Genomic DNA, 72,089 nt, shown 5'->3' with positions numbered 1-72,089 from the left:
TAAATAAATGGAATAAATAAGACAACACATTTAATAATACCTCATTTTCCCAAAACGCGGGAAAATTTAAAGCTTTATTAATTGAGCGGATAAAATTTAGAACGTCCATTACATAATTAAAACCACAATGTTATTAAGTCACCCATCCGGGTTTACAAATGTTTCCAAAACCAAGTAATACAAGTAAAAGTTTCCCCAAATCAATCCCCTCTCCGCGACTAAGCTGCACCAGAGCCACCTGCATCACCAACATCTGCTCCCGTGTACCGCGTACACGATCATCGCCACACACACACAGATAGGGTGAGCTTAGCAGATAAAACACATATATATACAAAGCTATAAACATATATATATATATATATATATAAATCAGTATACATACACATAACATCACTTAAATTAACTTTCCACATTGCCCTATATTTTTATTCCCTCAATTCGATCTCCAATACGTTTATTCGTGTTCTACTTCGACTGCTGATTACTTCAAGGTGACTTGCTGCCATACCTATCGGCCACAACCGATAGAGCACGTGCGGGAAAACATGCTACGGATCATACACCGCAACGCCAGGTAGAGTTCCCATATACGAACAAAGCCCGTATCGTCCTAAGACTACCAAACTCGTCAGCCAATAACTGAGGAGGGCAATCTATCTGGACCCATCCGTACTGGCCACAACCAGCACACTCATACCGGCAACACTCGCCAACCCGAGCCACAACTCAAGGGTTTCTCGTGTTCATCCGCCATCCCGAGCCACAACTCAAGAGATGCTATTCTGAGCCACAACTCAAGGAATACCACGTGCTTAACCCCTATCCCGAGCCACAACTCAAGGGATACGTTCCGAGCCACAACTCAAGGAACTCCAGCAACCTCACCTCTAAAGCACTACCAGAAGCCTTGTAGAACACCCTGCGAAGTCCAACAACTAGGGCTTACAGCAGCTAAATCGCCTAGCGGGGGACACGTACCGCTAGGCGCCACAGCTTCCAGACCGCCTAGCGGGGGACACGTACCGCCAGGCGCCAAACGCCTCAAACTCACAAAGTCTGCAACCACCGCCTGGCGGGATAGTCTACACCGCCAGGCGGACGCTGTTCCAGGAACCACTGTCCGTGTCGCCGCCGCCTGGCGGAGCCTATCCAACCGCCAGGCGCCATCCAGTCCAGAACCCCACTAAGTCCTTGCCGTCGCCTGGCGCTACCCACTCCCACCGCCAGGCGCTGTATCAGTACAGCAGCACTCCACTTGAGTTCCCTGTCACGAGTTTTCATGGTTCACTGCTTCCAGCTTCCAATGCTATTCTCACTAACTGACTCATAACAAGTCCCTTAGACTTGACCATTCACAATGCCCTTGCATCAATGGAAGTACCTTACTTGAAACCGTTTTCCTAGTCTGGGTTCACATACTCTTTTTATAATTTTAGTATAATTCACCCTTTTCTCCAAACAGTACTCCTGCTCCTACTATACTTGTCCTCTTTTCCTTCCCCTTTTTATAACCTACTTAGATACACAAGTTCATCTCACTATATTTTATACTTATTTCTACTATACCCAGATTACAGTCCACTATCTAACAATACCTCTCAAGATCCAATATTGCCCTCACCCAATTATATCACTCATACCAAACCTCAATTTCAATTATCCTTCGTTACTCTAATATACTCGTCCTTGCATATCTTATCCTCCATCTATATCATTCCATTCCATCAACTCCTATCTCTAAGACTCCAAACTTCAACCAAATGCACTCATTTTTACACCCAAGCTCCTACTGGCACTCAACACTCGCTCCATCACAACGAGCACTCCCTCTGCGCTGTCACCTACGTCGCCTGGCGGCCAGCTTCGCGCCGCCAGGCGGTGCGTCAGTTTTGGAATTTTCCAGACTCCACCTGCAACCAATTTCTCAGCCATTTTTCCATCTTTAAGAGTACACACAAAACTAACCCCTGCACAATCATAACACTTAATTTATTGATCACTAATTCCTATGTCCAATTCATAGTAATCCATTCCAACTCGTGATTTCTGATAACATTCGCTCAACCCTAACTCGTATTCACTGTTCCATTCGATTAACCTTCGATTAGGTGGTTATACCTACTGTTGATCATCATTACCCCTCTATAAGGATCACCACTACCTTTTGCTCCGATCAGATTTAACCCAGAATTCCAGAAAACCCAAAAACGAGTTAGATTACCCCGCGCCGCCTGGCGGTTTAACCAGTCCCGCCAGGCGCTTCATCAACAAACCCAGTAATTGGTTAAGACGCCTTGCGTCGCCTGGAGGCCGGGAATGTGCCGCCAGGCGGTTCCTCTTCCAGGAACCCAGAACACACCAATTCGCATGAGTCGCCTGGCGGTGGTTCATCACCCGCCAGGCGGTTTCTGGAAAATCCCAGAAACCCAGAATTTCGAAGACTTTAACAGTACTCAAACAATCAATATACCATACAGTTATACACTTATAATTATATGCATAAAATTACGGAGTCCAGCTCCCCTAACCTGGTTCCTTAGCTTAAATTTGCACAATTGATGAAGCTCTCCCTTGATCACCAATGGCCAACCTTGGTTTCCCTCAATTTTGCCTTCAACTCCCTCACGTCAGCCCCTCTCACTCACTCTTGCCTCTGTTTTTTTTTCTAAGTCTAAGTTCAGCCTTCCAAAACCTTGCCTAAACTCCAACCTTTTTCCTTTTAAACTAGTACTTTAGGTTACTTAAAATATTAAAACGAATTTAATTTCATTTACCTTTTAATAACCCTCCATCTCTCATCATGAATGGGAATGCAGCCCCCCCCCCTTGGCCGTACTGCTTCCCATGGCCTCTGTTAACCTTTCCCATTTCCCTCTAAAGTCACCATTAGCAAAATAAAAACAAGCATAATTTCCATTTAGCATTTCCAAGGTTTGAACCCATGACCCCTTTGTTACCACTCAAGTGCATAACCATTTCAACCAATCATGTTTCATGCTAACCATCACAATTCAAGCATCATATCATAACAAAACATGCTTTCATAGATTGAAATAATAATAATAACACAAAATGTATCATGCATAAGACTCGAACCCAAGTCCGCTCACACAATCAAAGTACTCTCAACCACTTGAGCTAGTACTTTTCCACGTCATACCAACCATAATTTAATGTCATAATTATTACCCCTCCCGTATTTATTAATTAATTATTTATTTAATTAATTAAATTCTACGGGTCTTACAATTGTTGATTGATGAATGATCATTATGAGATAGTCTTATACTTAGATGTGAATATAATGAAAGGTAACTCTGCGTAATTGTATTGGAGGTGCAGTTCATCGGGGCTCTCAATAAAAGTAATGGCAAATTGCATATCTCGCTAAGCTTTTGATACGAGTAATGGGAAATTGTGAATTTCGTCAAGACTCTTGATATGAGTAATGGAAAATTGGGTATTTTATCGAGGCTCGTGATATGAGTAATGGAAAGTTGTATACTTCGTCGGGGCTCGCTATGAAAGTAATGGGAAGTGGCATCATTGGTAAGTTGCATACGAGAATTACAAATCAGTTCTTGATACCGAGTTTACTAGTAGTCGTATCATTTGTGACTATAGCATGTTTTGTATGGATTGTGTGGAACACCTAGTGTAATTATATGACAATGTGAGGCAGTGGTTATTTAAGGATTTGTGATGTTATTATTTATACCTTGATGATGTTATTTGGATTGGGTGAGAACTTGTTTGGTTAATTGATGTTATTTGTGATTGATGTTAGCTCACCCTTTCTTTTGTTTATGTTTGTGTGATGAACGTATAATTTGTGTTTTACGTGAGTAGTGGATGATACAGGTGCCATTTGAAGCCTCAATGATGAGAGATGTGCTGGGAAAAGCTTTGGGATTTTATTTGGATAACTTTTGTACAAGTTTTTGGAAATTGTTTTAAGTTAAGTTTTGGAATTTTTGTTTTACAATTTTAGTTTTATAATATTAAAGATTGAGGTTAATTTATAAATATTTTTGCAAGAATTTTTATTTGAATGAATTTGGTAGGTATTATGAATGGGAAGTTTTAAATTTTCCCATGTTAATAGGATGGTATCAGATGTGTATGAAATGATTTTAATTGAATTTAAACTATACCAAGTAACATCTGGACGCGATGTTACAGATGTCACATGTCAACTTCTAATTGGCTAGCTTTGTGAGTGTGACCCATAGGAAAAAGGGAGTGTGTAAAATAGAACTAGGGTTGTATTTAGCTATGTGTATATTTTTCCCTTTCTACTTTTGGCCTTATTTTGTAGCTTGGAATTTATTTTCACACTTTGAATGAATCAAAACTTAACTTCAGTTGCATAAAAATCATTAGAACATCCAAAAATATTTCATGCAACTAAAAAACACTTTTTAAGACATTTTTATCGCACAAGCTCAATAAGTCAAATTATCACAATTCCTAACTAAATTAATCTTTTAAGCATAATTCATAATTAAAGCTTAAATGAAAGCATAAATATGCACTCGTCGTCATATAAGAAAAGCAATTTCTAAGCATATAACAACCCGACATTACAATACACGAGTTCAAGAGAGAACGTTCCCCAAGATATACCTAGTTTGGAGAAAGTTCAACAACACTCGAGACTTTAAACTAGATGAAAGCTTGCACCTAATTGAGACAGACCATATCACATTACAAACTTCCTTCAAAACAAAGGCTACAAACTAGGAGAACTTAATGAAAAGTTATCACTAAGGTCACATCAAGAAAAACCTCAAGGGAAATAAGTACAAGACAAATGTCCACTAATAGAACGCCTACTAATGAAAAGCCGAAGACCCCACCTGCCTAAGACGACAACCTAACGAAAGCTCAACAATGCCCACCAAGTTAAAGTAGAATACCAAGGGCGATGACATTGATAAAACCACGCCCCCTCTTTCCATAATCACATATCCTTTTTTTCCAATAGACAAAGCAAACATCTATTCTTAAAAGGGCTTAATTAGTGATTTATTCCTTTAATTTGTTGGTTTGGTTCATTTTGGTCCCCTTAATATATTCTTGGGATCAATTTAGTCCTCCAATTTAGTCCTCTAACTTTTCAAAAATTGTTTAAAAGGGTTTTATTTTCTTAAAAAAAATCAATTTAGTCTCTTTACTTAAAATTTTGATTCAATTTAGTCCTCCTAGTTTTTAAAAGGTTAAATCATTCCATTGGTCCCCTTCTTTTTATTTATCTCAATTTGGTCCAAATTTTGAGAAATTTGTTTCAATTAGTTACTTTCCGTTAGTAATAGACTATGTGTCACATGTCTACTCGTAGTTTTTATAATTTTTTTTTATTTTTTTATTTTTTATAATTAAAAAGAATTGTCACGTGTCAAGCTGACGTTGTGCCATGTGGCAGAGGTAGTGTGATGTGGTAGTGGCCGCATGTCACTATTGAATGTGAAAATTCTCAATTTAGTTCCTATATTTGTCGTTTTGTCTCAATTTGGTCAAATTATTTTAAAACTGAAACAATTTCATCCCTATCCAAATTGAGACCAAATTTAATTTTTATATAAACTTTACAATTGTATTTTTATTATAATTGATATTTTTAACCAAATTAAGTTTATTTAAAGTTATATTTTGCATTGAACTTTATATAAATTTTGTTTTAAATATTTATATATCTATAATTTATAGATAAATATTAAAGTTGCTTTAAAAATAACAACTTTATAAATTCAAATACAATTAGTGATTTAATCCTGTAATTTGTTGTTTGGTTTATTTTGGTGTCCTTAATATTTTTGGGTTCAATTTAGTTCTCTAATTTTTTAAAAAGGTTCAATTTAGTCTTCCAATTGTTTAAAAAGTTCAAAATGAAGGACCAAAATCCTTTTTAAAAAGTTAAAGGATATAATAAAACCAAAAAATAATAAGGGGACGGAAATGAACCAAACAAACAAATTAAAGTATTAAATAATTAATTAAACCCTTTTCTAATTTAATAACCTGCTTTTTTTTATCAGCATTTAATAAACTATTATGATAGCGGTTGTCACGATGGACAATGTGTTTTTATGCTAGAAACATTTTACGTTGTTTTCTTGCATAAGCCTTATTGCTTTGCACATCAAATAATGTAGTAAGTCTGTCTAGCTTAGTTGGTAGAGTAGAGTGCAAGGTTCTTAACCTTTTCTCTTGAATATTTTTACTATTGATTTTATAGTTTTTTCCTATTCTCTTGAATATTTTTACTTTGTTCTCTTGCTACTTATCATAAATTTTAGATAGAATTTCTTGAAATAGGAGATAATGGACATTTGTTAATTTTTTACCCTAAAATCTAAAGTGGATCTAATTTAAATTTTATAGTCCCTAATTTTTGTATAATTGTGGCCAAATTTTGAATGTGAAACTATTGTCTGGTTTTTGTACAATCGTCATCACTTTCATGTACAATATGATTATGATTCCAACCAAAATTGCTATTGTAACTCCTATAATTAATGATGATTTGAGTCGTTGTTGTTAGTGTATAACTTGTAATGACATCGGAAAATTGTTGTTACATATCATAATATTTGTACCTTTAAAATATTTTAGGAATCACATTTGCATATTTACAAAACTTCATAGCTAAAATTGAATGTGGAATTGAATGATAACATTAAATGAATGTAATAAGCCCGTCTAGCTCAGTTGGTAGAGCGCAAGGTTCTTAACCTTGTGGTCGTGGGTTCGAGCCCCACGGTGGGCGTTGATTCTATGGTATTTTCATAGTCTCTAGAATATTTTTACTACTTGTTAGTGTATAACTTGTAATGACATCGGAAAACGAAACTTCATAGATAAATATGAATGTAGAATTGAATGATAACATAAAACAAATGTAGTAAGCCCGTCTAGCTTAGTTAGTAGAGCGCAAGGCTCTTAACCTTGTGGTCGTGGGTTCGAGCCCCACGGTGGGCGTTGATTCTATGTTTTTTTCCTAGTCTTTTGAATATTTTTACTTTGTTCTCTTGCTACTTATCTTAAAGTTTGGACAAAATTTCCATGGATTCGAGCTTGTCTAGTTTTTAATATTTGTACCTTTAAAATATGATAGGAATCATATTTGCATATTTACAAAACTTCATAGATAAAATTGAATGTGGAATTGAATGATAACATAAAATGAATATAGTAAGCCTAGGTTTTAGCCCCACGATGGGCGTTGATTTTATGTTTTTTTCCTAGTCTTTTGAATATTTTTACTTTGTTCTCTTGCTACTTATCTTAAAGTTTGGACAAAATTTCTTTAAATAGGAGAAATAGACATTTGTATAATTGAGCCAAAATTTGAATGTGAAACTATTGTCTAGTTTTTGTTCGATGACATCAGAAAATTGTTGTTACATATCATAATATTTGTACCTTTAAAATATTATAGGAATCATATTTGCATATTTACAAAACTTCATAGCTAAAATGTGGAATTGAATGATAACATAAAATGAATATAGTAAGCCCGTCTAGCTCAGTTGGTAGAGCACAAGGCTTTTAACCTAATGGACGTGGGTTCGAGCTTGTCTAGTTTTTGTTTAGTGACATCAGAAAATTGTTGTTACATATCATAATATTTGTACCTTTAAAATATTTTAGGAATCATATTTGCATATTTACAAAACTTCATAGCTAAAATATAATGATAACATAAAATGAATATAGTAAACTTGTCTAGTTCAGTTGGTAAAGTATAAGGTTCTTAACCTTGTGGTTGTGGGTTTGAGCCCCATGATATGTTCTCTTGGATATTTTTACTTTGTTATCTTGCTACCTATCTTAAAGTTTAGGCAAAATTTCTTTAAATAGGATAAGATAATAGACATTTGTATAATCTTTTTACACTAAAATCTAAAGAGGTTCTAATTTAAATTCTATAATCCCTTATTCTTGTATAATTGAGGCCAAATTTTGAATGTGAAACTATTATCTAGTTTTTGTACAATCGTCGTCACTTTCATGTACAACATGATTATGATTCCAAGCAAAATTTCTATCTTAACTCCTATAATTAACGATGATTTGAGTCGTTGTTGTTAGTGTATAACTTGTAATGACAAATCGAGAAATTATTGTTACGTATGATAATATTTGTATCTTTAAAATATTTTAAGAATCACATTTGCGTATTTACAAATCTTTATAGCTAAAATTGAATGTGGAAATGAATGATAACATTAATTCTCTTGTATCACATGTGATACGAGAATGAGCTTGTTGTGCTAATGTTTGCAAAGCCTTGCTGCTAGATATATAAACCCTTGTAAATCATTGTTCGGTTAAACTTATCAAAATAACTTAATTATTCTAGTCTCATTTTATAAGAGAAAATGCCTCAGCTATATCTAAAGAATCATATTTGCTTACCACAATCAGCCTTATGATTCTTAAAATATTGAACATCATATATAGAGTTAGGATCACAAAAATAAAATTTCAATGAAAGTCAAAAAACAAGATTTATTAAAACCTTTTTTCTGTTAATAATTTTTTATTCCCATTTCAAGTACATCTTGTAGTATTAAAAAACATATATATTTTAATAGAAGTCTTTATTTTTCAAAATTTTCAAGGTACACATTTTTAACATCAGTTAAAATTAGGGTAAAGAAAAGACAAATTTTATCTTTGTCCTTTGTGAAAATTCTTTATTGAATTTTAAGTAATATTTAAAATAATACTAATTTACTTTTTTAATATAATTTATCATATAAATATAACTTCATGGATTGATTTGAAAGCGTATAAAAGAAATGGAGAGGAACTTGGCTCAACCATAATTTCTTGGTTAAATAAAAAACTTTCAAAGAAAGTGTAAAATTAACCACAACTTACTTATAGAACCAATATCATAAAATTTATAACCCAAAAATAAAGAAGTTATAATGGAAAACTACTTATTTTGATCAATATGACACTATTGTCTTGGAAGCTTATAAGAAAATTTTATTCATAAGTTCTTTGAAATTGAAACAAAGAAGTAAATTTTCACTAATAACTAATACTCACTAACATTTATTTTTCATTGACCATTTTTTTCTTAGTAACTAAATGATAAGGGTATAATATGGATATCAAATCTAATGGTAAGGAGGTGTTGGGTATTAGGCTCCCTTCAGTGGCGGATGATTTTGGAGGCAGGGAGGGGCCTTGGCCCCCCCAAATTTTGAAAATTTTTTAATTATATATATATATATATATATATATATATATATATATATATATTATTTTTTTGGAAATTTATTAAAATTTTTAATTGTAAATATTATATTTTAAGAATTGATCAAAATTAAATTGTGTATTTTTTATTTATTTTATAAAGCACAACATTTAATATTAATAGATAATAAAGAATAAAAATATTTAGGTTTAATTTCTCTTTTAGTCTTTATTTTTGTCAAAAAAAAATGAGACTAGGATTATATTAATTACATCAACAAAGCAAATCATCCATATTAAAAGTTTCAATTTTAATGAAAGAATCATTAATCCGTTTTAAGAGATTTAAAAAAATTGATAAAAGACCAAATTGCATTAGTTTTTTAAAAAATCTAGATAAAATTGAGACTAAAATAAATTGGAGGACCAACTTAACATTTTTAAACAAAATCATGAATCAAAAGAGTAATTAAACTAAATATTTATTAAGATAATTTTTATTTTCATTCTTATTGTGTTTTTTAATTTTTTCACAAATTGTAATCATCTTTCACTCTCATATGTTTTCTTTTCTTTTCTTTTTCTTGAAGAAAAAAAAGTTAGACACAAACATTTTTTTTGCTTTCATTTCTCATTTATGCTCTTCCTTCCTTGTCTCTTGTCTCACTTGATAATAAAAACATTATTTTTTATCTCATCAGCTTTTTGTTCACTTTTGTATGAATATAGAAAAAAAATGTATCACATATTTTTTGCATAACCGATTTTTAATTGTGACTTAATTATAATATATTTTTCTTTTAATAATTACGTGTCTCAATTGTTTATTAGATTATGATAAATTATTTTTTAATATTATTTACAAAAAAAAAAGAATATTGATAAAGAATAAAAGAATAAATTCATCATTTAAAAGTGATAAAAAGAAACTATTAATGAAAACAATATAGATTCTACTTCTTCACATATTTTGAAGCATAAGCATTATACTAATGATCAAATTGTTTAGTAGACAAGTGATTCTTTGAAGCATTATACTAATTGTCAAATTTAATGATTTCAAAATTATATTATTTTGGCCCCTTTAATATTTTTTGTCAAGATCCGCCACTGGCTCCTGTGGAGAAAAGGCCAAAAACTTGAAAAGCCCATGTCTCACTTAACCCAGTGGAGATGGGGCTATAAAATACATAGAGAGGCAGAACAAAAGAGTCAGAACACATTGAAAGCCCTAACACATAGAGGGAGAGGTAGAGGGAAAATTTTGTTCACGTTTTTCACAGAGCTGTATCCGTAAATTCGGCACTACGGATTCGTTCACCGTTGGATCGGGCTGAAATTTTTACAGCAGGTTTGAAACTCATTGCTCTTCATTCTGACCGGTCGGATCGTTGATACGAGATCTAAGTTGGGAGATATTAATTTCGCATTGCAGCAGTGATATTATAGGTTTTCCTCTCTTGTTCTTCTCTATTTTGAAAGCTTTGTTGCTTTGTTATTTGGTTGGGTGTTGGTACTAATTTGTGCTATTGATTGAGACTCTTTTGTACTCTTATTGATCATAGTGGAGCTATTTCTTTGGTTTGGACGACTCGTGGTTTTTACCCTTGATTTGAGGGTTTTCCACATTAAAAATTTTGGTGCCTTTATTTGTGCCTTTGGTGATTTATTATTGCTGCTCTTTAATTATTGCTTCTCATAGATTCTTGCAAGTTAGGAGAAATTATATTCGCTGCATTCTCTGGTATATTTTTTGTGTTATTGTTTTCCCCATCAGAGTGGTATAAGAGCTTTTGGTTGGGCTATATTTACTTGCTTGAATGACGGAGGCAAATGCAAAGATGGTTGCTTTGAATGGTACAAATTATCATTTATGGAAGGGCAAGATGAAAGATTTATTATTTGTCAAGAAATTGCATCTTTCGGTCTTTACTACACAGAAGCCAGATTCTATGTCTGAAGAAGAATGGGACTTTGAGCACCAACAGGTATGTGGTTTTATTCGGCAATATGTTGAAGATAATGTTTATAATCATATTGCTAATGAGACACATGCCAGAGCTTTGTGGGAGAAGATTGAGTCTTTGTATGCTTCTAAGTCGGGCAATAATAAATTATATTTGTTAAATTGCTTGATGAATTTGAGGTACAAGGAGAATTCTTATATTTCTGATCACTTAAATGAGTTTCAATGGCTCCTAGATCAATTGTCAGGAATGGGCATAAAGTTTGATGACGAAGTTATGAGATTATGGTTGCTTAATACTCTACCAGAGTCTTAGGAGGTATTTCGGGTTTCAATTATGAACTTTGCCTCAAATGGTGTTGTTTCTTTTCAGATGGTAAAAAGCGGTGCTCTTAATGAATAGATGAGAAGGATGGCACATGGTTCTTCATCTCAGTCTGAGATGTTTGTTACAGAAGCTAGGGGGAGAAGTCAGAAAAAGGAACATAAAAGTGGTAGAGAGAAGAGTATGAGCAAGTCCAAGTCAAGATACAAGAATTTAGAGTGCCATTTTTGTCATAAAATTGGGCACATTCAAAATATTGTTTTAAGTGGAAAAAGGAGAACAAAGACAAGAAGGGCAAGCAGAGAGAGAATGACCATGATGATGATGATCATGTCACTACTGCTACAGATGGTGATCTTGTTCTTCTTCGTGACTTTGAGTCCGTTAATCTTGTATCTGATGAGAGCATGTGGATTATTGATAGTGGTGCTACACTGCATGTTACACCTAGGAAGGAGTTCTTCACATCTTACACTTCTGGTGATTTTGGAGTGTTGAAGATGGGTAATGATGGTGAGTCTAAAGTGATTGGTGTTGGTGATGTTTGTCTACAAACCAACATGGGAGTGCAGTTGTTGCTTAAAGGAGTCAAACATGCTCCGGATGTCCGTTTTAATTTAATCTTTGTGCAGTTGTTTGATGATTGTGGTTATGACAATCACTTTGGTTCTAGTAAATGGAAGCTCACTAAAGGTAACTTGGTTATGGCCAGAGGGGAGAAACAATCTAAATTGTACTGGACTAAAGCTTTGGTTGCTAAAGACAATGTGAATGCTATATATATGGAGGCATCTTTGTGGCACCAGAGGCTTGGTCATATAAGTGAGAAAGGGCTTAACTACTTAGCTATAAAGGATGTGCTTATGGGATTGAGGAATGCAGAATTGGAGAAATGTTCTCATTGCATGGCTGGTAAACAAACCTGAGTATCTTTTAAGAAGCATCCTCCCTCAAGGAAGTCAGAATTGCTTGAATTGGTGCATTCTGATGTTTGTGGCCCATTAAAGGTAAAGTCATTTAGTGGTGCACTTTACTTTGTTACTTTTATTGATGATTGTTCCAGGAAGCTACGGGTCTATGCTCTTCAGCGGAAAGATCAAGTACTTGAAAAGTTCAAGGAATTTCATGCTATGGTTGAGAGGCAATCAGGCAAGAAGATGAAATGCATCCGTAGTGATAATGGTGGTGAGTACCGTGGACCTTTTGATGTTTATTGCAGGCAGCATGGTATTAGACACGACAAGACTCCTCCTAAAACTCCTCAGTTGAATGGTCTAGCAGAGAGGATGAATAGGACCTTGGTTGAAAGGGTTACATGTATGCTTTCCGAAGCAAAGTTGCCTAAGCACTTTTGGGGAGAGGCATTGCTTGTTAATCTCAGTCCCGTAGTTTCTTTGAATACTGAGGTGCCAGATAAAATTTGGTTTGGTAAGAATGTTAGCTATGATCATTTGCGTGTCTTTGGTTGCAGGGCATTTGTTCATGTTCCTAAGGATGTAAGATCCAAATTAGATAAAAAGACAAGGCAATGCATCTTTATTGGCTATGGTGAGGATGAATTTGGCTACAAGTTTTATGATCTTGTTGAGAAGAAGCTTGTTAGAAGCCGTGATGTACAATTCATGGAAGACCAGACCATTGAAGACATTTATAAGGTGGAGAAGACCACACCCGAGAAAGATAGTAATCTCACCGATGGTAATCCAATGAGGTTGCCCGCTCACAATTTGGAGAATGTTGAAACGGAAGCTCAAGACAATGAGCAACATGGTGATGTTGATGATCAACAGGTTGGAAGTGGAATAGAGGTTCCAATTGATGATGCTCAAGAGGAACATGGTGATGATGATCTTGGTGATATACCTGAATCACCTCAAGTCCAACTCAGGAGGTCTAATAGACAGAAACAACCTTCTACAAGGTATTCTTGTGCTGAGTACATAACCTTGACTGACGGTGGAGAACCTAAGTGTTTTGAAGAGGATTTGGATGGTGAAGAGAAGAAACAGTGGCTGGATGCAATGCAAGATGAGATGAAATCTTTGCATGACAATCACACTTACGACTTGGTGAAATTGCTTAAGGGCAAAAGGGCATTGGAAACTAGGTGGATTTTCAGGGTGAAACAAGATTCAAATTCTACGCTTCCAAGGTACAAGGCCAGATTAGTGGTGAAAGGTTTCAGACAGAAAAAGGGTGTTGATTTCAATGAGATTTTCTCACCTGTGGTGAAAATGTCATCCATCAGAACTGTGATAAGTTTAGCTGCTACTCTTGATTTGGAGGTTGAGCAGATGGATGTGAAGACAGCTTTCCTTCATGGTAATTTGGAGGAAGAGATATACATGAAGCAACCTGATGGTTTTCTTGTTAAAGGTAAGGAAGATTATGTGTGTAGGCTAAGGAAGAGTCTATACGGTTTGAAGCGGGCTCCAAGGCAGTGGTATAAAAAGTTTGAGTCCTTTATGTGTGAGCAAGGTTACAAGAAGACTACTTCTGATCATTGTGTCTTTGTTAAAAGTTTTTCTAATGATGACTTTATTATCCTGTTATTATATGTTGATGACATGCTTATTGTTGGGAAAGATATTTCCAGAATTGACAGGTTAAAGAAGACACTTGGCGAGTCTTTTGCCATGAAAGACTTGAGAGCTGCTAAAAAGATTCTTGGCATACATATCTCACGTGATAGGAGAGAAAAGAAGATTTATCTATCACAAGAGCAATACATTAGGAAGGTGTTGTAGAGATTCCAGATGGAAAATGCTAAAGCTGTGAGTACTCCTCTTGCTACTCATTTTAAATTGAGTGTCAAACAGAGTCCTTCAAATGAAGTTGAGAAGACCAATATGAGTAGAGTTCCTTATGCATCTGCGGTGGGCAGTTTGATGTATGTGATGGTGTGTACAAGACCAGATATTGCACATGTTGTTGGTACAGTTAGTCAATTTTTGTCAAACCCAAGTAGAGAGCATTGGAATGTTGTGAAATGGATTGTGAGGTATCTTCATGGTACAGTTGATATGAAGTTTTGTTTTGGAGGTGATAAACCTACTTTGATGGGTTACTTAGACTCATATATGGCTGGGAACATTGATTCCAGAAAGTCCACTTCGGGCTATTTGATAAAGTTTGCAGGGGGAGCTGTGGCTTGGCAATCAAGACTACATAGGTGTGTAGCGTTGTCTACTACAGAGGCAGAGTTCATTGCTATTACTGAAGCATGCAAGGAGTTGCTATGGTTGAAGACATTCTTGCAGGAGCTTGGTTTTAGGCAAGATAACTATTCATTGTTCGTTGATAGCCAAAGTGTTATCCATCTTGGTAAGAATCCAACTTTTCATTCTAGATCCAAACATATTGATGTAAGGTATCATTAGATACATGATGCTTTGGATGCTAAGTTGTTGGAGTTGGAAAAGGTTCATAAAGATGATAATGGTGCTGATATGATGACTAAAGCATTGCTAAGAGGGAAGTTTGAAGTTTGTTGTGAGATTGGCGGTTTGGCGGTTATCTCCACATAGTTGTGAGGGGGAGATTTGTTGGGTATTGGGCTCCCTTCCTATGTGGATAAAAGGCCCAAAACTTGAAAAGCCCATGTCTCACTTAACCTGGTGGAGAGGGGGCTATAAAATAGATAGCAAAACAATAGAGTCAGAACACACTAAAAGCCCTAACACATAGAGGGAGAGGTAGAGGAAAAATTTTGTTCACGTTTTTCACATAGTTGTCACCGTAAATTCGGCACTGTGGATTCGTTCACTATTGGATCGGGCTGAAATTGTTACAGCAGGTTCGAAACTCATTGCTCTTCATTCTGACCGGTCGGATCGTTGATACGAGGTCTAAGTTGGGAGATATTAATTTCGCATTGCAATAGTGATATTATAGGTTTTCCTCTCTTGTTCTTCTCTATTTTGAAAGCTTTGTTGCTTTGTTATTTGGTTAGGTGTTGACACTAATTTGTGCTATTGATTGAGACTCTTTTGTACTCTTGTTGATCATAGTGGAGCTATTTCTTTGGTCTGGACGACTTGTGGTTTTTACCCTTGATTTGAGGGTTTTCCACGTTAAAAATCTTGGTGCCTTTATTTGTGCCTTTGGTGATTTATTATTGGTGCTCATAAATTCATGCAAGTTAGGGAAAATTATATCCGCTGCATTCTCTGGTATATTGTTTGTGTTATTGTTTTCCCCATCAGGAGGTAATATTACACATAAAAGAAATGTCTACTTGTGACTAACTTAGCTTTTTCATTCCTTACCAAAATTAGTTAAGTTAGATCTAGGACAAAAATGGATCATTTGCTTTTACTACAATTGGTAAATCAATTGATATTCTTATGAGACTGAATATACTTTGTAAAGATCTTCTCCAATTTCACGTATGTCCCAAGCTATAGCTTCACATCAAGATGTTCCAAGTACTCACATTTTTTGAACTGAAGTAGAGGTGTACCTACAGAAGATCTGTGACGCCCAAGTTAGCCAAGTACGTCATATAGAAATAAATGCAGTAATAATGACGAACATATTAATTACCTCGTAAACAATGTTATATTATAGTAACTACTAGGTTTATGGGCCCTTACCTGATTTGGCCTAATATGTAAAAATAATTACTAGGATTAATTTCCTTAATGATGTTAGTTAAAATGATTTAACTTTTAATCTTATCCATACAAGAGATAACAAGGCTGATATGATCTCGACTATCACTTGGTTGACATGGTGTCGACTAGTCGAGGGTGTCGAAAGCACCTACACTAATAGGGACTTGTATCTCACGTTCTTCTTGGTACTTACCAGCTTGGACAACACGTCAACTCTCATGTTATTCGCCTCATGGGGATATGCTTCAATTTAACATCTATTAAACTCTCCAACATAACCTTGACTAGATGATAATATTGGAGCAACAACTCATCTTTAACTTGATATTCTTTAGTAAGATGACCAATAGTGAGTCGGGAATCTATTTGGCATACCCTTTTTGTTATTACCATTTTGTGGAATTTTTATTATTTTTTTATTTTTTTAAACTTTTATTTTAATTCTTAATTTTTAATTTTTTTAATTAAACTGTCATGTGTCACGTCATGATTGTACCACATGTCAATTCATGAAATTTTTAATCTTTTTTTAATTTTTTAAATTTTAAAAAAGAAAACAAATTGTCACTTGGCAGGTTATGATTGTGCCATGTGTCATACTAACCGTGTTTGTTTTCAATTTAGTTGTCTTATTTCTTAAAATGATCCAGTTTGAAACCAAATTAGTAATTAAGTTTAATTACAACTTATATATACATGTTAAAATAACTTTTTAGAATTTATACATAAAATTACTTCACCTAAATATTCAAATTACTTTTTTAGAAAAAAAGTTCAAGTATAAAAAACTACAAGTGAAAAAAGTAAGAAATAAAATAACATGAGTGAAAAAAGTTAGGAAGTGATTAGATGTATAAATGACAAAAAAAAATATTTTTACATAAATATATAAGTTATAATTAAGTTTAATTACTAATTTTGTATCAAATTGGAGAGAACAAAGTTGAATTATTTTAAAAAATATGAGGATTAATTTGAATTAAAATCATAAATAGAGAAACTAAATTGAGAATTGTTAGTCTAACATGTGAAACAACCGTTACACGTCACGTGATAAATTTCTTTTTATTAATTTTTTTTATAAAGATTTAAAAACTTAAGAAATAAATAAAAAAGAAAAAATTCCACAAAACATGTGATATGTACGAACCGTGTCAACTTCAACTCTTCTCGACATAGACTTATAAGCCATTATCCAAGACTCTGAAGCTGTCAGTGTAAACCTCTCGTTAATCACTTAATTATTCATTTTATTTTAGACACCTAATAATCACTATAAAGTCACTATATCTGTAACCAAATAAACCTTTATCCATTACACTGATAATCATCTTCATCACAAACCCATACCCACTCCAGAGGAAAATGTTGGCTTAAAAAATAAGAGTAAACAAAACTTAAAGAATTAAATTGAATTAGAAAAATTAAAGCAACAAAGTGAAATTTAAATTTAAGGATTATTTTTTTTTTCAATTATATTTTCTAAATTTTAAATTCAGTAAAAGGGTGATATAGTAATCAATGATCAGTTTAGAGTTTTTTTTTTTTTTTTCAAAAACAAGGTGTTACAGTATAATAAATAAGTGAAACATTTATTTCTCAATTCTCCTTAACTGGTTATTACATTTATTGGAGGATGTATGTTTTTCCCGATTATTAAGTTCAAATTACAAATAAGAAAAGAAGTGTGCTAAGTATGTAGAAGTTTATTACACGCATTATTCTACTAATATCATTATTGCTTAGTAAAGTTCAATTTTTTGAGTTAGTTAAGGAGTCAAAGATGTCTATTCCTAGTAAAGCTTTTTGAGCAAGTTAAGGAGTCAAAGATGTCATGCTAACTAGTTAACACTAAATTGGATTTTTTGTGAAAAATAGCATGAAGCACAAATCATATTTCATTAATTAAATTACTCTTTTGCCCTTTGAATATTCAACCAATATGAGCCGATAATGTTGAAAATTCACTCAAGTTTTATTCTCCGCAATGGTTTTATAAACACATTTATTTTATTGGAAAATTATGTGACCTTCATTTTCTTCCCACTGTCAATTATCCTTCTCTAATTTTCCATTTTGACAACATTTTATAGGTCATTGAAAAAGGCCACTAAACTTGGGACTGCCTTAGAACTTGGGACCCATAACCCTAATAGTCAATCATCTAGAGAAACAACTAGGCTTTTTGTAACCATTCACCAATTGGGCTTAAATGTCCTAACTTAACCCCTACGATGACGGTGAAGGAACCAAGATAACCCATAAAAAAGGGTAGCTTAACATATCTTCTTCTGTATCTTTGTATAAAACAAAGTCTTCACTGTTAAGGTGTCAACACTTTCTCAAAATTTTCCCCTTCTGAATTTGAACTATATGTCACTTCGTTGCTATCACCATGTACTGCAAAACTAAAATTTTGTATTGGAAAATAAATCATGTGATCATTCTTTCTTTTCTTAAAAACCAAGTTTCTTCCATTTCAAACTTCTTCAAATATATTGATAGCAATCTTTGTCATTCTAACATGACACCACAAATTTATTGGGTGGTAAATTGGAGCAAAAAATCCATTTCACTATTCTCTTAGAAAACCATCTTTTAAAGTTAATTTTCGTTACAAATGCATGGAAGAATCTTTTTCAATATTGATATTATAGTTTTAGAAGAGAGTAAAATTTCTTTGTTTGTAGTAAAATTCCAATTTTCTTTCTTTGTACGTTTTATGCTGTATGTAAAGGCTTATTTGATTATAATTTTACCATAGGTTTGTTTTGTAGTAGTTTTAGAATAGGTTTGAAATTTTTTGGTTTAATTACTCGGATGGTACCCATTTTGGTACATGTGTGTCAATCTGGTATCCGCTTTTAAAAAAGTGTCAATTGCATCCCAATTTTTAAAAAAGTGCTTCAATTAGGTCCCTTTCAGACGGAGTTGATTAACGTCGTTAGTCAACGTGTCACGTGTCAGTTTGTAGTTTTTATGACTTTTTTTTATTTTTTTTTATTTTTTGAAAAAAAAATGTCACGTGTCATGTTCCTGTGTGTGACATGTGGCATTGTTAATGACACGTGGCATTACAATGCCACGTGTCAATGTCATTATCAGATGTCATTGTGTTGATTTCGATTAATCCCCATATATGTCTTTTTGTTGTTTCAATTTAGTACCTACTTATGTGTATCTGATTCAATTTTGACCTAATTTCTTTTAATAATTAAAATCTATTTTTTATAAAATTAAAAGTAATTAAGTATAAATTTTTTACAAAAATTAAGTATTTGATATTTATATTAAAATTTAGTGGTAAAAGTCATTTTATTAAGTCGTTTTTAATATAAAAAAAATTAGTATAACATTCAGACATATAAAAATTTTGGTTTAAAATTAGTAAGAGACAATATTGTTCTATTTTGGAAAAAAAATAATAATTAAAAAAACATGAGTACTTAATAAAAAAGTAATTAATAAAGTAATATGTTAAAAAGTCATTTTTAATAAAAAAATATTAGTAAAACATTTTATACAAATAATAAATTTAGTCTAAAAAATATTAGTAAAACAATATAAATATTAGTACTTAATTTTGCCAAAATATTTATACTTAATTAGTTTTAATCTTAAAATAATGGATTACAAAAATAATTTTCTTATTAAAAAAATTAGGACAAAATTGAATCAGATACACATAAGTTGGTATCAAATTGAAACAAAAAGACATTTATAGGAGGACTAAATCGAAATCAACACAATGGCATCTGATAGTGACACTGACACATGGCATTGCAATGCCACGTAGCATTGACAATGCCATGTGTCACACACAGGGACCTGACATGTGGCATTTTTAATTTTTTTTTTAAATTTAAAAAAATTTCAAAAATTTTAAAAAAATATATAAAAAAAAACCACAGACTGACACGTGGCACGTTGACTAACGACGTTAGTCAACTCCGTCTAAAATGGACCTAATTGAAGCACTTTTTCAAAAGTTGAGATGCAATTGACACTTTTTTAAAAACGGGTATCAGATTGACACACCTGTATCAAAGTGGATATCATCCGAGTAATTAAACCAAAATATTTAATTTCAAAATAGAGTTTTTGTTCAAAAATAGGAATAAAACATGATAAGGAGTGCACCATTTTGAGAATAATCTATAAATTTTATCAAAGGTTGTGTTGCAAATCAAGCGTAGAAACGGGAGTTTATATTCTCAGCCAAATTAAGCAAAAAGAGAACATGAAACAAGGAAAATATGTGCATTTCAGGGAAGGTGAAGTGTGATTACTTTTTTAATTTTCAAACTTTTGTGATGAAAATGGATAAGAAAATTTTGAATTAGATATGAAATTAATTAATACATTTTTAATCTTGTTTTAAAATTAAAAAATGGTATTTAAAAGTAAGAATGTTCTAAATATTTTTTGGCTTTGGTACGTTCCTCTTTATTTTAGAGTTTAGCCTCAATGCATCACAACTTATAAATGAATTGATCTTCCTTTTGAATTTGAGAATTTTGTCTCTTAAGAATAATGTAATTTTATATTTTGTTATCTTAAAGTTATTAAGAATTTAAGCGGTGACTATCCCTTATTTTAAGTTAATTCACGAAAAGTGTTCTTCATTTCTTTAAATACTCCGTTTTTTTTATTTTTTTAAATTACTATATTGACACCTTCATCCTTAATTATTGACTCATATATCTTAAACATGAGTATTCTCATGTGGCATAACAAAGGGGAGTTTTTTATTCCTTTGGTTATCATCTTAAAAGGAATTGAATTAATTGATTCGCTTCCATTGCCAATTTGATTCAATCGATTGTAATGAGTGTATTTGTGAAATATCAATTTTTCATACTCTTTATTATTACATGTTTAAGTCAAAGTTCTTCTGTCAGTTTGGTTGTTCACGGTTTTTACTGTTTCATTGAACTTCGTTTGTGACTCTGCTGTATAAATACATCACATGTCAATTTATAATGAATCGATATTAATGAAATCTATTCATGCAAAAAAAAAACATTTCAACTGATTAATTAAATCTACTAATTCCAAACTTCTGAACTTATCTAGTCATCCATACCTATATAACTCAAATAAATAATTAGAATAAAATATAGCACACGTGTGTGTATATTATGCATATATAATGTCCAAAATAATTTTATAAAAATAAAAATACAGATTGTAATTTATTTTTAAAATATTATTCTTATGAATATGTCTAAAAGGTGATGATTAGTACAGAGCCAATTAGGAGCATAAGAGAATTGTCCCCTTGGTCCCTCCTTTTATCTTTCGTCATTCTTATCCTTATTCTCTACATCTTAAATCTACCTTTTCTTTATTTCTTTATTATTTTGGTTTCCTTTTCTTTTTGTTTTCTTAATGGTCCCTTTATGTTCCTCGTCCTTCTTACCTGAGTTTTAATTAAGAAGATTAAGGTAAATGATGATTTCATCGATAAATAAATTTAAAAAAGCGTGTGAGAAAAACAAAAATATGACAATTGAAATTTACTCCATATATTATATTATTAAAATGAAATCATTAAATGCAAATGAAGTGAAACGTTGTGGTAAAGGTCGTAATGCCAAATAACTATAAATGGGTTATAGAATTTCATAGTGGATCGGCAAATTCTTGGGCCGAGCTGGATTTGAACCAACGTAGACATATTGTCAACGAATTTACAGTCCGTCCCCATTAACCGCTCGGACATCAACCCAACACAATAGGAAGAATACATTTCAGTTTTTATTAAAATTTTTTGATTAATTTCCTTTCGTAACACCCTACCCACCTCTGACTAATCTTCTTATAAATGAGAAAAAAAGAGGTTTCTCTATAAACATTTTTAAGATAAAAAATATTAAAATATTAAAATTTAAAGCAAGTAATTTTTTGTATGTTAAAATTATAATTTATGTGTAAGATAAAAATAAGGATTAAAACAAAATATAAAAATATAGTTTTTACATATAACTTGATATATACTAATTTTAGCTTTATTTTATTCTTTCATATTTTTACTTCCTTAAAATATTTACCTAGGATCCAAACCATGTCTGAGTACAATGTTGAGAATGGATTAATTAATATCTTCAAATTTATTTTTTGTGAAATTCAACCTCTTTGATATAGGTCGTATGAATGGTGAATACAAGATTTCAATACCACTTTCAATTTTTACCTAATAATGCAGGAGTAGGATCCTTGCAGATAAAACACCAGAGACAAAATTAATTAGAGACACATATGAAAAAAATATGCACAAAGATGTCTTTCTTACTGACAAAGTCTGAGAGAAAGTCAATAATTGAATCTCCACAGTGTTTATTTTTCACTGCTGAATTTCTCATTATGTGTGTATGAAAACGACAGTTAAGGGTTGTTTGGAGAGACTTAAATTTCTACTGTTAGTAAATATGAAATAAGAGACACATCTTAAAATGAAAACTTATTTTCTGTTGTACGCATATATAAAAACAAATATACTTTTAATTTTAACATAATTAAATGATAAAAAAACTTTCATAACCTTTCTTGTAAATAAATATGTCTTAGTATAAAAAAAGGAATTCGTTCCCATACTTTACCAAGGTAACAATAACTATAATATATATATATATATATATATATATATATATATATATATATATATATATATAGTTATCTCCTAACAAAACGTTCTTATATACATTTAACCGAATACATCAAAGATGAGAAAAACAAGTTAAAATTTGAAGTATTAAAACGGTTTTGTATTATTCAATAATAACTTATTAAGTTAATTATTTTATAATAAATATACCTATTTTGGATTTTTTTTATATGATAACTTAAGAAATAGATTTTAAACTTAACTAAGTCTTATAAAATTGGCTTGTAAGATTTTAAGTCTATCAAAGTTATGGATTAGAATATATCCTAGCGAGATTTGACATTTGTTATGTTCACTGTTTCACCTATTATATTAGAGTCTATCCTAACGAAACTTGATGTTCGTTGGGTCTATTTTTTCATTCACGATGGAACTGTTATCGGATTACCCATTATGATGTGAAGAGATGTGCTACAAGTTCCATATCAAATAGAGATAAAAACAAATTAAAATATATAAATGAGTGTGAATCTCATTTTACAAGCTAATTTTATAAGATTGCATTAGATTAATCTATATTTAACTATGAATACAATAAACAAATTTATAAATACTCGAGTCCATATTTATATAATCCGATCCCTATCCAACTATACTAATTTTATTTGATTAGCAAAACCTTATCTATTAATAGTGATTTTATGTCTATTATTCATTGAGTCTAAATTATCTCTCTTTAGCCTTTGGCTGAAACGAGGTCTTATATTCAATGGTATGCATGATAAATTAATTGTCCGTTTTACGTTTATAATTATTTATCCTAAATAGTTGTATTTTTTTTCTGTATACAGTGATTATTTTTAGTTTTTTTTTTTTAAAAAAAGTGTTAAAACAGTTTTCTTCTTTTTACATTTTAGGAAAAGCAAATAGTTTTCAATAAATTTTAAGACATATTCTTTAGTAGAAAATACTTTTCAAAATATACAATGGGCCATTAATCTAAGCTTGACCTGAATACATGGTTGCATCTATTTTTATCCAACTATATTTTATATATATATATATATATATATATATATATATATATATATATATATATAAACTTATTTTGATATGCGATGATGAGATGGAGAATCTAGTAATAGAAGAACCCGTGAATAATGTCTGGCCCGCATGGAGATAGATGAGGTTTTCTTTTCCACTCATCATCACTACTCTTTCTCTTTCTCTCTCTCTGTGCATGCAGAATATTGCAGAACAACAGTAACAGGAATATATATTGTAAGAGAATTGGATCAAATTACAAAACCAAGAAGAAACACTGAAACACTATTATGAGATTGTTATCATCATAACCTCAAATGTGTGCATCAATCACTTAGTAAGGAAACAGAATATATATCTATTAACCGATCCACTTGGGAACATTCATTCATACATGCTCTCATCATCATCATCTAAAAACGTCATATTATTTGGAATCGTGCACCATTCATAAAGTAATTTTCAGTTCCTCTGGAATATGTTATGTCCATAGCATGCATGTTCATACATGATTGAGTGTGTACTGTTCTAGGAATACGTGTGGTTTTACTTTTCAAATCTCTTTCTCCAAAATCAATCTTATATTATAAACATGGATATTCCAGATCGTGTTTGGTATACTACCCACAATTAAGTAACCATCACAGATAAGGAAAACTAAATAATTTTTTTCTCTTTTCTTATTATAATTGCCTACTCTTATTACTACTGATTTTCTGCATAAACTGATAAAAAGTTAGGCGCCCACCATTTCAAATATATATATATATATTAAGTAATGAGTCAAAATTGAAAGGCCGCATCATTATTCATTAAATATAAGATTTCTCAATAACTTCCAAAATTTTTAATCTATCAATTTCCTGGTAGAATTTTGAGGGATGGAAAACTACGTGCCAAATCAAATTGTGATATGGTTCTAGATAATTAGAGATATAAGCTTTAAATATTTAAATAATATATTTTGAGCTGCTAATTAAAAGTGAAGTACTTCAACATATGCAATACTCTTGAGATTCCGCAGAAACAAATTAAGTAAGTCTAATTAAGCATTGATCTAATCTTTGTTGAGGCTGGTTCCAAAAAGATTGGATCAATGTAAAGAACACACTAACGAGTGGTTGGTCAAAAAAGAATGGAATTGGGAGTCTTTAAAAGGTTTGGAATTAAAATTTGATGAATGATGAAAATATGGTTAAAAGGGAGATGTCACTAAACATGACCTAATTAAGTTATTTATTTAAATAAATGTAAAGAGCGCACATAGGATTCCAAATGAATTATATGATATAGAGGAAGAGAAAATGTGAAACTTGGTGGGTGTAGTCACAAAGATGTAATTTGTGATGGGTCCCTATTCCATACACGCCTATGGTTTATGAATGGCTTGCATGGCTGCTTCCACGGAAGTAGCCCACGCATGGCCCCTAAAGTTAGCGAATGCCAATGTTGATGTCCAAAATGACATCTTTGACCTTTGACGCAATGCAGGTTTAAACACCAAACCATAGCCCATGTTGATTACAGAAATGGCAAAATGGACAATTTGTGATATCCTTCCGTAGCTTTAGATTTGGGTTTGGAATAAAGAGCAAGGAAAGAAGAAAAGAAGAAACCTTTGCAAATTCTCTCCTTAGTGGGGTTTTTTAAGCACTTTCTCTACAAACTAGGATGTAAGAGAATAACACTGAAAGATAGAGTGCCAGAAAATCATGGCTATTATGGACAACAATTATTTGATATTACATTCCACGAACCAAATAATAAGCTTGTGGAAAGTGTATATACATACATCACCGAGAGAACATGCTACTTTCACATGAGTTATCAATTATTGTGTATATCATCCAAAAGGTGCAAGACCATCACAACTTTAAAACCATACTTAAAGAAGTTTTTTTTTTAATTTTTTCAGAGTCATATACATTACATATACGGTGTTTAAATTTTATATTAAAGGAAACGAGTGACTGTATGTATATATATTATTAACTTATGCATGCAAACTACATGACATGATTATGTTCAGATTATTACATTCACAGTTCGCAGTAATGTCAATCAGTGAATCAATCATGTTAGTTGTGGGGTTATCTCTTCAAATTTCTTAATTATCTTAAGCCATCTCATGAGTTATTCCTCTCTTTTAAGGCCCTTTTAAAAAGATTTGGGTGTTTATTACATGGAACAAAAACAAAAGACAGAAACTGCATCAGAGCTCGCTAAAAGAGAACAAAAAGATAAAAAATATAAAATTATAAATAAAATTAATTGAAGTATTTGTTAATAAAATATAAAAGTAAAAGGGGAATTTTACGAGTCAAGTGGGTAGGAGGATAGTTCCTAGTCTTTGCCCGGTCAATTCCGTCATCCACATCTCTCTTTTTCTCTCTGCAGACTTCTTAACCTTTTTTAGTCCTCTTGCCTTTTCCTTCACCAAAATTTCTTTCTTTGTTCAATTTTTTCTTAATGTGTTTTACAATTTGCCACCACTTTTGTTGTCATCATCACCTTCTCCTCTCTACAAATACTCAGTTATTATGAACTTCTCTTAACACAATAGATATATTAAGAAAACCAAAGTCAGGTTATTGAGTACTGAGATTGTATCTTCCTTTTTTCAATATGGTTGTTGATTGCATAGAGGATTCTATCGATGAGCATGGTTAATTTTACACATATACATATATCTAAAGTAATTGTTCAGAGTTAGCTCAGACAAACAATCCACACAGCTTAGACAGTGACTTCAAAAATAACCCACCATCATCATCATCATCACCTCCTTCCTCTCTTCACGAGATTACTTACTCATTTTACCTTTTTCTTTTATTGTAATGTTTTACCACAAAGTAAATGATGTCTTTCTCTGTCTATGAGTCCCTGCCACCCCTTCACTAGCAAGGTTCTGCATATATAATTATTAGGATTTTGCATTTCTTGCCTCAACAAGGAGCAAAAAGTAGCCATCACCAAACCAAGGTAATAAATACATAGCTACGGTTTGGAACAAACAAACAAACCAAGACATTAGAATATCGTATCTTGCTTTTCTTCTCTTTCCTTTTCCTCCAACTTGGAGTTTTTCTTCAAAGCCAATGTTCCCTTCAGTTATGTCCAATTCCAATTCCTTGTCCGAAGAGGCCACTGTCTCCTGTGGTACAAGAATCGCTGGACTCAATCACGTAGTCACAACAATCATTTCTCCACAACACCCTCAAAAGATCAAGAAAAAGAGAAACCTCCCTGGAAACCCTGGTAATCAATTAACTATTTTATCATTATATGTATAACCTCTTTTGGAGTTTCGATTATATATATGAGATGTCAATTATTTATTATCAGATGACATGTGTGTGCTGGTTAATTAGGTTCGTTTTCTGATTTAAACTGTGCACGTTTCAGACCCGGATGCTGAAGTGATTGCTTTATCACCCAAGACTCTTCTAGCTACCAATAGATTTGTGTGTGAGATCTGCAACAAGGGTTTCCAGAGAGACCAGAACCTTCAGCTTCATAGGAGAGGACATAACCTCCCATGGAAGCTGAAGCAAAGGAACAACAAAGAGGTGAAAAAGAAAGCCTATGTTTGCCCGGAACCCTCATGCGTTCACCACAACCCCTCAAGGGCTCTCGGGGACCTCACAGGAATCAAGAAACATTACTGCAGAAAACATGGAGAGAAGAAGTGGAAATGTGAAAAGTGCTCAAAGATCTATGCGGTTCAGTCTGATTGGAAAGCTCACTCCAAAACTTGTGGTACTAGAGAATACAGATGTGATTGTGGAACCCTTTTTTCCAGGTATTTTATCAACAAAATACTTTTATAAACTAGAGCTCATGCAGACACTCAACTTCTATTTATTTAGAAATTTTGAAGTGTGTTCATATGTTAGATTCAACTCAATTCAAAAGGGGTTCTCTTAAAAAATATTGGAGGATCTTTGCTCTTTATAAGAATGGAATTCAACCTGGTTTTAAATGCTCAAGTGCCGTGGTAGGTTGCATGAAAGTGGACAGAGAAAAATACAAGTGTCAATTTGCAGGAGTCACTGAAACTTTACCTGTTTCTGAATCCTAAAACAGCCAAATGAATGCGCGGCAATTAACAACAAAAACAAAATCATACATCGTTTGTTTTTATCTACTGTTTTATCTGTGACTCAATAGCATTTTGTTGTTCATTTTTTTTAACTCGTGATAATACATTCACATGCATGTCAGCATGAAGGGCATGATATGTACTATGTTTACATTATGTCAAAAAAAATAGTGTTCAATTCGTAGGGTTTAAGGCTACGAAAAAATTTCAAGGGTGTCAGAGAGTGATCAATTGTTTTCTAGACTTCTATTCTCTCTCTCTTAACATGTATGCACAAATGAGCGTATATGGAGTGGATGCAGTCTCTAAGAAAATGATGGGATCTATTTTTGTCTACTGAAAAAGTAAAAGAAGTATAATTAACATCGTTCAAAAATTTGTGATGATTTCTTACTTTTTCTTAAATTTTTTTAGTTTAGCCATTTTTCTCTGAACTTTCATCATTGTGAAACCTGATAAATCTGCAAAAATATCTGATATGCTAAGTTGCTTTCCTCTAGCATCATCAGTGCGTATATGGGATTCATTTACATTTCTCACCATTAAGTGTCGTGCATGAGCTCTAGTTTCCCAAGACTTCCGCCATCATCACAACAATGCCAATTATTCTTTTACATTGAATCGGTATCAATTTTGGACCAACTTTGGATAATTTCCAATTCAAATCTATATACACCAAAATAAGATTTCATTTTTATAGTTCAAAAGGCTACTAACATATATAATGTAAGTCTTTTCCAATATTTTTTTGTTATCTCCATGCATGAAGCACATGAGCATTCATCAAATTTCTACATTCATTTTCTTCTCTCTCCTACTTTAAATTTGACCCTGAGACATGATTCATGCCCCATTAGGTCTAATCCTTTTACACTTCAATCCGTGTATGGATTATTACCTCTCTCCCATGCATGATTTTCCCCACCTTTTTTGAAACGGGGCACATTCTACAAGGATATGTAATAAGTCCTTCTTCGGTTTTGCAAACTCCACAATTGACATGCATGATTTCACTTCATTCATTAACACCCCCAAAGAAAAAGGAAAAGAAAAAAGAAACTCCCTTGCTCCTATAATACCCTAGTTTCTTAAAATGATATATCTAAAATGTGAAAAGGGAAGATTAATTGATTCATGTTTTTTAGTAAAAGTTTATTGGTTTTGTTTTGTATAGTGTGATATGGATGGAGGAATATATCTGTAGGGTTATCTTGTGCAGTGGAAGTAAAATTTGTATTATTTGTGTGAAAACTGCAGGAAGGACAGCTTCATAACTCACAGAGCATTCTGTGATGCATTGGCTGAAGAAAGTGCAAGATTGTCAGCAAACCAATTGGCCACAAGCACCACAAACCCTTTGGTCCAATCCCTCTTTCTTTTCCCAACCCAACAACACAACAACAACAACATCAACACCACCAACTTCATCAATCCCTGGGACCCAAACCCAAACCCTAACCCTAGCAACCTTCCAACCCTTCACAACACCATCAAACCTGAATCTCACAACTTCCACACCCCCATCTTCAACAACACCAACAACATCTCTTCTCCTTCATTGCTTCTTCATCATCCCCCCAAGACCGTCATAACCTCACCCTACGGTGACCTCCACGTCCGCCCCTCCAACGCTGCCACGTCAGCGCACCTCTCCGCCACTGCGCTGCTCCAGAAAGCTGCAACCTTTGGCGCCGCCGCCATCACGGGCCCCACTCACGTCACTCCGCTCAGCATGCCCGAGTTGGGAACCGGGTCGACTCAGCTGGACTCGGTGCCACCCGAACGCTACATGAACATGAGGGGCCTCACGAATAGCGACGGTCTCACCAGGGACTTTCTTGGCCTCACCAATGGCGACGCGGTGAACGTTAGCATCGACGTCAAGGACATGCTAACGTTCACGGGAGGGAGCGTAGAGTACAACCATTACCACCACCAACCCTACGATCACCATCATAATCATAGTAACTCGCTTTTCAAACCACAGCATGGGTTTGGATTCCTTGGGACAACCACTGGCCCCGAATCCTGGGGAAATTGTGAGTGAACTGCTTTAGTCTGAGAAAATTGTAAGCTTCGGTCACAAATTTTCGAAAAAACTTTACTACAATCCTTAATTTTACCAGAGTTGTTCTTTTTATATTACAAGAAATGTTAACAATACACTCCTAGCATTCTCTTTTAATACACTCGTTTTTATAGATTAAAATTTATTGAAAACCACTTTTATTAATAAAAGTTTGTGAAGGGGTGTGCTGCTAACAGTGACCGTTTGTACTGAATGACCTTGTTTAAAATCAAGGACTGAAGTAAAAATCTTGCAATGAAAGTTACTAAAGAGATTGTTGCTTACAATTTTAGGGACCAATGTGTTGCCTTTTTTTTTTTTCTGATACCCTTGCAGGAACTTGTATTTTTATTTTACCCCTTTGAATTACTACAGTTAATGCTTTGGCTGAGAGTTTGGTTGATGAATTAATGATTAAAAGGCTTTTTGGTTGTGATGTTGTTTTCTTAAGGTACTAGAATTGTTGTATGGTTAATGAAAGTATAGATTAAATGGTTAATGAATTTAGGTAGTTGATATGATAGGATGCATGGTGATAATTTTGCAGTAGGCATAGAATTTGTTTGTTGAATATGTGTGGAAGAGCAACGACGGTGGTGTTTCTTGTGAGTGTGGAAACAGAGAAAACGTCACATGCACAATTATAATGATTGGTCCTTTTGTTTTTATCACTACCCACGTCCCATCTTTGTCTTCACAGCTTTTAATCTGCTGCTACTGCTACTAGCCAAACTAGTGTGTCTCATATTTTCTATTTCCCTCTGCTCACCTATAATATCATATAAGAGAGAAATAAAAGGGAATCACACCATTTAATCTCATATTTAAAGAAACTAAAAACAACAAAACTCTTTATTTATTACCATTATTCAACATGTATTTCCTTAAGTAATGAAAGGTATTTAATAAGATACATATGCATTGCTTCAAAATACTCTTCATTCAATATTGTTAAAAAAAAAGAATGAAACAGGTGATAATGCAGAGTTATATATGTATAGGCACATCACATATATATACACGCAGTGGTTTTTAATTAAAATGGTCCACTTGTTTCATTTAAATCTCGAAGTCAAGCATTTTTCCAAACCTTTTCGTATTAAAGAGTTAATTTGATTTTGATTTTCAAAATAATTATTATAAACTGGTCAGTTTATGGAAATTACATTATTCTCAATGTATTTTAATTATATTTAATATTAAAAACTTGCTCAAAAATATCTACCCTCAACCCATTTTTTTGTTTTAATAAAGACACATGATTGAACCTTTATTGGGAACAATCATATTAAAACAGGGTATAAAAGACATTTTTTCTTAAGCCAAATAACATCACTAAATGATAAAAAAAAATGAGGAAATAAATGACAAAAATTTTCTTTTAAATATTAAACACAACTACAATAATAATACCTAACTACGCTAAATGCCTTAGGTCATACATAAACTGTACTTGCTGTCTCCATTCTAGAATTTCATGAACGACATAGTTGTATGCATAAGTATATATATAATGATGCACCTCGTATGATAATAGTAAGAGAATGATAGATAAATGTACATAATTTTGTATGTATATATATTATGTTTCTAAATCATAATTAAATAAAGAAAAGATACTATCTTCTGTTAAAATGAACATGGTGAATAAAAGTTAACTATATCAGAAAGTTTACGAGAAAGACAAGTTCTACGAAAAATCAGAAGTATATATTGAGAATTCATAGTTTTAACATGAAGTAATACGCGTAGATTATCTCGAAATTAATGATCGTGAGGTTATCACATGTCGGCAAGGGTTTAGCAGTTACAACCATGCAAGCTTTTCCAATGACTGAAACACCCTTGCTGTGAACCCCATGGATGAGAGCTAGAGACCACAACACATCTAATAAACAATAAATTATTATACCCTATGACATGAATTTTCATATGTAAAAAAAAAAAAAATCATGTTGGTGAAAGATAGATATGAATTCCCTTCTGTAATTGGTCGAATAAATAACCACAATCTAAATTTGTGCATAAAAATCTTTGTGACAGTGGAACTTGTCATGCGTGTTGAACATTATTTGCATAATAATTTAGTTTAAGTCTGTGTCCGATAGCGAATGATGCAGATTGTGAAGGTCGTGGATTAGAAGTGACACCATTTTTGGATTTAGCAGCTAAATGCCAAAGTTCTCCGTGTCGCAAGCTTTTGTCTCCGTTTGTGCCATGCAACACAACACTCCAAAAGGGTCAAATAACCCATTATTGTTCCGATTAAATTTAACCAAAGAATTTTCGTGAATCATATTCAAACAGAAACAGCTCATGTATCTGCTTTTTTGTGAAACTGAAATCCAAGCCCGTGAGTCAATGAGATCAGTGAGTAATTGTAATTACTACCATGTACAAGATCCATGTGGGTCCCATCTACTGATTAATTCACGTACGGTGAAAAAGGTGCAAAGACATTGCAGGCTTTCAAGTCAAGAAAGAAAGCATTAATTTCTACGGTGTACATTCGTTGTTCATTTCATATATAGAAAATTTTATTTTTCTTCATTGATCGATCCACTTGGGACGAAAATTGCAAATTGCAAATTCCAAAACCAACTTGGATTTAGCTACTTTGAGGGAGATGGTGCTGCCCACATATTTATTGCGTAGAGCATTAACCAAATTCCAAGAAATTCTTTTTTCTTTTGAGGGAGAAAATGGATATGGTATAGTTTTGAGAAATGGAGGCTTTTTTTGTAAAGGGACGCTCCAAAACATGGAAGTGAATGAGGTTATGAGCGTGAGTGAAAAGGCAAGATAAATTTTACGATGTGTGTTTGTATATTTGTGCGGAGTGTTATGGTGGTCCGGTGGTAATCAATTAAAAGGAAAAGGGAAAAAGAAGAGTACAGAAAATAAAGGAAAAGGAGAGAAAAAAAATGTCAACGGTTATGAAAAAAATGGTTGATGCACGTTTGAAAGTTTAAATTGGCCTTCTTTTCAGTATATTCTTTATCAACTTTTGTGCCGCGTAGGCTTTGGCTGGCTACGTCCATAGATGTAATTCAATGTCATATATGCTGTCTACACTATTTATATATCATATCATGCTTTTGCATGAACCACCGTTTTGTCAACTTTAATTCATAACTATCATCTTAAACATGATAAAGAGACAGAAAATCAATTTTGATACGCATCAATAAGTTTTTAGTTGTTATTTATACCTTAAGTAATCTATTATTTGACATGCACGTTCATATAAGCTAAAGAAAAGGAATGAAGAAAGTTCTTTGCCACTAAAACTGAGTAAAATTCACTGCAAGAGCACGGAAGAGAAAGAGCATAGGGATTAACGAAAGAAGGTGGTGTCGGATTTTATGGTTTATATTTAGGTGTGTGTGTGTGGGGGTGTTATGGTATATCCAAGCTTTTAGAAAGTATATTCACAAGTTGCAGGGTTAAGGTACAATCCATTCCATTTGCCTACTTAAAGAGACAACCTCTTTTCATGTCCCTCTGCTGTAAAAGAAGAAAAACCAAAAGCCTCTTCTATTCCCTCCATCATCCCCTTCTTTATCTCTCAACATTTTACATTTTACATTCTACATTCTTGCATATGTCATCTTCCACCACAGATTCTCATCTCATTCACCTTTCTTTTTTTCATCTTTTTCTTCCCCACACTGTTAATTATTACCTCAGCTTTCTTTTCCCTGCCATTCTTAGATACTGTAACAGAGCTATTCTTGGACACTGAGTGACATACATTCTTTCTATACCCACTTCCAATATTGATTTCTCTACACTTTCTTAATTTTATTTCTAGAGTTCATGCGTTAATAGTAGCTGTCCAACTTTTTTCAAGTGAAGAATGTTAAACATCTATTATTTAAGAAAACAACTAAGTTTCCTAATAAAGAAGTTATATTTAAAATAGTAATTAAGATAACAATGTGGTATTTCTAAATATTAATTGACAGATTTTTAACAAATAAAATAACTGTTTTACAGGATACAGATTTTGTGAAAATGATTGGGTACTCATCATTTTTTAAGATAATAACCCAATAACAAAAGTATACTAGAATAAAGCACTTTACTAAAAGAACAATGCTGTAGAATATTGTCAATAATAATTTGTCTAAATTAGGCTTCTAAAGCTGCTCACTGATCTGGTACCTGTTTCAAATCAAGACCACGCATTTTTTTTTTTCATCCATATATGTTTCTCACGCCAGTTAAAACATTCTGAATTATGGGTAGAAACATCAACACAAATAAGGTAACATTGTTTTAGTATTTTCCTAATCCAGCGTCCAAACTGAATTTTTTTTTTCGTTTAAGGAAAAGAAGCATATGACGGGGACAAAGAACTTTGGCATGTTAATTGAACGTATATACACATCTGTTGTAACTTGTACAAATATGAATACAGTTCAAAATAGTGATGATGGTCTACTGAACTATAAACGACAAACAAAAGTACAGGCCCAGACGAACAGCTTCAGTCTCCTATATGCATCAGTTTGTGGGCCAATTCATTCATATGTTTCACTTCACTTGGCATCTAGGGACCCAGACGAAGAAATGCTTCAAGCATCAATTTACTTTTTGGAGGTACTGGTGGGCCAATTCGTCCATCAAGTTTACTCCTTTTTGAATCTCTTCTAACACCCAGCTTTCAGCTTTCCAGATTCACTCCCACAAATTTATCCAATACGTTTTTAAACGCCTGAGCCATACAAGTAAAGAAAGTAAAAGAATCAATGCATTTGAAACGCCTAAGCCTATTTTAAATTATGCATGTACTTTCATGAGTTGTTCAAAGTTTAATAAAATTAGCTTCGATCAGTTTTTATTAAAACATTCCACGTTTATATGACTAAGTAATTTTCTGAACAGAGAAAACTCTTAACCCATTTGCATATTCTCTCTCATATACATGAAAGTGAAACTAAAGTCTCAATGCACATGCAGTGCAACAAATGCAAGACTCATGCATAGCAATAATGATGAGGATAGAGACTATTGAAAAGAGAAAGATGCCACCATCAAAGTATATTTAGGAAATCTGTCACTCTCAGGCAAAAAAAAAATACAGAACATGACAGTCAAAATTGTCAAAATCAATTGATTCTGAGAAATAAAAAATAGTTTCTTTGGTCAGAAAATCATCGATTATTCAAAACGAAAATGACAGAGAGTATATAGAATGTTATAAATGTTGAGGTAAAGCGAATGAAAATATCAGAGGATATGATAAAAGCGCCAAATGCAAAAACAAAGATAGAATAGCGGAAATATGACATCAAATGCATATCGAGCTTGATATAGTGCAATTATTTAAGCACAGTCGAGTAATGACAGGCAGATAGTAACCTCTGTCATGCCCAATTAATTTTAGATAGATAGGCAGCAATAGTTATTGGAATGAGAATAACCTCTACGTGATCCTAACATTAATCCATCCAAGATAAGTCACAAGTCTGGCCCTAGATTGCAACAACAAAATAGCTTTGTCATATAATAAACTACCGTTCAAATATCAAGGCATTTTGATCCTGGATCATATACCAGCATTGCTGTTTGCTAGGCATTGAATGCGGCCAGAGTGGAAACAAAATGGTGTAACTTTGAACTTAGTGAAAACAACTAAAAAAGAGATTGGCAATCAACAAGTGTTCACTTTCTTTCACCCAAGTAAAACTGATATAGTAATATTACATCAACCATGTGGGCAAAAGAAACAGATGTAATTCCTCAATAAGCTTTTAAAGTCGGCTATATGTTCATGGTTTCTATAGAGCATGGAAACAAATGTTTGACTTGCTTATTGGCAGAAAGTTCTAATGAGCGAAATACCATCTTGCTGAAGCTCACAACACAAGCTAAATGGCTAAATATAGAACTAAATTTTGCAAATATAAATTATAAGCTAAATTCAGAATATTAAATTCCAAAAGATAAAGCTAGAGCACAGCTCAACAATTACCTGTTGAGTGAACAACTCCTTCCCTTTTAGAATTGAATTCATTGCTGCAGATTGGTCTTCAAATACACTGTAGAAAGCTTCATAGAATCCATTCCTAAAATTACAGGGACAAAATTGGATATTATCATTTTGACAACTACAAAAAAATAGATGTTATCTATACGAGTAAGTACCGATCTTCCTCAAGAGTATGTTGATCCATCTCATCAAATTTCCGAGTAAGGACTTCAGCCCCAACTGGCGAAAGTACATGCAGAACAAGAGCCTCTAAAGTTCTTGGGAAATTGTGCTGAAAATAGTAAATAATCCAACATGCTTCAAATAATATATAAATGCATACAACTTAAATGATCAAACAAACAACTAAAACCTAAAAAGATTAGTATATAATTCAAGTTGCAGAAGTAGTAATAGCTCCAATATCATTGATAATTGAAAAAACGATGGAAAGCACAACATATAAAACTAAAGAAGCGGTCACAATGCCCTTATCCTAATACAACAAACAAAAATCTCAATCTCATCCAAACATGTTTGTCAACTCATAAGGAATGAAAATTTTCATTGTTATGACCAAGTAATATATCTAACCATAATGAAAACACCCACCCCACAAGTTCAAAGTACCAAGAATTGCATAAAGAATATCAAACTTCTTTGACATTTGCAAGTTTAGTAGGTTAATGTAAACCAACCGCCATAGCAAGAAAGACTTCTTGGAGAGTTTGTGGATTGATGTCCCAGAGAAATTTAGCAACTGGATCATCTTTATAGTCAGCATTCACTATTTTCTCAAATTTATCATTCAGTACAAGCTCATAACCATTTGTAGAAGTTGACAGTGATTGCCGATCCTGGTTGGCGTTGACACTGTTGTGAACTAAAGACACAAGTTCATGAAGCACCTGAACTGCAGCCGGTTCCAATTCTTGCAAAGTCTTCCTCTCTTTAAGTCTTTTCTCTTTTAAATCCATCCCTTTCAACAACTTACCATCATTTACATCGGCATGATCGGCATGATCTGACAATCAGATTATCAATACTGGGTTAGACAGCCACTGGCAAAAAGATAGAAGGGATATTCTTCTCACAAGGAGACACTCATAAAAACAAACTTCATCAGCACCTTCTTGTAATTTACCTACCTGCTTGTTCATTATTAGGCAACTCGCATACCCGCATCCTAGTTTCCAACCCCAATTTACGCAGTAGTTGGTCCTGTCTATTGAAAAAAATAAACATGTCACAAGTTCAATACAATTACTTCGAATTTATGAAGACTAGGGAGAGAAGCACTAATAACCAGATGGTTTAACTTTATAATGAACTTAGCAAACCATTCCCTTCTCCAGACTTGAGATAAAATTATAGAGAAAATGACAGGAGTTCATAAGTTTGTGCTTACTACTTCAACAGCTGTTACTCCTCAAATAGCAATTAAAACCTTTCATAATTGTAATTTGACAACAAATAACTATCTAATCATAGACTTGATAGAATGACAAGGACAGAAAATTATTGATTAATAAGGAAATGAACTACTAGGTCTCTTACAATCAAGAAGCCTAAGAAATATTCTGCCAAAGCTCCTACATGAAGATAACCCCCCTGCAACAGAAAAATACTAACCAATGATATCTCCTCTCCAATAAACCATGTCTCACCAACCAATCCCTCTCTCCTCACACTTGCTACATCAATAACTCTCAACTCACTCAGTCTTTTTCTTTCTTCTGGAATATACTTTCCAAGTAAATGACTTATTTGGGCTCATACCCAAAATTGATCCACTTCACCATTGGTCTCAATGACCAATCTGAAACTTTTTAAACCAGTGAGTGATACTCTAAATAGAAAAAAGGCACAAAGAATAACACTAAAAGAAGCAACATACACATCAGAAGATTTCTAAAAAAAGGAAATAATTTACATGTATACCTCTCTAGGTGTGTTCAAAAGTTACAAAATAGTATACTAAAGTATCAATTTTTAGCTTTATAGCTGTATCCATCCTCCAATACCAACCACCCAGTACGTGAAAAGGAATAAAGAATGAAGTAGAATGTACACTTTATTAGAACTTTCATCAGTAAATGACACAATTTTAACCAGGCACGTACCATTTCTTTGTCAATCAATCTTCGTATGTGTCCCATCCAATAGGTGAATTATAATTGACAAGAAAAAGAATAACATTCAAAAGTCAGTATATCTCATAAGCATTATTTGGGGATAAATTATGCATAAAAACTACATCATCACCAATATCTTACCTTCTCAATATTCTGCGTAAATAATAAGCATCCATGTGTTCCAACATGCAAGACATCATGTTAGATCTCCACCAAAAGTTAATTGCAATGGTCAAATCATCACTATCTACCTGATGGAACCTATAGCAAAAAGTATTAATGAGACCAATGAAATATAAATAACAAATGCGAGACATTTTAAGAAGTTTGTAGATATTTAGATACAAAAACAATAACCAAGGCTTTGCACACTAGGTGGGGTCAACTGCATACATCAAACAAAACCAAAAAGATGTCATGAATCATATCAATAGAAAACTAATTGACCTCTAAATCCTTCTTAATTATTTTTTCTACAATTTTTCTGTCTCCACCAACCTCTAGCGATTGTTTTACCCTACATTTGATCAACTCTCCACAATGAGGCTTCTATAATTATAATACAAGTCTTCTCCACACACCCAAACCATCTGATCCGATGCATGTTTCAACCACATTTTCTACAATGCATTCCAATGCATTCATTCCTAATTCTATCTTGTCTAGTATGTCCCCTCACATCTACTACGTTAAATTTATTCTCCAACTAGCTATTTTACACCCAACATTCAATTCCATTCAATTTTCCTTTAAGCTTGACTGCTGGTGCCTTTCTATCATAGAGGACACCACAATTTCACCTATCCTGCTTAAATCCTATGTTTTACATCTCCCGTTTTTTGGTCATTATGTACGAAGCACTCTAAATACTTTAACCATGTTACCTGTTATATTGTCTAATCCAACTGAGTTGTGTAAAATAAATTTATATTGTCAGATGCGCATAACCAACAAATCTAAGGGAAATACACTAATAGCATTTTAAGCACCAAATACACAGAAATTATGACAAAATATGAACACGAAGCTTAAAGTGAAAAACGAAGCATGATGCTTTGTCTCCAGATGTATAAATAACAAACAGAATTTTAAATTACATTCAGTATATCTTAATGCTTTCCATCCTACAGGAAATATTATACTCTCTTGGCACAACAACCTTTAACAAAGTGTTTTATGCCAATGAATAAAATATGGAAATCAATCTAACAAGGCCACATCATATAAAACAGTACACTTTCAAATGTAACCATTCCAACCTTAAATAATAAGATGGTCCTGGAAATGAGGAAAATATAATGCAACACAAATATACAAAAGAAATGAGAGAGTGGCCTTTAGAAATGTTAGTGTGAAGATTCGTTGGGCCTGTAAGGCTGTATGAATGGATACAAGCAGTTAAGACACAGACACAAATATAAATTGAAAACAAAGCACGCCTATATTTACAATTTGACAAGCATGAAACAATTCAAAGATTAACAACCATCATTGAAAACCTCAAAAATCTCAAACAAATATGTATAGATTCTTTCTTGGGTATATTTTACATGATCTTTTTTCTTTCTGATCAGCAATGGCTGCTAGAAAGATTGACAAAAAATAAATGACAACTTATACTATTATCATGCAACAAGTTTCTCTGTCCAAACCATCCAGCCTAAGCCAAGTTCCCCTAGTTCAGATGACAGACACTGAGAAAGTCATATCCTAAAGACATTGTCAAATTTTAGGGCTTACCAGCCTTCGGGAATGAAAAGTCCATCACCTGCCTGAAGAACAACCTTTTGAGCAAACTCCATTGAGCATTCTGCCCTTGGATAAATTGAGTAGTCAGGATTTTCTAGAGATACAGAACTGCCACATGGATTTTATTAGGAAAAAACAACAGAGATGTCAGAATATAATGATGCCTTGGTGACTACTAACTAGTGAGTTGTGTTTTGTGGACTTCACTTCTAAGAGTTGAATTCGTCTCATGCTAGTAATAGCGCAGGGTACAACAACCTATTCAACACATTGATAGAGATAGGAGACCTAACAATCACTGAGTGCATTTGGTCATACAGTAATTCTCTATTTATTCTCTCTCTCTCTCCTCTTAATATTTGTTTTTAAATAATACCTGTGATTAGAAGCCTCCCCGTATATGGGCATTGGGTAGAGTGAGGGACTGGCAGAAGGAGGCCACAAAACAACTACAAAGAATTTGATTGTTAGAGAAGGTTGTAAAATAAATTGAATAAAGGGAAATGAGAAGACTCTTGAAAACAAAGCTTGAGGGAGAAGTAAATAAAGTTCCAAAACCCTATTGGGGGTGATACATTGTTTATCGTCACATTACTTTAGACATTAAATAGACTAAAACATCAGTAAACCATACCAATGTACTGAAATTTACTAATAACTGATACCCTAAGAATGTGTAAAAGAAAACTGAGAAATACCACATCCATCACTCAGAAGAAAAACCACACACTGGCAAGGTCATAGGATACATCAATAAGAGGAAGACATACCTCGTTTGCAGCCAGAAACTATACAAAGAAGATTGTGGTGTGGATCATAGTGAGTACTTGATCTGGCTTCAGCATTGTTCATCCACAAATTTATAGAAGATAACTCTTTTGATGCCAAAATCGAAGGCTGCAGAAAACAAAAAGCCCAAATAAAAAGGGTAGTAATAAAAGCTCCTATTACAGAGAACAACTAGATATACATAGCTGTAGACTACAACAAATAACAGGGATAAATGCACCAACCGTCTGAATGTCTTCCTTTAGGGTTTCTAACTGAACGGTTTCCTGACTATCGCTGTTCATTATTGGTACCTGAAATATACATCACCAACATTCATTTGAAAATATGCCACCATCACACTATCTAAAAAGAAAACAAAAAAACTCACCTTCTAGGGAATTATTTTAGAAATTGTGAGGGTAAATTTTCTTACAATGAAGACGAATATATAATCACCCAAGGTAAGCAGATAGCACTTAGGTTAGATGGTACTCATGGAGATGAATGCCAATTCAGGTAGCTTTTATCACTAACTATTATATAATAGCATTGATTTCACATGCTATACTTTATGCCTATGAATATTCTTCATTGTCATTTCATCAACTTAGGGACAGCGCCAACGCAGAGATGACAATCAAATTCAATGAAATATAACAAAGCACATAACCTTCATAAAAAACAATTAAGAAAATCTTTTTATAAATCAGTTGGCAAAATTACCGACTATCTAATAGATGTTGGATTTTGAACCTGTGCTAAATAAATTTGTTCGGGAGCATCTTCCAAGGATAAACAAGCATGTTTTGTATCATCGTCAGTTTGTGAGGCAGGACAATGATCAAGACCCTGATGGTGGCGCTTACTTTGCATCTGCATCCGCTTCTTGCAAAAATCAAGGAAGTTAGAAAATGGAAGAGGAACCTGCAAGGAAAGAAAAACAGATTAATCACGCATCATTTCATCAGTAGACCGAAAACCATATATAGATAGTTTTTGAGAAACGAAAAAGAATACCCTCTGATGGCTTCCAAGATCACCATAAAAAACAGGTGCAGATTGAGATATCATGGCCTCCACCGTGCAAGAGCCCACGCGTGCCTGGGTTTCAACACATAGCAGCAAATGAAAATGTTCAACAGACTGTTAACTTACTTCAATCAATGATACAAGACACAAGGAGATGAACGATGCAGAGAAGAGAATGTGAGTAAAGTGAAGAGGAACCTGCAAGTAGTCGAGGCCACCGTTGGATGGATTCCAGTGCGAGAATGCCTTCCAACTTTTGGTGCACCCGCGAAAAACCTTTTTTTCCGGATTGAAAAAACCACCAATTAATTAACTGTAAATAATAAATTGCGCATGAAAGAGAGAAGAGAGAGAATAAAGAGTGTTGTGTGTTGTTTACATACAGCGGGAACGTTTGAAAGCTCTATCAGAGAGTCGAAGTCTTTGGCCGTTGGAAGCTCATCGAATCTTCGGATTCGAATGGACGACGACGACTCCATTCAATTCGAAACCTCTTCTTCTTCTTCTTCTAAGGTTTATTATTTGTTTACTCTCTGAAGCAGCTAGCAAGAATTGAATTGAATGTTCCAATTTCCTGGTTTCAGAAGCTGAGAAATGAATTTGCTGGTAGCATTTGTGTGACCTGTGACCAATGATAATGGTTTTTTCTGGGGTTTCTTCCTTCAGCCCGTTGTGTTCTTCCTGCACCCCCAACTTTTGTTTTGTTGCATTCATTTTACCCCTAAAAAATATATATTAAAATAAATAAATTATTATTATATCTTTACTTCTTCAGACACTTTGAAACCTTATTTCTGTTTTTTTTTTTCTCACCGTTAAAGTTGTGTGAAGGTTGTTTGCCATGGTTAGTACAAGATCTTTCAAGTGAAGGATTTATCCTGGTATTTTTGTTGATTTGAAGTAGTTAGTAGTTGAATTCATGGTGTGCTTTTCCAGCGTGGTGGTCTCGGTGTCAAGGGTGATTGAGATTAAGTGTAAGATGCATCGTACTAAGAAATTCATTTTCTTTTTTATCAAATTTCAAAATTCGAGTTATGAAGCTAATCTTATGATTTTATTCATATAGATTCAAAATGTATGATGCTAGTCTTTTTATTTGTGCAATGCGCAGGACTTTTTCAAATGTAATTTTTTTTGTTATTATAATGAACAACGAGTGATATACAGATTATATCTATGATGAAAAATGACATCTTTTTAATTTGTAAAGTGGATGATGCATAAAGATAATATGTCATCTCCAAAAATATGATAAACATTGAATATCATTTTAATTGGTGGACAAAAGGTGGTTCATCGCTTGTAATGTACAATTTAAATAAGACAACCACCATAATTAGGACGATATGCAATTTTCATCATTGTAGTTAATTTCAATAAGTTTATCTATGTTTGAACAATTGAATAAGTTTAAATAATAATCACAAATACTGAGATACATACCTAAAATCTCTTTTTGTTAATGAGTTTCAAAAATTTCTTTGTAGAGAACGTTTTTAGTTGTGTTGGTCACATTTTCATCTTCATCTAGAATATGTATTTTCAGTCCTTTCTTTGTTTTTACCAAAGAAATAGCAACATTTAGTTATCCATGTGTGAATATTGGACGTGGAAGATAAAGTTCAACTCTAGAAAGCGACTGATGTGTTGCTACTTTCATAACCATTTTTTGTATATTTCTTTTTTCTTCTTCGATTGTCTTCTTTATTATCTGTCAGAAAACAAAAATTTTAGTAATACAAATGAGCACTTCATATCCTATTGTTACAAACTTATACCTCTTTATTGAAGTTGTTTTCAAACTACATGAGTACAATCATGCAACCTGAGTACAATCAAATGTTACAAACTAACCTGAATAATTCTTACTTCTTGTATGCAATCTTTCATCTAGTAGCATCTTCCTTCTAATCCTTACACTTTGGCAATGTTTTTTCTCCATTCCAGAACTATACTTGGAATACTTTGAAACATTACAATTTGAAGAAGAAGCAAAAACACAAATAAGTTCAATAAAGGGTTGGAAAAATGTTTACTGATTTGGTGCTATATTCATCAATGTATTTCTTCAACTTTTTATTTGACATTGTACATGTAATCACTATTGTAGAAACAAATATATTTGTATTTGTAATATAAACTAGTTATAATAGTACAAAAAGTTTTCATCAGTAAATAAATCCTACAAATAGAAAGCACATGCAGTGTACACTGTTAATAAGACAGAAACATCATATAAATAGGAATTGTTTCATAGTTGTTTTCTTTTTGCAGATAACAACACGTGTTTTTTTTATGTAAGCACTAAAGATAGTACAAACCACAACACAATTTAATAGAAACTTGATTCCAAGTTCTATGGTCAAACATGCGGCAAATTTAATTTGATTAATATAATAACACATTCTTTCTCTAGATAACTAAAATAAGGTCTTTGTGAAATTAATAATCTTTTTCTAAAATATTTATCAATTCAAACCAATGTTTAACATTTATGTTAGAAATATGCATAACAATTTACTAAAAATTTAATCGAAATTTATTCATTTCCGTTCAAAGTAATTGCACTAAAAGTATGTTAAAATAGCATACCAAAATGTACACAAAGAATTAATACCAAGTAAAAGTATAAATACTCATTGATGAAAATATAAAAATTAGTAGTTTGACAAAGTATATAAGCAACACATAGTCAAAAGAGTACTATTGCTACATTGGCATTTTCAAAAAAAAAAAACATAAAACAAAATATAAATTAAAAATTACAATATGTCAGCACTTTGACGTTCTGATTGTTTTTCATCTAGTTAACTTCAAAAACCAAGTCCATAGTTTCATCAAATCCATGAGAAGTACAAAATTTCTTCCAGCCACTTCCAATTTTACTAGACTTCTTTGGAGTATTCATTAACAATAGTTTGCACTTCACTATCTTTCGTGATCTGTAAAGAACAATCTTTTTAAATCTTCCTTGTCAAAGATAATTGTCAAAATCAGTTGGCAAATCCTAAAGAAAGAATAAGTGAGTTGATTAAATCAAAACTACAAATATATATAAAAAATTAATATAAATATAATCAAATAATAAAATTAAATCTAAATATAAATATCAATATACAATATACAATAAACATGCATCGAATAATTTATATGAATCTAACTAGATAGCTAGCTTGACATTAGTATGGGTTGAGAAATATGCAAAAATGCATCTTGGGTCCTCTGAAAAGGGGTTCATTTGTCACAAATCTTTTAAAAAACATACCAAAAGACAAAGGTTTGCATTTACTAGGAAAAACAATTATCTGGAAGCAAGAACTTCCGACAAACAGTATACCACCAATCCCCTCAACCAAAATATGTTTAATGATTCCAAACAAAACGTAAGTAGTTACTTTCCACAATAAATAAAATTTGTCAGAACAATCATTATGTGAATAAAAATTGTAGAACTGCTGATATATTCTTACATATTTACAATCTTTGAGACCATGTATGTTAGTTCTAGGTGTAAGCCTTAAAAAGTCATCTTCAACACTATGTTTGGAGCTTTGTGACAATTGAGATAATCCTTGTGATGAAGATTCAGTGTTCTCACACATTTTGTCATGTAATAAAAAAATAAAGACAATATATATAATCAAAGATTTTAAATTTATAATTAAATTAAGAAATATTTATAAATAAATTAGAATAACATAGAAATAAAATATCATTGTGATTTTAGTTCAGAGGCCTATTTAAAACCATTAATTTAAAATTTCAAGCCTCTTAAAAATTTAAAAATGGAAAATAACACCATTAGTTTAAGTATTTTTAACCTCTTAAAATTTTAAATTAATAGTGTTATTGCCTACTTTGAAATTTTTCGTTTTAATTTTAAACCAACTCTAACTCTAAATTAAAAATATTTAATAAAAATATGCATTTTAATAAGAATATCCATATAACATTTATATACAAATTAAATTTTATCTCAATTTGGAGAAGAACAAAAAATGTTAAATTAAAAAAAAAAGATTATGACAAAATTCAATATAATAAGCTGGCCCTAACATGTGACATGATATTGACTTGACATGTGAAAATTTTTTATTGTAAGAGGTATCGTACTGCGAAATCCATTTTCTTTTTTATCAAATTTCAAAATTTGAGTTGTTAAGCTAATCTTATGATTTTATTCATATAGATCCAAAATGCATAATGCTAGTATTTTTATTTGTGCAATGCACGAGACTTTTTTAGATATAATTTTTTTTGTTATTATAATGAACAATGAGTGATATACAAATTATATCTATAATGGAAAAATGACATCTTTTTAATTTATGAAGTGCGTGATGTATAAAGATATTATGTCATCCAGGTTATGTAATTAATAATTATTGTTTAGAAAAATATGATAAACATTGAATATCATTTTGATTGGTGGACAAAAGGTAGTTCATCACTCGTAACGTACACAATACATTAACTATTTTAACGATGTTAGCGAAAATGACAAAATTGAATAAAATTAACGAATATTATGACCAAATTGAAAAAAAAAAAGTAGGACCAAATTGCAAAAACCAAACGAAAACTAGGACCAAATTATTATTTAAGCCTTTAAAATATAAAGAGTCTTCAATAAAAATGTTAGAAAAAATTAAGCACAATATTACCTCTTTGTCTTGAAGAACTAACTCTATGGAGAAAGCACATCTTTGTTTACTGAAATCTGGAACAAACCATAAACATATAACCCTAACAATGATATTCCAGTTTTCCTTCTCTGGAGTAACTTCACTTATGTTATGACTTTGCTTTTCAATTTCACATAGGGACTTACTGAACTCCAAACAGTGGTATGCAAAATTCAAAAGTGCATAAATGAGTTAGGATTTTTGACCTTATACATATATATAGATATATAAATATAATTAAATAATTAAATATAAATAAATAAATACACAAATGATTAAAACAAAATAAATATTAAGATAATAATTTTTTAATTTTATTATTTATTGAATGAAAATTTTTAAAGAAAACATAGAGTTTTGTTTAGTGAAACAATTCACAAAAAAATAAAGATGACGTCCAACTTCAAGATTAGTACTAACATGGATTTTGTAACATCCCCAGGGAATATTACTTAAAAATAAATAATAAAAGAAACAATTATATTAATAGTCATCTTTATAAAAACCCTAACGTAGGAAAATTTCAATTTATTAAAATAGCGCGCCAAAACTCATAATTGAATTCAAAAAATGTTACAAGTTCCCAAAATTTGCATTTAAAACGTAAAATACATATGAGCAAAACCCTAGCTCTAATCCCATGCTAGCCCTCACTCCGCCATCTGAACATCCTCAGCACCACCTGTATCAACATCTGCTCCCGTGTAACGAATTACACGATCATCGCCAAACACAAACAGAAAGGGTGAGCTGAGAAAAATAAAATAACAAGCATAAACAAAACGAGATGAATCATATACCCATCCTATTCATTATATAAAATTCTTGGCCAAGACCCTAACCCCAAGACTTAGCAGTTTTCAAATCATACAATTGGTTAGCCTTGGACTCGGGAACATGATGCTCACACGAACCTGCCCGCTCGTGGTTCTGCCTCTACAAACCTCCCCGCTCGTAGTCCTACTCTACGGACCTGCACGCCCGTAGTCCAACACATGTGATCCACCAGCCCCCGTACCTCCCCGCATGTGGCATCTCTCAACGTGAGCGCGGAACATACGAACCTACCTCGCTCGTATCCCTACGTGAGAGTAACTGGATATGAACCTCCCCGTTCATATCATCACATGTCAATCACCATCCATGAACCTACCCGCTCATGGCACAATATCTCCCGATCCAAGCAAAACATCATTATCAGTTAAAACAACACACACAGCTCATAACCTGCCATACAAGTGCTTGGCGCACCCACCAGTACCGCCTAGCGAAACAGGTTCAGGCCGCCTGGCGGTTTACGTCCCGCCGCCAGGCGCTATGTCCTCAAATAGAAGCTCGCTATGTCACACCGCTTTAACGTACTCTCTTTCGTAGTCAACCATTCATTGTAATAACACTATTGTGGAAACAATATGGATCTGCAAATACTAACATAAAAAGCATTCATAAACAAAAATGTTGAAGAATAACCTAATGTTTGCATAGATAAAATAAGAAGAAGAAACAACTCATTTATTTTTAAAAACACTGTCGTAAAAAACATTAATGTTACAAAACGTAAGAGAAACCCTAATTTTGTAAAGAACAACATATGAAGTGCATACCTTATAGGCTTTTTCTTCTTCAAACAACATTGGTAATTTATACATTGACAAGAGATAGAAAAAATGAACAAAGACTAATTTTGTAAACAATGACACATGAAATGCATACCTTTTGTTAAGGATGCTTTGTAAGAATTAGATTCGACTGGTCAAGAGTTTGGTTCACAACTTTTGGTACTTGTACAAAGCGTAGAAAAACTCTTGCGCAACATAAATAAGTATGCAAAAAGGATAACATTTGAATCCTAATAAAAATTTATTGGAGAAGCGATGTAAATCTCTTCAAAAATTTAATTCATTATTATATAAATAATGATGTGATTGTTTGGTGTGCATTAATTAATTGTAAAACGTGTTGGAAGATGAAAAAAAATTTGAGGAGTGCAAACCATCATAAACGTTGAAATTGGAAAAGGTTTTTGATAGCTACAAATCCAATTTATTCATCAGTTTGAAAATCAGATTTTAAAACTTATTACTATAATGAAATGTGAATGATATAATGGTTTGGTGTGACATTAATTAATTGTAAAATGTGTTGGAAGATGAAAAAAATTCCTTGAACAACATAAACCATCATATACGTTGGAATAGTAAAAGGTTTTGGATAGCTAGAAATCTATTTTAGTCACTAGTTTCAGAATTCTATTTTAAACCTTATAAATTAGAGAAAATTGAAAATCTCAATGATGTGACAATTTTATATGGGACATTAATTACCTACAAAAGATTTTCGAATATGGAAAAAGATATTGAGTAGTGTAATTATTAATTGTTAAAGAAGCCTCCAAATCTAAAAAAAAAAATGTTTGGTTTTTTTAAAAAAATGTTAAATGAAATGTATACTAAGTTGAAAGTCACACCAGATAAACGTAGATATAATATAATAATTAATACAAAGTAAATAAAAAATGTCTTTCATTGGAGATGATACGATTCATGGAGATTATAAAGAACTTTGACATCATTGCTTATGTTTTGACCGTCAACCTCGAAAATAAGTACATCTTCTTCCTTTAGTCCATGAGTAACCAAACTTTTTCCATCCACTGCCCATTTTGACAGACTTAGGTCTTACCAACAACTTGCATGGTACTTTCCCTTGCGGTCCATGTAGTACAATAGTTGACAGTCCATGGTTGCGAAAATATTTTGTTGTCTGAATTGAAATCCTGTTTAAAAAACAAATTATTACAAAATTGAATTACGTATGAAAGAATAGATAAAAATAAATAAATTGCAAGTTTAAATAATGTATGAAAGAATACAAACGTTAGTAAGGAATGAAACAAAAAAAGAGAAGAGGTAATTTATTAGTCAAAATGAAATTAAAGGTAAGAAAGTAGAAAATCTCACCAAGTGGCTTACTTTGGAATTATATTTAGAAAGCCTGGACATAAAATGAATTAACTGCAACGTTATGAGAGGGGCATTTGTTTAAATGTTGTTTAGAAAATTACCAATATTTGAGTTGGAACAGAGTTCGTAGAAATGAATGTGAAAAGAAGAATTTCCTAAATGTTTTAAGTAACAAAGATTTTGTGAATCTAAGTTATAAAAAGTTCTTAAATTAGACCAACCTTCAGTAATCATGGGATTGTGAATATCCATGTTGAATGTAACCTAGTGAACATTACTGTTGTCATCAGGATAGTCCATCTTGCACTGAGTTCAGTCCCTAATCTTACTACAAACAATCTATTAATGTAACAAAAATCCTTGTCAAAAAATGAAGAAAAGAAAAATAGTCAAGAATAAGGATAAATTATGGACTGTGTAAAGTAATTCAAATATTGAAATATGTAAAAGTAACTTTGTCTTTCAGAAAGATAGTGAAGAATTTGCACTTAAACTTTGCAACCAATATAGATTGTGAAGCAAGTATGGAGTGTGTAGTTGACATCTCTTTTATGGCTAAGAACAAAAATACAACAAAAGTATTTAAGAACACAATACAACTTAAACATCCACACAATTTTGTTTCTCAATTCATTTTTTGCCAAATTTAATGGAAAAGATGGAATGCATAATAAAAAATATAAACGGTAATACTTCGTAAAAAATGAAAAAGACAATGGAATTGGTAATAATGGTGATCAAAGATGGAAGTAAGGGAAGCAAACCCTAATTTTGTAAATGAAAAGTAAAAACAAAAGAAGATTTATTTCTTGAAGATATCTTTTGGTTAAAATTTATTTACAAAGATTAAGTGCATACCTTTGTCTAGATGATAGTCAAAATCAGTGAAGAAGAGGTCTTATGAGAGATGGAAGTGAGGGAAAAAAACCTTAATGTTGTAACACCCTAGATGGATATTACTAGATAAAGCATATATCATAAAATTTCTTTCGGAATTAAAACATTATATAAAGTTCCCTAAGCGCGGGAAAATTTAAAACTTATCTCGCAGTAGTTCAATCACACTACTCCATCTTTATTACATGTTCATAATAGAGAAAAAACATCATAAAATTTATTACAAAATGCATAAAAATAAAATATAGAGAAAAATCCCTCGTCGTCTGCCTCGCTCTGTCACTATGCATCAGCGTTCTCACTTGGATTCACATGTATTGTTGCATTCCAACCCACCAGTATTCTGCATCACTCACCAAGAGAAAAGTGGCATATGCCAGTTTTTGTTCATCTGAGCAAGCTAGTACACAAAATATCTTCTCGCACTCCCTGATCCACGCATCTGCGTCATCAGGAGTGGCCTTGCCATTGAAATTGGCTGGTTTGTGCCTCATGAAATCATCCATGCTGACAGGTCGTGGTGCAGGCTGTGGTAGCACCACCTGTTGTGGCTGCATAGCGTCAACCAATTGGTGAATTGCATGGGCAATTTCATCAGCTAAGTTATTGGCACCGATTCTTCTACCTTTTCCGCCAACCATTTTCTAGTTCTGGAATATAGGGTATCATACACCATTGTAATTTATCTCAGAAAAATGCATTAGCAATACACACCATGCAATAACACATATCTCAACAACTCTACAATTCAATCAATTTATACTAATCTCACAATCGCGATAAGCTCACTTCCCAATACCCAAAAATCATTTTGAAATCATATGCTCTAATACCAAATGTATTAACATTAAATAGTTAAAATAATATAATTATGTGTTAGGAATAAAATAATATTATTTAATTGAATTATACATTATCCTAACGTAAAAGAAAATTAATGCGTATAACTTATGAATTGTAAAATAAATACATATTATTCAAACTTCCAACAAGTTATAAAATATGATATAATTTTCATGTGACCATATACCAGACTCCTAGATACATTATACTAGGCCTGAGCGTTGGTCGAGTTGGATCGGGTTCGGGTCCAACCTGACCAATCCGACATAATCCAAATTCAAAATTTTAAAATTCAACCCGACCATTTTATTTGTCGGGTTAGTCGGATATGGATAAACTCAAATACGGTTAAATATGGATGGGTTATTCGGGTTTACATATAAATTTTACTTACACAAATATGTTTAAAATTCAAAAGTGAAAGACAAATAATCACCCCGAAAATAAAACCCCAAAAATAACCATCAATTGTCTCTATCACCAAATGCTTGCAAATTAACTCATCAATAAATAAGAGGAAACAATCCAGAACGAGAAAAAGGAAAAAAGAAGAACCTTTTTGGAAAAAATCTAACATTGCTTATTATGAACCTGTTGATGTAACTCCCTCCTTAGTGATCCAGATTCACACTGGTTATCGTTCTGCATCCCCATTCTGCATCCCCAACAGCTTCGGCAGCGGTAGAGCTTGATTCGATTGGAGACTTGTAGCTACTTCGTGCAGATGATAGAAGAAGAGACGAGAGTGTATCAAAAGAGCAGGGAGAACGAAAACTGATTTGGAGGCGGCTAGGGTTTTCGAAAATTACTTATCTTTCACCTTTAAAATCTATTCCTAAATTTTTATAATAATTTAATAATACTTACGGGTCGGGTCGGGTATTTGCAAAAAAAAAATTTCACACCCGTACCCGACCAATTCAATCCATTAAACCCGTATTATTTTATCCAGCTTTACCCGAACCATATGTAACCGACCCATACTTTATTTTTTTACACGGATTGGACGGGTGCGGTCGGGTACACATTTGTTGCTCAGGCCTACATTATACCATACATGCTTCTTTATACAACTTTAAAAAAATTATCTCGTATTACATTAACACACACACACACATATATATATATATATATATATATATATATATATATATATATATATTCTAAAACAAAATACCCCATCTTGCATTTGTGTTTATAAAACTGAAAATGCATCCTAACAATTGTTTATTCCACATAAAAGAAAAAAATCTGAACCCAAACACTTATAACTCATTCGGAAAATTTAAGAGAACCCATCCCCTGTTTGTAAATCTCACTTTTGAAACCAAAACTAAAATAATACTATAATTCTCTTTACTCATTCATAGCATTGTACTCCTGACAACTACTATGCCATATCATGATATATATATATATATATATATATATATATATATATATATATATATATATATATAATATGTTATCTAATTATCATGTACTTTTCCAACTACGTGTCTTATAATTTCAAGTATAGCAAAAGAAAGATCATTTGAAAAGTACACACAACTTTTTTTTATACTTTTAGATATATATATATATATATATATATATATATATATATATATATATATATATATTATCATACATCGTCTTTATTTTTTTTCTTTTATCATATGCCCCTATACCTCTACAGTAACCATATTCATCCCACCTTGTCCACGTACTCAATCAATCCCATCATAAAGCTATGAAATTCATGATGAATCAAAGACCGAAACAATCTAATAACATTAAACAACTTTACCAGTATCTACACCTTCATAACACACCGCACGAAAACAGAACCAATTAAAGAATTTACACAAACCACACATCGAACACAAACACAGAGTCGAAAATGTTTTAATTCACTTCTGCATCACCCACACAACGATCCAAGACTTAAGATAATTCAATTTCCACAATACCTTTAGGATAATAATCAACACCACGACTATCGAGGATCTGAATCACATATATACCATTGTATACATCGATGTTATTTCATATTCGTTCTAATCCAAATAATTTTTTTTTTAAAAATTCTTGTCAAAATCACAAGACCATACATATCCAGAAAAGAGGAAGAAGAAAAAAAAAACATCTAGTTAGCTCCCCTTACCTGGTGTTTTAGCTTCAAACAATTCCAAATGAATTCTTCCTTGTTTTCCAAAGCTCTCTTCCTTGCCTCCATTCTAATTTACTCTCTTGGATTGCAATTTCTCAGAACTCACTTGCCACACACTATGACTCTTTGTTTTCTCACTCACTCCTCTCCCTCTCACCAATTCAGCCCAAAATAAATAAATAAAAAATTATAAAAAACGAAATTAATTTAAATTTAAAGTTTAATAGCCATTACTACACCTAAACTGCTACCTTTCTGATTTCCAGAGAATTTTTACAATTTCTAGATCATTTTTAACCACTTGGCAAAATAGTAAAACATAAGGATAATATTCACTTTAACCAAGATTTGAACACACATCCTTCCTACCAATCAAACACATGCACACCAACAAACTATCACATGATTCATGTTAATTTACACATACATACAAGCTTAAACCATGCTTCCGCACTCATAATATATTGGTAAAATAAAACACAATTGAAACATCACACTAATGACACATCAAGACTCGAACCTAAGTCCTCTCAATAGAACTAAGTACTCTCAACCACTTGAGCTAGTACTATTTTTTATATAAGACTTGTCAAGAAATTCTCTTAGTTTATTCTCAACCCACAATTACTTGTACTTTATTAGTTATTATTTATATGAATTTACTGGGTCTTACAATTGTTACCCGTGTTGTTGTTTGAAGGTGTTTTTTGTTGTTTTAGTATCATTTTCATAAACCTTTTTTGGTTTTTCAGGTGTTGTAGACCTATTATTAGATGAAGAAAATGTAATAACTTTCGAGTGTTTTTTAGTTTCTTATTCATCTTGCATATGTATTGTTGTTTGAATTATTGTTTGAATGTATTTTTTGTGTGTTTCTATTTCGTTTTGATAAACTTTTTTTTTTGTTTTTCAGGTTTTCAACTTTTCTTCAGAAGTTTCAACACCACTCACACACTCACCTACCACTCTGCCACACTTCTTTTCTCTGTTCTCTCTCTTCTACTCTTTCTTCCTCACACTCTCAACTTCTCTTTGAAGCTTCTTCTTCCTTACCACCGCCAAGCTAAGTGTTAGCTTCTCTAACTATTACAAACTTAACCCAGCACAAATGTGTATGAAGGTATTTTTGTTGTTGTTTCGATTTTATCTTATAAACCTTTTTTTTCAGGTGTTTTGAAACCTATTTTTGGTTAATCAAAAGGTAATAACTTTCGATTTTTTTTGTTCTTCTTTTTTCATATGCATTGTTACACGTGTGTTGTTTGAAGGTGTTTTTTGTTGTTTCAGTTTTGTTTTCATAAACCTTTTTTTTGGTTTTTCAGGAGTTTCGTAGACCTATTATTAGGTGAAAAAAAGGTAATAACTTTCGAGTGTTTTTTAGTTTCTTCTTCATCTTGCATATGTATTGTTGTCTGTGTTGTTGTTTGAATGTATTTTATTTGTGTTTCTATTTCGTTTTCATAATTTTTTTTTTATTTTTCAGGTTCTCAACTTTTCTCCAGAAGTTTCAGCACCACTCACACACTCACCTACCAGTCTGCTACACTTTTTTTCTCCGTTCTCTCTCCTCTACTCTTTATTCCTCACACTCTCAACTTCTCTTTGAAGCTTCTTCTTTTCCTCTGTTCTTTCATGTTTTCTTCTTCTATTAAAAAGAAGATCGAAGATTTTTGAAGATCCAAAACGAAGTTCTCAAGCATAAGGATGAAAAATCATTATTAAGAGGTTTTATTTTTAAAAGGTTTGATTTTTATTAATTTTTTCCATTTTTTGAGTTTGATTTTAATCAGTTTTGTTTTGTGAGCCAACCCATCCTCCTGGTGGTGTTTCAATGGTGTTCCTCACATGTGGATCTACGAGGTTAAACTTGAAGGATCTGTTGTTGGATCTGTACGTCATTCATGAAAGTTTTTTTTATATGGATTTTGTGTATATATAATTTGTTTGGTTTATATGACGACGTTATTGTTCAATAAATATTATACTTAGGATGCAGATGAGGTTCTGAAGCAAATTCTTGAAATTGAATAATTTGGATTTTTTGAAAAGATGAATGACTTGCTTAGTTAAGTTTCTTCAACAATAAATGATAAAGTTTCTTCAATGAAACCTCTGGATGTTTCAGTCTCTTCAAATCAGTAGCATGGAAAACATAAATTATCATTGAAGACCATTTAATAGCATGGGAAACATAAATTACTATTTAAGATCATTTAATGCAACTAGATGGTAAAATTTCTTCAATGAAACCTCTGGATATTTCGGTCTCTTCAAATCAGTAGCATGGGAAACATAAATTACTATTCAAGGTCATTTAATAGCATGTGAAACATAAATTATTATTCAAGACCATTTAATAGCATGGGAAACATAAATTACTATTTAAGATCATTTAATGCAATAAATTACTCTATCAATAAATCTTATGTTCAATGAAACCCTGCACAACTTCCAATGAAAATCTAAATTTATCACTGCATTGGAAATCTAAATTTATCACTGCTCAAGAAACCCTACACAACTTCCAATGAAAATATTTTTAAATATATTTGCACAACGTCTAAATAATGAATATGAAATCTGAATAAACTTTTGTATAAATTTTTGTAATTATTATTTGCACTGCTCTAGATAATCATCATTGCACCACTGGTCTAAATAATTGAACTGCTCCATTAATTTGAACTGCTCGGAATAAACGTTCTGATGATTCAATTGATTATGATTCAACTATTGAAGTAATTCATTAATCTCTCTTGATATCTTGATATGGTGCACAATTGTATAAATATTTTTTCATTATTATTTACACTGCTCAAAATAATCATCATTGCACTGGTCCACATATTTCAATTGCTCCATTTATTGTTTCATCTCCAACATGCTTTCATGATTCAACTTATTTGGATTAAAATATTCAAAAGATACATTTACTTATCTTCACATTTCACATTTCACACTTCATTTACGTCTCTCATCTAGAACTTCTCTTCTTTGTTTGATCATCATTGCATTGTTTCAGATATTGTCGAATCTCTCTAACACACTTTCATCATTTAACAATTTCGGATTTCAACACTTAAAAAAAGACCTGAAAATGATATTCACAAAATACATTTTCAGAAATATTTATTAAATGGTTTACATAAATAACTCATAAATGGTTTCATATTCCAAAATTATAATTGTTTTGATTGCATTGCAAATAAACGTAATCTAAGATAATGTGATAGTGATGACTGCTCATGAAACAATGCAACTATCTTCGTATTAGTAAATTACTAAATCTGAGCGTACTCGAACTCATGAAAACACAACTTTCAATAAAGACATTTTTAAATTTATTGGACCATTAATATGATTATTATGTTTGCATTTTTGTTTAAGTTGATTACTCATGTGTGAACATTACTTTTGCACGAGACCAAAGTTCTCAATATTCCTATATTTTATTTTAACAACAATATGTACATATGCATTTCATTTCAATATAATATATAACTCAATGTACATTTTAAACAAAAATAAAATAAAATGTGTGTACCCATCAAGAATTAGTTATTATAAATTTAATGTCTACATTGATAACAATACATGCATTTATTTTTGTTTAAAAATGTTAACATCAATCTTACATTATGTTTGCATTTTTTTTAAGTTAATTATTCATGTGTGGACATTACTTTTGAACGAGACCAAAGTTCTCAATATTCCTATATTTTATTTTAACAACAATATGTACATATGCATTTCATTTCAATATAATATATAACTCAATGTACATATGCACAGAACAAAAGTTCATAGGACACTTGATTACTATACTTTGCCGTCAAAACCACACCCTTCAGATTTATTCTCAAATGTAATCATTTCAATATAAATTAAGTATAACTATAAACTATGTATCATGTAACTATGAATTATATCAATATATAATGAACATAATCAATGGTCTTGAATAATTAGATAATGAAGCAGATTGTCATAATTAGCTAAAATCTAAATGATATATTTACAAATCAATATAAATTATATCAATAATAACAATACTTTAATTTAATTTTTAACCAATATAATATATAATATTTAAACAAAATACATGTAACAACAATAACACAAAAACAAAGAAAACCCGTGCGTACGCACGGGTCTCATACTAGTACTTAATAAATAAAAAAAGGTATTGTATGCATGTGACATTTTCTTGTGAAGTTTAGATGGGAACATGTTGGATTACCAAAAAGTGCAATGAAGCATTCTTATTACAGATGGAAGAATATCTCAAGGACGAAGCATTCTTATTACAGATGAAAGAATATCTCAAGGACTACAATGATGATTTTTTCATTTAAAGTCTTTCCATTACGTAATTAATGTTTATTAATCAATATTTACTAATTAAACATTTTCGTAGAAGGTCTAAATCAATTAATAATAATTAGTTATACCAAATTCAAAAGCAATTAATAAAAAACACTCTTTTAATGACTTGGAATACGAAAAGATTTTGGAATACCATATGATTATGCAGTGTTTCTTGAGCAATGTACACCTAAACATTATCTTTGAATATGAAAATATTTGATTAACTTCAAATTATTACCATTTAAGTAATAAATTATAAAGTAATTCATAAAAAATGTCTTTTAATGCATTAGAATACATAAAGATTTTGGAAGCTTATCAAATTTTGCAATCCTTCTTGAGGAGTGTATAACAACATATCATCTTGGAATACGAAAAGATTTTATTAGCTCTCAATTATTATCATTTAATTTGAGATATTCTTAAAAGATCTAACATTTTTTCTGTACATTACTTTTAGTAAAAGGGAGATAGATAAGTGTTTATAAATTTATTCATAATTAAGAACTGGTTGGAAAGTATATAACATAATAAATGGACACTGCTATTAAAGTACATATATTATAACGCTATCTTCACAGACGTTGGAGTTATAAAAGTACATATATTATAACGCTATCTTCACAGACGTTGGAGTTATAAGCAACTTACATTGCAGAACAACACTTGAAAGTCCACTTTAAAATTTCTTTAACACTTTTTTTCCATTAGTTTGATTAAAGTACTTAACAATTTAATTAATGACGTTTTGGAAAGTATACAACATAACAAAAAAGACGTAGAACTTGTATTGAGATGATAATAAAGTACATATATTAGAAGAAATTTAAATTATAAAGAACTTTTACATGCATGCTTGTTTTTCACTCTCAACTTCGAAAATAACATCACTCTTCTCCTTTAGATCATGAAGGGCACAAAACTTTTCCCGCCACCGCCTATCTTCACAGATGTTGGTCTTATGAGAGAGTTACATTGGACTTCGCCTAGTAGTCTGTGGAGCACAAGAGCTGAAAGTCCATTGTTACGAAAATTACTCGCTAAGTCTTTTTTCAAATATTACAAACTAAAGTGAAAATATCTACAAAGATAAGAAAGTAAAATATTTAACCAAGTGGTTGGCTTGACATTAATATCTGGATAATTTAACTTGAAAAAGAAGTAACTTTGACATAGTCAGCGGATGACAAATTGTAATGTTGTTTAGGAAGTTGAATTCGATTTTTGAGTTTGAAGAACATCTAGAGAAGCAAATTTGGAAAGAAAAATTCCCAACATATTTTAACACAAGCAATTTGTCTAAAAGAATAGCATAGAAAGATCTTAAATGAGCCCAACCTTAGGTAATTATTGGATTGTGCATATCCATATTGTATGTAACGTTGTGAACATTACTATCATCAACAATGGTCCATTATGAACTGATTTCCTTCCCACATCGTATTATGAACATTCGATCAACGTAACCAAAATCCTTGTCAAAGGAGAAAGTTCAGAAAAAAAATACAAAGCAACTAAAGATAAAATATACAAATGTAATGAAATATTATAAAACACTCATGGTCTTTCAGAAACATGGTGTTGAATCCTCTAATATTTTTTGCATAAAGTATGAATTGTGGAGTTGCCATTGATTCCATTGTAAGATAAATAGAAGAGAAGTAATTGAGAGAATTGTTAATAGAGTGGTAAGTAATGAAGAAAATTGGTAATAGAAGAAGATTGGTAAGAGAAGACGAAGAAAATTGTTACTTGTTGATAACTAATGAAGAAGAAGAAGATTGTTACTTTTGACAAATATAAATCTAAATGAAGTCAACATTCAGAATATATATATATAAAGAGAATAGGATAATGATAATTATTCCAAGAGTCACAATTGTACATCATGATGGTTCAAATTTATTGCATGTCCTTGGGAAGTAAACACAAATAGTGCACACACAAGGCTTATTAAACAAAATTGATTATGGCTAAATAATTAAATATAAATTTAGAACTGATATGACATTTTAATAGAAAGTTATATATTCACACTACTAGAAATTTTCATATTACATGGGATTTTTCTTGCAAATTTGTTAAAAAATTTTGCAAGAAAAGACTTTTTTCTCCCATTTTTTCTAAGAATTTTAATTGGCAGGTAATTTCTTCGTGGATAATCATTTTCTACGAAATTATAAAATTTGCAAGTATTTCTTACAAAATTTGTTGCGAAAAGTGTTTTATACAAAATATTTTGCAAGAAAATTGGTAGTAATTACTTGCAAATTTTTTTCACAACAAACTTTATAGGTATTTCCTAGGAAAAAATTTTCCAAACAAAATTAGCAGGAAATATGAATTTTTTTAGTAGTGTCAAACATATAAAAGCACTCAACTACATTAAATTTATAGATATTGCAACAATCATAATTGTACAGCCTGATGGTTCAAATTGATTGCCTATCCTTGGAAAGTTCAAACAAATTCGACACTTAAGTAGGAGTTATTAAAATTTAATGCATAATGAACAAAAAATATATATTCATTTAATTTTGTTTAAATAATTAAAAAGAAAAAATAATAACGTTAGAACCATTCGTTAAATAATTTTTTTCAAATAAAACCTTCATTGAAAGAGAACTATGAGAAAATCTTATACCTTTGTGGTTTTCTTCAAACAGTTAATTCATCTGAAAGAAAATCTTTAGTCATCAGAGAAAAAAAGACATATAAAAATAATTACATATGGTAGAAGGAGAAAAAATCAAAGAGAAGAAGAGAAGCTCTTAACCTTTGTTGTTTTCTTGAAACACTTAATCCATCTCCCATAAAAACATCATTTAAGCAAAAAAAATACATACAAAAGAACTTAATATGTAGCAGAAAAAAAATTAGAGAGAAAAAAAAAACCATAAAAAAGTAGTTAAATATGGTAGAAACAGAAAAAATCGGATAGAAAAAGAAAAGTTGTTGCTTTTGTTGTTTTCTTCAAATAGTTCATCCATTTCCCAAAAAAACTTCATTCAAGTAGAAAAAAATACATATGAAAGAACTTGAATCTAGTAGAAGAAGAAAAGATTCCATACCAAAAATGACATAACAAAAGTAATATGGTATAAGAAGAAAACATTCCACAAAGAAAACCTTTACCTTTGTTTTCATCTTCAAAAAACTCATCCATCTCCCAAATAACCTTCATTGATGACATAAAAAAACCAACAAAAGAACTTAAATATGGTAGAAGAAGAAAATATTAGAGAGCAAAAAAAAAACTTAAAAAAGTAGTTAAATATGGTAGAAGTAGAAAAAATATAAGAGAAGAAGAAAAATTATTACCTTTGTTGAGCAGAAGAAAATCTTATAACTTTCTTTTCTTCATCTAATAGTTGATTTGTCCATCTCCAAGTAAACCTTCATCCATCTCCAGTAAAACTATCATCTAACAGAGAAAAAATATAAAGAAAAGTACTTACATCTGCTAGAACAAAAAGATTTGAGAGAAACTTACATGGACAGAAGAAGAAAAGATTCTAGCTTTCTCATCTACTTGAAACATGTCATCCATACCCCACAAAACCTTCATCCATCATCCATCATAGAAAAAATACATAGAGAAGTAGTTAAATCTACTACAACAAAAGATTCGATAGAATAAGAAAAGCTTCTACCTTTCTTTTCTTCATCCAACAGTTGATTCATCCATCTCCAAGTAAACATTCATCCATCTCCTAGAAAACTATCATCCAACAAAGAAAAAATACAAAGAAAAGTACTTACATGTGCTAGAACAAAAGATTCGAGAAAAGCTTACATGGACAGAAGAAGAAAAGTTTCTATCTTTCTTGTCTACTTTAAATCGTTCATCCATATCCCATAAAACCTTCATCCATCATCCATCATAGAAAAAATACATAAAGAAGTAGTTACATCTGCTACAACCAAAGATTCGACTTTTACCTTTATTTTCTTCATCCAACAATTGATTCATCCATCTCCAAGAAAACTATCATCCAACACGGAAATAATACAAAGAAAAGTACTTACATCTACTAGAACAAAAGATTCGATATAAGCTTACATCGACAAAAAAAGAAAAGCTTATACCTTTCTTGTCTTCTTGAAACAATTCATCCATCTCCCAAAAAACCTTCATCCATCAAAGAATAAATACATAGAAAAGTACTTAGATATAGTAGAATAAGAAAATCTACTACCTTTTCACAGTAGAAAACAACAAAGGTCTCCTGTCATTCATCTTCTGCATTGTTTTTGTGTGTTTTGATTGAAGAAGGTTTAGATTGAAGAAGACGACGTTGGAGTGAAGTACTTCCATAAGTTAGAGAAAAGCATTGTGGGTTTGTGGTTGACAGAGGGTGAGAGGAAAAGAGAAGGGTGAGAGGTTGACGAAATGAATTTGTGAGTGAAAGATGATTGCAGTTTTAGGACAGTAGTTTTTTTTTTTTTTTGAATTTTTTTGTGGGTGCAAAATTCTAAATGAATGACATGTTAGTGTTATTTTTGATTGTGGTAAAAAAATTTGAAGGATTGTGGTGCAAATATTTTATTATATTAAGAAGTTTCTAATTTTTAATTCTCTATTTGTATATAGTATTAGATAAATATATGTTGATCCTTAATGAATCCATATCTTAATTCATGATAAGAATAGAATGTAGAAGCGTACATGAATTTGTCATTGGGAGTAATGTGGATAATGATGTCAACAACAATAGGTTTGTGATCTTCCAAATGTAAAAGACCTTAGGTAGCACTTTTTTTCCCTCCTAACTGGGATGAAGAGAAAACAAAACCTAAATATAGTATGTAATGTTACCTTCTCTATAAATGGGACTATAACCAATTTTGTAACTTAGGTCAATCACATTCTAGATTTTAATAATTTTAATAATTTCAATAATTCCAATTTAGCCCTAATCAAATCAGAATATTATTTTAGGTATCTACACAACCACCTTCCATAACAATTATGTCTTTAGTCATAAACCTAATATTAACATACCACTTTATAATTTAATTAACTAGATAATGATCCAAAAATTTTATATATATGTGACCTAAAAATTAACATACCACATTTAAATAATATATATGTGATCTAAATATTTCAATATATTTATATGATTGTTGGTAATCAAAGTTAATATCTCATAAGTGTAAGATGAATAAGTTAAAGGTCCACATCATTAGATGGAGATAGTAATTGAACTAACTAGACTATTACTACTTGCTAATGCTAATCATGAGAAATCATATTATGGGTTTCAATTACATTCTTCGAGAGTTGACACACCAAAATTGACAACTTCCATCTACTTTTGTTAAAAAGAAGTGTCATTTTAAGATTGTGTCCTACTTAATGTCATTATATGACCTCAAGATTTCTTAAGGATATTTTTAGGAAAGAAATGTGATCATAGAACACGCACAAAATTTCTAATTTCAATAAGAGTGATCTATAAACGCACACGCACATACATAAACACACATGCACACCCCCCCCCCCCCCCCAAACACACACACCCACCCACACAAACACAAAGTTCTAATAATAACTTGTCATTTCATCCTTTATAATTAGGCATTAGTTATCCTTGCAATATAAGGGACAGTCATATTTTTTAATTTCATCAAAACTTGTTCTTTCTTGTTGATCATTAATTTTATTTAACTTTAACATGGTAAAATCAAACTCAAATTTAAAAATAATGGTTAAATATGTTTTTGGTCTCTTAACTTTCTGTGAAAATTGAAATTAGTCCGTGTTTGAAATTTTGGTCCAATTTAGTTATCCAACTTTAGAAATGCATAGATTCAGCCATTTTAACCAAACTTTGTTAAGTTTATTTAACATTTCAAATGTGTTTCATGATAATATTTGAGTTGCTTACACTGTTTGACACATTTCCGCTTCAAAGTTAGTTGAGAAACGCATTTGAAACGTCAAATAAACTTAACAAAAATTGGTTAAAAAGACTACATTTATGCATTTCTAAAGATGATGACTAAATTGGTTCAAAATTTTGGAAATAAACTGATTCTAATTTTCGCTAAAAGTTAAGGAAAAAAAACATATTTAACCCTAAAAATAATATCTCAATTCGTTTCAATAAGTCATCTCACATAGTAAATACCTTCAAGTATTATATTATAATAGGTATGACATTTTTAAACTATGAAAATAATTATAAAAAATATATATATTATATAACTTGTTGTGGAATTATCACTACAATCTTGTACACTATTTTATCATTATTTAAAATCATAATAAACATAATAAACTTCACCGCCAACGTCCATATATAAAAACATACATATTTTGTATCATAATTTATTTCAAAATTCCACGTTCATTACTATACGAAAATGTCAGGCCACATTAGATAATCCATAACCTTATTTTTTGACTTTGTAGGAAAACCTTTTCAAAATAAAAGTGGAAAACATAACACATTCCGAAACATATAATTCAAAATTGTCGGTGCATAATTTTATAGTATATCTTCTATAGATGTTTTTTCACAGTTCCACAAGTGTTCCAAAATTGTTATCACTACCTTCTCAGATTGGATATTTCAAATTGATTACCAGAATCCATTTTTTCTTGAAAATCCAATCTAGAATAATCTCTCCCATAAATTGGAATTATATTATTTGAATACATATTTTCATTCCAAAAATGAAAATTTAGCACTTGAATAAAATATAACTCACAGGGGTATTATTGTCCTTTTCAATATATAGGGTGCTGGTGGAAAAAAAGAGGGGGTATACGAAAGAAATTGCCCAAATGACTGTAACCCAATAATAGAGCCCAAATTTGTTCAGTATCTTAATTACCATGGGCTGGCTACCTTCTAGCGGCGCTTACTGCTAATAATAATCTCCGTTACAACATTTCAGAAAAAATAATATTTTTATTATTTACTCCTTGATTAAGTATTAAAACATAGCTTTATTTCAAATTTCGAAAAAATTACTTAAAATTATTGCTTTCGTTTCTCTTTAAAAGGACTTTTAAATAAAAATAATATTGTGCGTAATGTTAAAAACGTAAAATTGAGTACTTAACTATTAGTATATATTGATAGTGTTTATGTGAATCTATGTCTGAAGCATTTCTTTTGTTCCAACATTTTCCTCATAAAATGGAACACTTGATAAAGTTGTTTGACTGCTCCAACTTGTCGGTTCGAAAGTAAATTTAATTTGTTTGACTCAGATGTCCATTTCCCAGCTTACGAAACTTACAATGTTCACATCTTGATGTATGCATTATATACTAAACAAGTTGCATTATAACTCATAATTTATTAAACCATTGATCTGGTTATGCTTAAAATGTCAACCAAACTTTATGACTCAATCCTCTATGGTAAAATGTCATCACTTTTTAAATAATTATTTTAAAAGTGTTGTACTATAATGAGATATACTCATTGTATTTTAATTCAACTTTATGCTAAAATAAACCCTTCTCTCTAGATGTGTTACCATTTATTGATAATATTTTTATGAATAACACTTCATGTAGGCTTTTTGGATTGAAGCAAAACACAATTAGGAGAGTAGTAGAATCATGTTGGAATTAAATTTATATTGAATAAAACATTTATTTATGTATTATGAATAGCTTATTTATATAACCTTGTGTGGATCAATGTCTTAAATTTAATGAAAATAAGTTAACCTGTAATTTTTATGCTCTTCATTATCTATTGTGGGTTTAGTCTTCTTTATTTAAAAGTTTTGTAATTTTTAATTTTACATATGGTTAACTTTTTATTTTAAGTAATTGTATTACTTATTGATACTTTAAATAAATATATTAGGTCTGATTAAGATTTAATTAAATAAAAATAAAATAAATAAAATATCTAATGAAATATGAAATTTCCAAAACCTGAACATTAACACAGTAAAAAAATACATAAAAAAACGAACAACGCAATAAATAAGAAATCAAGGGAGAGGAATAGTTATAAATACTAAGCTTTATGAAAATTTTGAAGTTTAGAAAAAGTTTATAAAAATTTGAAATTCCATATATATACAAGTGGTTAGAAGGTTTAATTATACCTATATGAAAAAAGAAAGAGTTGATATTTCTGGCACACCAATTTTTACTAATAAAGTCTTTTATTTGGTCACTCTCTCCTATAATATAATTTATCATATTAAATTTTGTTAAGCTACTTATATTAAAGTTGTCTTCCAATTTGATCTACTCCTACATCCAAGACACTTTGTAATAGAGTTCTTTATTATTAAACTAAATAATTTAATTACTTAATCCAATCTTAGATTGAGTTGATTTTTCTGTAATCAAATTCAAACTCATCTTAGCTAACCCGTTTTTTATGAATGGGTTAAATATGTTTTTGGTCCCTCAAGTTTCAGTGAATTTTGGAATTAGTCCCTCTTCGAAACTTTATACCAATTTAGTCTTTCATCTTTAAAAATGCGTGGATTTAGTCCTTCTTACCAAATTTTATTAAGTTTATTTGACATTTTAAACGCATTTTATGATAATATTTAAGTTAACATTAAAGCAAAAATGTGTCAAACAGTGTAAATAAGTCAAATACTATTATGAAATGCGCTAGAAACGTTAGACAAACTTAACAAAATTCGGTTAAAAAGACTAAATTCACACATTTTTAAAGATGAAGGACTAAATTGGTCAAAAGTTTTGATGAGGGACTAATTTCAAATTTTGCTGAAACTTGAGGGACCAAAAACATATTTAACCCTTTATGAATTGAATGAGAAATTAATTATGTGTAACCCTCAGACTTAACCCAACTAAAAACATTATAAAAGACATGTAATAATGTGGGACAAATTAATTAGTTTTTAATATATTTTTTTTAGATATTTAATTTGTAGCTATATTTTTATTTATTTATTTATTTATACTTACTACAATTATAGCTTAGAAAATGCTATTAAAAGGCTAGAAAAAATAACAGTGAAATTACAAATTTTAATACAAAAAAAAAAATTGTCACCTAATCGTTCTACTGTGATTAATTAACAGTGAATTGGGTTACATTAAGTCTAATAAAACTATATAGAAGTATGACTTATTTTATTTTTTGTTATTGAACTTACTTAAACTCAACTCATCTCTAACTTTACACTCCAATCAAAATAGATTATGTTAATAATAAGGATGAAATGTCATGTGATTTGTGATTTATAGCAACCATTTAGTAGAATTTGTTGTACATGTTGTCTTATATAAAACAATCCAAGCATAATCTTAAATACTCACCCACCTCATATAGACATTGATTTTTGTCTGTCTTTAACCATCACACGTCACCTTCTGTCGCATTCTAGCTTATCATCTCAGCATGGAAGATTGATGCTGTTTTTCAAAAAATATATCACACTTTTAATCACCATTAAAGGGTTCCTACGCTCTTCGATCATAAATATATTTCAAACGTAGAAACAGGGAATAATAGACTGATAACGGAAACATAAGTTTAACAAACAATAATGATTTATGTAATAAATGTAACAAAGAACAAATTTTATTAGATTAAATTTTAAATCTTTTTATTTTTAAATCTAATTTCGTAAAACATATGTTATAAAATAAAATTTATACCCATTTATATATATATATATATATATATATATATATATATATATTGAGAAATTGAGTTCCGAATATTTTTGTGAACAATTAAATTGATGAGATGGTTTAGAATATTAAATGACAGTGGGTAATAGATATAACGGAGTCAATAAGGAAGGATTCAAATTTGATAAATTAGGTACGTAATTTAGCTTACTACCACGTGATTTGAAGTTCAAACATTGAACTTACTTTCGTGCTTGTTTTGGACGTTTACGAAGTCTTGCGGAGTTTTTCCTCTTGCAACCCTATTTTGTATTTAGAACATAGATTTGAGTAGTTCAAGAACTTTTCAAAACTCGTATCTCCAAACAAATCAGCATCGTATATAAAACATCAAGTGCATGGGACAAGTTAACACCTTCATATAATTATACTTTTTTTTCCCTTTCATTCAACTGGATGTCATGTTTTTTTTTATCAACGGTTTGGAAAATTTACAAAACACACCTTTTAAATTCATATATAATGTCAAATTACAGTATATAAATATAAATATATATAATATTTTAGACTTTAAAATTCAATTAGGTTGTAACTTTTCTTAAGCCTAATTTAACTTCTTTTATAAGTTTTTGAGATCAATCCGTTGGTATTTAATAATATTTTTACATTCAAAAATAAAAATTAATGACCTTAATAAGGTATGATAATTGCAAGTAAATTTGTAAAGAAAAGAAAAGTTATATGAATTTACGATTATGAGTTTTTAATAATAATTAAATTATCATAGTGAAAAAAAAAACTTATACAATGATAACGTTAAAAGTGTTTGATTCATTAATTTTCAAAAAACTTATGAGTTATTATAATATGTCTAAAATGTTTAATAATTATCAATAAATGTTTTTGTAGAGTTAAATATTTTTGTAAATATATTACTTTTATTTTAATCCTTCACACAGATACTGATTTTTGTTTTTAGACCTTATAGATATGCTATTTTTCTTTTTGATTCTTATAAATAATCTAAAAATATACATTATCTTTATTTATCTTACAATTATTTTTTTTTAGTTTTTAATAAATATACATGAGCCGTTGGATGATGGGTCATTATATCATCATTAGAATTAACTTCGAATAGTAAAACTAAAAAACATAAAAAAAATAACAAAAAAGAAAATATAAATGAAAACTAAATTTGTATATTAAGAGTAGGAAAATAACAAAAAAGAAAATATAAATTAAAATAAAACCAAAACATTTGTATATTGACAGTAGGAAAGAGTTAATCACACATGGTTTTAAATTCATTCTTAAAGTATATGATATATTAAACTTGGAATTAATCTTTGAGTACACAGGTTGATGAAATGTAATTTGCAGCAATATTTTTTAACGATAGTAATTTAATGATTTTATTCCAACGTCAAGATTAAACTTCTCTTTTCAGTTTTTTTTTTTTTTTGTGTCTGAAAAACGTAAATGTTGTTTGTATTTAAAATCGTTTCTGTTCAGCTTATTAACTTTATTTCAACATGTATCATATCTAAACATACAATTTTTTTTTTATTTCAAGTATTTCAAATAATCCTTACAAAAACCATATGCAAACGAAACACATACATACTATTAATCATTTTTGTAAAATGTTATGTTAAATAATATCTTTCAATGAAACATGACCAACAATTTTTTTAGTCAAAATAATACATTTAAAAATTTTATATTTAATTACTGATATTAATATAATAAAAATGAGCACATAATTTAGTATAATTGTAATTATAACTAAAATTTTCTACTATTTCTTTTTTTTATGTAAATAATCGGAAAGAAATTTATCTTCCATTTTATTCTGTAATTTTGTTTTGATAATCTTTATTGCAGAATATGGTATTTCTGTTGTAGTTGTAGAAACAAGAAGAGTTATAAGACAAATTAAATGAACAATTAAGTAAAATGTCATAGACTTTACTATTCTTGCAAAAAGATCGACACAATTCAGCATAGTTAATAAACTCTTTAAATTTGGATGGTTAAGAGCATCAATAATAATTTTAAAGTTCTATTTCATATGAAACTCGTTTTAAATAAGTTCTTCTAGTTTCATCTTTTTGATTCATCGGATATTCCTTATTTGAGAAGTTTTCTTGTATCACATTGCAATGAATTAATATGAAACCCTCACATGTAATTCTTTAATTCTTTGAACCTTAAGAGAGGATTTCTCTAGTTGAACAATTGGATCATTAGTATCATGCTTCAAGATATGTGAAAAATTTGAAATTTTCTTGTTTTTATTTTTATGGGTAACTCTCCTTTTATCACTTTTAAAAAAGTTAAATCTATTATTTTATTCGTCATCAATGTACCTTTTTCTAATAAAAATAAAGTTTATGACTAAAAAATAATTTATCATAATCTAATAAAAAGTTGAGACATAAAAATTAAAAGAAAAATTTATGATAATCAAGTCACAACTAAAAACCAATTATGAAAAAACACATAGTACAATAACTTTATCTTCTACATTCATAAAAAAATGAATATACAAAATGTTAGAGTTTCAATTATTAAACTATTTTTTCTCTATCAAGTGAGATGTAAGGCCCAATTTTTCCTGCCCTAGCATTTTAAGGGCTGCCTTGCGTCTGTTGGGCCTGAGGGTTGGCCCAAAGGTTAAAAACCATTCCTAGTTGCCCTAATCTGCACTTTTCTCTCTTGCAGAAGAATTATCTGTCACCTTTGCACCTTTTACAGAACGATCCGCTAGGGTTTACTCTGAACCTTCTTCGAGCCAACTCAAACCCAGTTCCTGCTCCACGTAAGTATTTCTCAACTCATGTTTCCCTTATTATGGGCCTAGGACCACTGTTTGCCGTTAGGGTTTGATAATAATCCGTCCCTGTTCCTATTTTTAGCGTTCATTTCAGCTCCTTGGCCATCCTTAGGACCACCGTGTTCACTGTGTTCGTGTCGGAGTGTCCCGCTAGCTTGTTTTCCAGGTAAGGGAAGCTAGACCTTACCATATTTTCGGTAGAATCTGCTTGTTTGATGAGTATATAATGATTGAACGGTCTGTGTGTGAATTTAATCGGTTGAAAATGCCTGTTGAACTGTGTGGATGCGGGTGGGTGGCTGTCACTCGAAAGAACAGTGGCAGGCACTAGTTTTCTCGCCCAAGCGAGCTTACCTCGCCTAGGCGAGATTAGCAGAGGCTCGCCCAGGACCTGCTGCTCGATCTCTTGCTTAGACGAGAGGTTTTTATTTTTGAGCGAGGAGTGGTCTTGCCTAGGCGAAAAGGGACTCGCCTGAGCGAGACCTCGCAGAGTCCACTCTTCCCCCTTTCGCGATCTCGCCTAGGCGAGAAGGGTTTCGCCTGAGCGAGAGGACCCCCTCACCTGAGTGGGACCTGTTAGCCTAAGCGAGACTATGGGGTAAGTTTGGTGCTATTGTTGAATGGTGCACTGATGTGTGATTGCTTATTTGATCTAAATGCTTTACTATGTGGGTTGAGGGATGATGCCATGATTGATATATGAGGTTGCGGTGGGAATGGTATGTTGTTGTATGTTATATGAATTGGAAAGCATGAGTTGCATGATGGGATTGTTATACATGATGTTAGTATTATAGGAACTTCTGATTGGTTGGTGAAACATGTTCAATGTGTGAGTAGGGCGTAATTCCATGACTCTTGTAGTGAGAGCTCATGGTGGTGCCTCATCTATTGGACATAATTCCGTGGACCCTTCTAAGGAGGAGTTCCCGGTGGTGCCTCAGCTATTGGACTTAATTCCATGAACCTCGAGGTGAGGGTTCACGGTGGTGCCTTGAGATAAGGACGTAATTCCACGCGAGTATCGTGGTGGTGTCTCAAGGCCAGGACGTAATTCCACGTAGGCCACGTGGTGGTGCCTCTTGTAAGGGTGTAATTCTGTGAAGGCCTCGTGGTGATGCCTCACTGCTAGGACTTAATTCCACTGTCTTGTGGTGGTGCCTCATTATGCGTATCTGAATAGTCAAGTCTTGTAGTTTGAAAGGGTTTGGTGTATTATGTGAGAGTTTTCCGTCAATTATGCTTGATTATATGATTGAATGATGATTATTATGATGTATGAATTCTGTGCACTAGCTTACCCTTTCGCCTGTTTGCATGGTTGTGTGTGTGGTTTTCCTCCTTTGCAATGATCATCAATTCTATTGATGTGAGCATATGCGAGAACCCGTGGCAGTGGTAATGGCAATGAAGATGCTACGACTTGATGGTTATGGACGGGTATGGGGCTCACTAGGGAGCCCTCAGCTGAAGAAGTTTTATTGTCTAGATTTATCTTTCTGTACGAGAACTGGTGTTTTTTTGATTCATTTTAAATTAGGTTAGGCAGTGTAGTGCCTCCTCTCTTTTGTATGAACATAGTTGGGGTATTGTATGCCTCCTTACCTTTTTCCCGCACTCTTCGGATATTATTTTATATGTGGCGTTTTATTTAAATTGATATTATCCATTTAATTGGGACGTTATATGAGACATTTATTTCTTAAAAAATGAAAGAAAACAAAAATAGCATAAATAAAAAGTTTGTATCTAATTTTATTTATTCCTTTTTCAAATACAAAATAAAACATGTGAGAGTGAAAGATAAAAAAAAATACAAATATACCTAATTTAATTTTCACCAATTGTCATTACATATTATATATTTAATTTTAAAAAATTTAGAAGACCATATAATATATATATATATATATATATATATATGAAATTAATCGATCTAATTTTTATAAAATGGTGTGTTGATTAATATCTTTTTTAAAATCGTTATTTTTTAAATTCACGCTTAAATTCAAATTTATTTTTCACAAAGATATATATATATATATATATATATAATTAATATTTAATTTAAAATTATCTCATTGATAATAAAATATAAAATATTTAATTTTATTATCGTTGTTGTTAACAAAATTT

The 72,089-nt window shown here is 31.5% G+C and overlaps 2 protein-coding genes and 2 non-coding genes across 4 annotated transcripts; 3 read left to right on the top strand and 1 right to left on the bottom strand.

Annotated features, from left to right (window-relative positions):
* Nucleotides 1-6,699: 6,699 nt before the first annotated feature.
* TRNAK-CUU (transfer RNA lysine (anticodon CUU)) lies at nucleotides 6,700-6,772 on the top strand. The gene has a single exon. It is a non-coding gene; the product is annotated as a tRNA-Lys (tRNA).
* Nucleotides 6,773-6,911: 139 nt separating this feature from the next.
* On the top strand, nucleotides 6,912-6,984 carry TRNAK-CUU (transfer RNA lysine (anticodon CUU)). Its single transcript has one exon. It is a non-coding gene; the product is annotated as a tRNA-Lys (tRNA).
* A 19,231-nt stretch (nucleotides 6,985-26,215) lies between these two features.
* LOC114189868 (protein indeterminate-domain 12-like) lies at nucleotides 26,216-30,378 on the top strand. The gene is made up of 3 exons (XM_028078589.2): nucleotides 26,216-27,032; nucleotides 27,180-27,576; nucleotides 29,134-30,378. The coding sequence occupies exons 1-3, from the start codon at nucleotides 26,873-26,875 to the stop codon at nucleotides 29,921-29,923; spliced, it is 1,347 nt and encodes a 448-aa protein (XP_027934390.1). The 5' UTR covers nucleotides 26,216-26,872; the 3' UTR covers nucleotides 29,924-30,378.
* Nucleotides 30,379-34,289: 3,911 nt separating this feature from the next.
* On the bottom strand, nucleotides 34,290-42,309 carry LOC114191112 (2-oxoglutarate (2OG) and Fe(II)-dependent oxygenase superfamily protein). The gene is made up of 15 exons (XM_028080289.2): nucleotides 41,989-42,309; nucleotides 41,804-41,881; nucleotides 41,594-41,677; nucleotides 41,330-41,500; nucleotides 40,819-40,887; nucleotides 40,576-40,702; nucleotides 40,182-40,254; nucleotides 39,797-39,913; nucleotides 38,198-38,317; nucleotides 38,045-38,063; nucleotides 37,070-37,142; nucleotides 36,620-36,945; nucleotides 36,098-36,213; nucleotides 35,925-36,018; nucleotides 34,290-34,664 (listed from the first exon to the last, which is right to left on the bottom strand). The coding sequence occupies exons 1-15, from the start codon at nucleotides 42,082-42,084 to the stop codon at nucleotides 34,614-34,616; spliced, it is 1,614 nt and encodes a 537-aa protein (XP_027936090.1). The 5' UTR covers nucleotides 42,085-42,309; the 3' UTR covers nucleotides 34,290-34,613.
* Nucleotides 42,310-72,089: the final 29,780 nt, after the last annotated feature.

Source organism: Vigna unguiculata, chromosome 7 (genome assembly GCF_037176805.1).
Source record: "Vigna unguiculata cultivar grain cowpea cultivar isolate G323 ecotype 2 chromosome 7, ASM3717680v1, whole genome shotgun sequence".
Taxonomy (NCBI): Eukaryota; Viridiplantae; Streptophyta; class Magnoliopsida; order Fabales; family Fabaceae; genus Vigna; species Vigna unguiculata.
This window is presented reverse-complemented; position numbering and strand designations above follow the sequence as displayed.

Bases quoted from the DNA above. Each gene is read 5' to 3' on its own strand.
- LOC114189868 (XM_028078589.2), top strand. From the start codon at position 26,873: ATGTTCCCTTCAGTTATGTCCAATTCCAATTCCTTGTCCGAAGAGGCC. The intron at 27,033-27,179 runs GTAATCAATTAA...TGCACGTTTCAG, and splicing joins AAACCTCCCTGGAAACCCTG to ACCCGGATGCTGAAGTGATT. The intron at 27,577-29,133 runs GTATTTTATCAA...TGAAAACTGCAG, and splicing joins TGTGGAACCCTTTTTTCCAG to GAAGGACAGCTTCATAACTC.
- LOC114191112 (XM_028080289.2), bottom strand. From the start codon at position 42,084: ATGGAGTCGTCGTCGTCCATTCGAATCCGAAGATTCGATGAGCTTCCA. The intron at 40,888-41,329 runs GTTCAAAATCCA...TGTATATTTCAG, and splicing joins AACAAATTTATTTAGCACAG to GTACCAATAATGAACAGCGA. The intron at 40,703-40,818 runs GTTGGTGCATTT...TGTTTTCTGCAG, and splicing joins TAAAGGAAGACATTCAGACG to CCTTCGATTTTGGCATCAAA.